This window comes from Heloderma suspectum, chromosome 3, assembly GCF_057233095.1.
Source record: "Heloderma suspectum isolate Gila_16-S chromosome 3, 16-S_ref, whole genome shotgun sequence".
In the NCBI taxonomy this organism is placed as follows: Eukaryota; Metazoa; Chordata; class Lepidosauria; order Squamata; family Helodermatidae; genus Heloderma; species Heloderma suspectum.
The window spans coordinates 83,876,669-83,942,090 of record NC_139460.1 but is presented as its reverse complement, the minus strand read 5'-3'; the positions used below and the strand labels follow the sequence as shown (position 1 = coordinate 83,942,090).

The following is a 65,422-nucleotide window of genomic DNA, read 5'->3' as shown; positions in this document are numbered from 1 at the left end:
GTATTGAATGGGGTACGGCTACCCTTGAAAGACCAGATCTGCAGCCTGGGGGTCATTTTGGACTCCCAGCTGTCCATGGAGGCTCAGGTGTCAGCTGTGAGCCGGACAGCGCTGTATCAACTCCATCTGATATGACGGCTGCGCCCCTTCCTTCCCGACCATCTGCTCCCATTGGTAGTACATGCCCTGGTCTCCTCTTGTTTAGACTACTGTAATGCACTCTACGTGGGGTTACCCTTGAAGACGGTTTGGAAACTGCAGCTGGTACAGAACGCGGCGGCTCGCCTGATTAAAGGCAGCCGCCGGCGAGATCACATCACTTCAGTGCTGAAGGAGTTGCACTGGTTACCAGTTGTTTTCCGGGCCAAATTCAAGGTGCTGGTTTTGACCTTTAAAACCCTATATGGTTCTGGCCCAGCCTATCTTAAGGAGCGCCTCCAGCAGCACCAGACAGGCCGCTTAACAAGATCAGCCTCGGATGGCCTTCTCTCTGTCCCATCAGCCAGGACAGCTAGACTGGTGGGGACGAGGGACAGGGCCTTTTTTGTGGTGGCCCCCACTCTGTGGAACTCCCTCCCTAGGGAACTCCGTCATGCCCCCTCTTTAATGAGCTTCCGTCATGCATTAAAAACGTGGCTGTTCAGGCAGGCATTTGGGGTGGGTTAGGGTATTTTAGAAAATGTTTTTATTGTAGAATTTTATTGTTTTAAACTGTTTTTATTGTATGTTGTACATCGCCCAGAGTGGCTGGGTGACCAGCCAGATGGGCGATTAATAAATTTAATAATAAATAAAAATAAATAAATGACTGTGCTATTAAGATACATATAAGAAATATTTTTCACCCTTGAAAACAGAATGATAATGAACATTTTATTATTAGTGAAGTATTTGCATATAAACTAGTTTATTTCTAAACTGCAATGCCTGACCTCTGAGAGAGGTTCAGGAAGCCCAGCACAGAGTACAGTAAATGCAATACACACTATTCCCATATGGCAAAGGGAGAGGAAGGAGACAACAGTCATGCTTTGGAGCAAGTGGTCCCCCTTCCTTTGTATACCTGTGTGGAATGCTCTGTCCTGACAGCGTCCATTGCTAGAGTGAAGTTGGAATCGTTGTTGGGTGTTTTGTTGTGCCTTTTCCCACAGAGTTCTGCACTGTGGGTTCTAAGTGTATGCAGCATGAAGCAAGAAATATTTAGTCTCATGTTGTGAACCCTGTCATCTGAGTTATGGAATTTATATACTGGTGGTGGTATACTGTAATTGGGTGTTCACTTGCACCATATCCTATGCTTTGTCCTTGCAATGTAGGGGGGTGGATGTCATCACAGAGCAGGGCGGGGCTGAGGGCTATTTTTCATTTTTCCTCTGTCATTAAAATCAGTAGGAGGGAAATTCCTTGCATCAGGTCTAGGGCTGGTGTAAATTTCCACCAACAACTGATCATGGTCTGGAGGAATATATGATATGTCATAAATATTCTCCTCTGTGCTATCCCCATCCTTCCCATGACTTCACCCCCATTCTGCTGGTGTATCTTCACTGGTAGAATGGTTGCACTGGTGGAGAGTTCCAGCATATCTCAGGTATGCCCTGAGGTATATCTCTCCAGCATATCTCCAGCATATTCCACCAGCATAGCTGTCATGGTGGTGGCATATCTTGCATTCAATCAGCATAGCAGGGTTTTCACCATATCCTAAACTGGCATATCTTGAATATAGATTGCTCAGTCAATGTATCATAAATAAATAAGTCATACGAAGGTTGTCTTCTCTGCTTTGATCTGGCTTTTGGAAGGGAATCCTCATTTCCAGCCAAGCTCAATACTTCTGTGACTGTTCTATATGGATTGCAATACCTCTGGAGATTCAATGGGGAGGGTCTCCCTTCTGAGGCAAGGCTATCCCAGACAAACGGACATATAACACAAAGGTATTGAAACATATATATGGATATAGGTAGATAATATTCACACTGTAGAGTTATTTGTAAATAAAATTATAATAGGATAAGAAGATACTCCTTATATGAACACCTATTAAATATATTTTTAGAAAAGTCCAAAGTTCTGCTTGTTTGTCTTCATTTCCGTAGATGCCAACTGTAGAGGAAATGAGGCAGCACTAATAAAGAAACTGCTGACTGGAGACTCTATCGTGTTTTTTCTGGGTTCTTTTTGTTTTTGAGGGATTAGCTTTGAAGAATTACTACAGTTAACAGTCTGCTGCTCTCAGCCAGATTTCACATTGATGATGCATTTGATGATGCACTTATCTGATGTCTTGGCAGAGAGTAAATTGATCTTTGCAACTTACATAAACTGGACAGGAAAAATGTTCGTTAGCTGGTGATACATTATTGTACAAACTATATTCCAACTAAATATTTCTGTGTTGTCTGCATAGCAAAAATGGAATGGAAGTGCTTTGAAACATGGAAGTATATCTTCAGTGTTATCTTATTAAATGTTGGAGTCCCTTCCCAAACAGTTGAAACCACTGTTATACAATATGCAGCTCCCTAGAAAAATATTTCTTTCTCCCTTAAAAAAAAAAAAAGTTTATGAGTTTTAAAGTTTCAGTGAGAAATAGTGTATTGGTTCCAACTGATTTTATAATGTAAGCAGGTGCGAAGTCAGAAGCTGGGAAAGGCAAAGATGGAAGTATTCAGGATGAAAGACACACTGCACTGGTTTTGACCTTAAACTAAAATACTATGCAATTTTAAATTGGAAGTAGACCCCACTGAAATCAGTGGTACTTGCTGCAAAGTACATGCAGCTAGGATTGGGATGTAAGCTTCAAAAATCCCTCCCATGTAGAATGGTGGAAGGCAAGTGTGATTCAGGGATGGGAAAAATTAGATATTGGCCACTCTCACAAAATTATGCAATTATAGACACACACACTTAATCGAGTACCCTAATTCTATATGGAATATGATTCAGTGGTGATTAGTGTGCATGGCCACAGGTCTGGTTCACCTAAGCCTGCACATCGCTTAATTGCTCTGCACTTCATTACTGTACACTTAATAATGAGCGTAGCTGGATATGTGAACTGACTCCATTTGAAAACTATTGTGTTTGAGGTGATGTGAAGGACTCATAAAAAGTCTATCTGTAGTGTTTGATCTGTAATAGATCATTCTCACCTGCAAGTTGTTATTTGATGTTGAGGTCACCGAGAGAGGAATATGCATAGGTGAACTACCCTCTAGCTCATTCTGGTGTAATAAACAGCAATTGCTGTGCTGATGGATGTTCCCCTGCTTGCCATCAATGCTTTTCTCCAGAAAAGATTTTCCCTCATACATTTCTCCTTGGAATAGCTGACCTACAGTCAGAGCCTCTTCACAGAGCCTCTTATCCTGCTATTGAGATGGCTCACTCACAGAAGTTTGCGGATCCTTTTCATGACGGTGTCAACCTCCAGGGCACATCCAAGGGTATTTCCTGGTTATTCCATCTCAAAAAGATCTGGAAATAATGAACTGTCTATTTAAGTCGGTTTGTTATGCTATTAAAACAGCCACTAGATGGCACTGTTTCATTGCTCTCCATGGAACCTTGGAAATTAAAAACGTTATCTCTCAGCAGTCACGTGGTCGCCACCTGGGAGCCCACTGTAAACATGGAATGGCTCCACAACGGGAGGACTGCGGGTTTTTTCTTTAATGTAAAGGCAGCCTCAGTCTCCACACAGCAGCAACATGGCCTGTGTCTGGGGCAGAGAACCTGCAGCCTTCAGCATCATCCAACTCTCTGGGTGCTGTGGGCCCCCTCTTGCCCTCCAGACTGCCCCTCTGGGAATTGCTTCCTCTTCTGCTCTCTCTGTGTATGTGCATGTGTGTGTTCAAGTGCATAAGAGGTAGAAAAGGCATGCAGTGGGACATAACCATGCAGTTCTGCAATGCTGCAAACTCTGCCCACTTTGGCTCTGGCTCTGCCCATCAGTGGCTATGGCCGATTGTCTTTTCTTTCATAGGAAAAAGGTTCCCCACCCATGGCCTATGTGAAAGGCTTTGGTGTACTGGGTGTGGCTTGTGGACCTTACATGGTGTACTACTAATGTAAAGCCTTTGTCATTGCTTTTGCAACAAGGATACAGAATGTAGGGATTCTGGGGCATGGGTAAATAAATGAGCTTAAATACTTTATTTCAGCAAAGTTTGCATTAGTAGAAGCAGTTTGGTTGGAGTCTTTTTTAAGTCATTGGTTCTAAACATACTAATAGCTCCAGAGTCCCACCTATCATAGGCTTTATTCCCAAGTATGTGTACATAGGATTGTAGCCATAGTGGTATAATTGGTAATTTCTATCTGGGACTAGAGGAGACTAATGTCTGTATTTCCTAAAGGCTGAACATTGTCATTGCAGGGGTGCTGAACCATTCCCATGGGGGCACTGCGTGAAAGGATTTGACTGCCATGGGAACATTGGCCGTTCCTCCCAGCGCTAGCCGATTCTTGTGTGTCATCCCAATGGGGGTGGGTAGGGGTGCTGCACAAAAGGACTTAGCTGGTGACGGGAAGAGCAGCCACTCCTCTCAGCACTGGCCACTTGCTGTCCGCATCCCCACTGTTATCTCCAACATGAGATTGGAAATAATAACAGGGATTCCACCCGGGGGTGGGGCTTGGAGGTGAAGCTCCACCTCTGGAGGAATCCAAGGAGGCTCTGCAGGCCGGAAGGTTCCACATCCTGGTTTAAACTATCTTGTATACCTGTTCCTCAAATCCACCAACTGAAAACCTCATATTAACTATAGTTATATTGTGGTATCAGAATTATTACAGTTATTCAGCTCCATCCATATTATATACTGCATTATTCATCAACATAGGATCATAGTAAACTTGATGGGTTTTCAGTATGTTTTCTTTATATTAATTTTACTACTTACTAAGGCTGCAATCCCTGAAATATGTACCTGAGAGTAAGCACCAGTCCTCATAATGGGACTTATTTCTGAGTAAAGATGCATAGAATTGGACTCCTTAGTTCAATATCATATATGGATACATAGCAAGGCTACAATAAGAAGCTTTGAAACCATTGCAAGTGCTCTCAAATAAGAACATGATTTAAATACATTAGTGTCAATGGCTTGTACATCATTATTTCCCCTCCTTTCTTGGTTGCCTTTGAGAAAAGGGGTACTTTTTACTGGAAGTATTTTCCTTGTACAAGGAAGGGGGTAGCTTTATTTAATTATCATTGTATGACTTTCAACTTCCTTTAAAACTTTGCTTGCTCTAGACTGATATTAAATAACGATTACTCTTAAAATAGGAAAGTGCGTCAATCGACAAAAAGCTCCAAAGATCAAACCAAAATAGTCGTTTTGTTTGTTCAGCTGCACATATCATGGTACCTCTGAGGTCACAGCATATGTTGTGTATTTATAAGCCACTCCACTTAAAACTACTTATCTTTCCTAGCCATGTGTTTTTTTAATACTTCTTGACTAAGGAATAGCCTTTCATAATCCAAACAGAGTTAGATTTTGATCACTGCCCCAGTGGTACAAAAGATGTTATGAAGTTCCTTTAGCAGCATTAATAGAATAGAAGATAATAGAATAGGAAGGACAAGAGACCTCTTCCAGAAAATTAGAAACATCGGAGGTAAATTCCAGGCAAAAATGGGTATGATCAAAAACAAAGATGGCAAGGACCTAACAGAAGCAGAAGAGATCAAGCAAAGGTGGCAAGAATATATGGAAGATCTTTATAGGAAGGATAATAATATTGGAGATAGATTTGACAGTCTGGTCAGTGAGTTAGAGCCAGACATCCTGAAGAGTGAGGTTGAATGGGCCTTAAGAAGCATTGCTAATAACAAGGCAGCAGGAGATGATGGTATCCCAGCTGAACTGTTTAAAATGCAAGATGATGCTGTCAAGGTGATGCATGCCATATGCCAGCACATTTGGAAAATACAAGAGTGGCCACAAGATTGGAAAAAATCAACTTATATCCCCATACCAAAAAAGGGAAACACTAAAGAATGTTCAAACTATCGAACAGTGGCACTTATTTCACATGCCAGTAAGGTAACGCTCAAGATCTTGCAAGGTAGACTCCAGCAATTCATGGAACGAGAATTGCCAGATGTACAAGCTGGGTTTAGAAAAGGCAGAGGCACTAGAGACCAAATTGCCAATATCTGCTGGATAATGGAGAAAGCCAGGGAGTTTCAGAAAAACATCTATTTCTGTTTTATTGACTATTCTAAAGCCTTTGACCGTGTGGATCATAACAAATTGTGGCAAGTTCTTGGTGGTATGGGGATACCAAGTCATCTTGTCTGCCTCCTGAGGAATCTATATAACGACCAAGTAGCAATGGTAAGAACAGACCACGGAACAACGGACTGGGAAAGGAGTACGGCAGGGTTGTATACTCTCAGCCTACCTATTCAACCTGTATGCAGAACACATCATGCGACATGCTGGACTTGATGAATCCAAGGCTGGAGTTAAAATCGCTGGAAGAAACATTAACAATCTCCGATATGCAGATGATACCACTTTGATGGCTGAAAGCGAGGAGGAGCTGAGGAACCTCATGATGAAGGTGAAAGAAGAAGGTGCAAAAGCTGGGTTGCAGTTAAACCTCAAAAAAACACAAGATTATGGCAACCAGCTTGATTGATAACTGGCAAATAGAGGAAGAAAACGTGGAGGCAGTGACAGACTTTGTCTTTCTAGGCACAAAGATTACTGCAGACGCTGACTGCAGCCAGGAAATCAGAAGACGTTTACTTCTTGGGAGGAGAGCAATGACAAATCTTGACAAAATAGTTAAGAGCAGAGACATCACACTGACAACAAAGGTCCGCATAGTTCAAGCAATGGTATTCCCCATAGTAACCTATGGCTGCGAGAGCTGAACCATAAGGAAGGCTGAGCGAAGGAAGATAGATGCTTTTGAACTGTGGTGTTGGAGGAAAATTCTGAGAGTGCCTTGGACTGCAAGAAGATCAAACCAGTCCATACTCCAGGAAATAAAGCCAGACTGCTCACTTGAGGGAAGGATATTAAAGGCAAAACTGAAGTACTTTGGCCACATAATGACAAGACAGGATACCCTGGAGAAGATGCTGATGCTAGGGAGAGTGGAAGACAAAAGGAAGAGGGGCCAACCAAGGGCAAGATGGATGGATGATATTCTGGAAGTGACAGACTCAACCTTGGGGGAGGTGGGGGTGGCAACAGCCGACAGGAAGCTCTGGCGTGGTCACAAAGAGTCGTAAGCAACTGAACGAATAAACAACAACAACAAAGATTCAACGGACAGTATAATCATCTTGTGTGGGGGGAATGTGTGTGTGGGGGGGCAGGGGTTGCCTCAGGCAGCAAAATGTCTTGGGCAGCCCTAGACATTTTCATACAAGGAGATAATCTCAACAAAGGAAGAAAAAAATGTTGAAATAGCCTTAGCAAAACAAACCTCATGGAGTACATAGGAAGCTACCTTATATCAACTCAGACTGTTGGTCCATCTAGCTCATATGAGTTACTGTGGCTGGCAGTGGCTCTCCAGGGTTTCAGAGAGAAGTCTTGCCTACCTGGAGATGCTGGATGCTGAACGTCTGCATGCAAAACATGTACTCTGCTATTGAGCTGTGGCCCTTCCCCAAAATGTGACACCTTAACTTCAACTAACTAGGTTAGTCGAACTTCTCTGGGAAAAAGAGGATCTGATCCTAATATGCTGTTAAAAAACAAAAACAAAAACTTTTTGTAAATTGATTTTTAAGCTAACTCTTAAAAAGCTCTTGATGGGAAAGTTTTGTATTTCTTTATAGATACTTAACATTCTTCATGTGTTCAGACCCATTTCTCAGATCATTCTCATCACTAGAGTATGGTATGGGGTAGACACGCTATAATTTTAGGAGAGAGGATTTTTTCTGTTAGTTTTGATGGTAGAATCATTTTTGTGCATATGTATATATGTTCAGTTAAAACTAGAACCAGCACAAGTGTTGTTTGGGCCCATCTCCAGAGATAATTGGCCTGGTTCGCACATAATGCTAAACGCTGGTTTAGCGCTATATGGACAAGCAGAAGGGAGCCTGAGCAAAGCCTTGGGCTCACACAATCCCCCTTCCCTTCTCCTCTTCCCACATGGCTGTGAGAAAGACTTTACTCATACTTACTTTCAGGTTCAGAGAATCTTGTCTTGTCATTATGTATAAATCAGAGATTGTGATTTAAAACAAACTCTGATCAGTTTCAAAACAAGACAACTTCAAATCAGGGGTTATGAAGCTGGCTTGTTAAACTAACCAGAGTTTGTTTTTAACTACAATGTCTGATTCATATGTAACAACAAGACAGGATTCTTTGAAAATGAAAGCAAATGCTAGCAGCCATACAGGAGGAGGGGAGGGGAGAGGCTTTGCCCAGGCACATTCCAGCTCACACAGTTAGTGCTAAACCACAGTTTAGCATTAAATGCAAACCAACCCATTATTTACAGTTGACACAGTACAGTTGTTCATCAAGGTCCATTTACTCCTAAGATAAATATATAGGAAGATGTGTTACATTTGGCCCGTGGAGCAAGATTTTTGAACAGTCTTCAAAGGCAGCCCCATGTGTAGCACACTACAGTAGTCTAACCAGAAGGTTACCAGAGTTTTGTTCATCAAAACCCAGTTATCACTGGGATAAATTAACAGAATGAAGTGTTACATTTTAATTTAATTTTTAGTGGTTACTGGGGCAGTGTTAAGTGTTATGATCCCACATAGCCAACTGAATGCGCAGTTAGTACCAGGTTTGGCTGGTTGTAATGTCCAAAGGGAAGATCGTTTTCTAACTTCACTGTGAAACCTGTATAATCCTGCACTCCAAATCAAACTTAGAAATAACCTCCCATTAGGTTGTCTGGCTGGAATAACAACATCTGTGACTTCTCTCTTAGGGCCTTTTCGGATTATGTTAGATTTTGGAAGGACTGTGTAGTGGTTACTTACTTATTACAGGATTACCCAGACAATGTTGTTATGTTTAGCACAGAGAAATGTTGATGAGGAATGACATTTCTCTGTCACGCAAATCTCACCACATTTCTTGAAAAGGTAATTTCTCTGTTACTCAGCAGAGTCAGGCAGTGAAAAGTTCAGTCTGACTCACGGCCACACTTATTAGGTGGTGCCTGTGACATCACAGTCATGTGGACACAAATGCTTTTGACATCTCCCCTCTCCAGAGCACCCGTTCATCAGCACTACAAAAATTACTGTCTGAGCGATCTTCCCTTATTTCTTGGAAACAGTGTACTCCCTTTTTCCAGTACCAAAACACACATCATGACAATTTAAAAAAGAAAAAGAAACTGGAAGTCTAACCCACAAGAAGACAAACACAGACAACTGCAAGACTGTACGTCCTCTTTCTATGACACAGGGATGGAGCCAATTGTACTGTGATAGATACAGCATGTACACCCTGCTAAAGACTGAAAGTGGAAATGGTCCTTTGGGTCCTTTATTTATTTATATTTTTATTTATCCTAAGTAGTTTTATATTTCCCTTCAATTATATTCCCAAAGCAGCTAACAGAAATAAAATAAAATTTAAGAAATAAAATTTAAATACAGATAATATAATAAGCTAAAAGCCACAAAATAATAAAAATGGCATAAAACAGTCAGCAGGATTTAAAGTGCATTTTAAAAGTTTGGGAAAATAACAAAAAGCCTTTCCCTGGCACTAAACGGACAATGAAATAGGCACTGGGCAAACCTCTCTAGTGAGCACATTCCACAGCTGGGGTGCCACCACCAACAAGGCCCTCTCTCTCTGGTAGCCACCTCCCTTATCTCACATGGCAGGGGTATCCACTGGAGGCCCTCAACTGAAGATCTTAATGTCTGGCTAGATGCATATGGAGACAAATACTTCAAATACCCTGGCACTAGGTCATGAGGGCCTTTAAAGGTCAAAAGCAGCACTTTGAATTGGGCCTGGAAATGGACCGAACCATTGTAGTCAGCATGGCACAGGCATAACTTCTGAGTTAGCAATCTAGCAGCCACATTCTGCATGAACTGCAATTTGTGGATAGTCTTCAATGGCGGCCCCACATATATTGCATTACAGTAGTCTAGCCTCGAGGTTACCAGAGTATGGATAACTGAAGCTAGGCTATCTCTGTCCAGGTAGGATTGAAGATGGCTTATCACCCTAACCTGGTAAACAGCACTCTGCCACAGAAGCAACGTTCACTTTAATGACAAAGATGGACCAAAGAGCATCCCCAAATGACGAACCTGTCCCTTCAGAAGGGGTGCAATCCTGCTTAGCATAAAATCCCTTAGGCTGCAATCCTAAACCCATTTACCTGGGAGTAAGCCCCAATGAACACAATTGGACTTCCTTTGGAGTAGATATGTATAGGATTGCACTATTAGTGCACTATAACCGCAATAAAACCTAAGCCAAACATTTTCGAGTTCTATTGATTTCAAATCCCATTGAAATCAGGGGCAATTAAAAATACTTGACTTTCCCTGGGTTACACCCAACGCATTTTAAGCTTCTTTACCACAGTAATGTTCACATTGCGTATGATTGTGTAAGAAGCAGCAGATGTTTCTGGGAACTTTTAATGTTGGTCATACTCAGATTGAGGAACAAAAGCTATTCCCAGAATACCTTTCTAATTTTACTTATTATTTCTCAGAAGCAATACATTTGATTTCTTCTAAAACTTACTGAATTCTCCTTGACAATATAAACATGGCAGAAGAGTCCACCATCTAGCCCAACATTGATTACTATTTTGAACCAAACTAGATATCTCACATCATTCACATTAGTGATTGCATGAATGACTGTGCATGTATTTCTTAAGTAAATAGCAAGTATGGCAGGGGCAAGGGATCTGGATCAGGAATCTGGTGGGGAAAGAGGGGCTTTAACTCCTTGCCCCTGCCATGGTCCCACTCTGGACCCCCTCTCCCCACAACTGCTGTCTCTATCTGGAGGAAAGCTCCTGATGGTGCCAAAAACCTTCCAAAGACAGATACTTAACCAAACCAGGTTATGTAGTTTCAAATAAATAAATAAATGTATTAAATAACACAATTTGAGAGTAATATGGATACCAAAACTCTATGAATTATGTAATATTATGCTATCAATAAATATATATTACAGATCATTGTAGATACCAGAGGGGTAGCCGTGTTAATCTCTTATAGCAAAAACAATACATTAAGTGTTATCCTCAACTGGTAGATTTACACACACATGGATGTATGCAGAAATGGAAAACAATGGGCCCCAAACCATGGGTCTGTGACATTTCTATTCAGAACTCAGATGTATACAAGAGATCTACAGCAACTGTTCACAACAGCAGTAATTGGTGATAACACAAATCTCCTTAGCTTTGCTATGCTAATTTGAGACACCTGTAGAGGGATGATAAACAGTACACCTATTTCATACAAGAGTCTCCCTTTGAAGTGATGCTGTTTATGTTGGCTGGAGAATGGCGTCTTTCAGATCTGACTGAAAACAGAATGCCCCTGAAGACTGAAACGTTCTCCCACTCGTTTCTGAATGTTGCCATTTTTGATGTCAGAGTTGTGTCCATTTATTCTGCTGTGTCCCATTTGTCCATTTGCCTGTTGCAAGCTGAAGGGCTGTTTTGGCAGATGATGGCATGTAGCACATCAAATGAGGAGCAGCAAGTAAATGAGCTCCTGATGGTGTGGCTGATGCTATTAAGTCCTGTTAACTGTGTTGACTGAATGGATAAAGAGCCAGCGTGGGCATGGGGTTCGTTTTCCTTTACAGATGTTACATCAACACAGCAAGGCTAGGAAGATTGGGCTGTGAATGATCACTGCCCTTACCTTGTAAGATGACATAGAAGTGTCACAGATAATCATAGGGGCAATCTCACCCCATTCCTAAATGGACGTTCCAAGTGCAATTTAGCAACTCAATGGCCATCATCCAAGGTGGTGCATAAACACATCAGTATACATTGTTTCTAATCTATTTACAGCCTAATCTATTGCATTCTAATCTATTCTAAACTATTTACAACCAAATTCTAATCTATTTATGCATGGTGTGGAGAATGTGGATAGGAAGACATAGAATCATAGAATCATAGAATAGTAGGGTTGGAAGGGGCCTACAAGGCCATCGAGTCCAACCCCCCTGCTCAATGCAGGAATCCAAGTCAGAGCACCCCTGACAGATGGCTGTCCAGCCTCATCTTGAATGCCTCCAGTGTGGGAGAGCCCACCACCTCCCCAGGTAATTGGTTCCATTGTCGTATTGCTCTTACAGTCAGGAAGTTTGTCCTGATGTTCAGCCGGAATCTGGCTTCCTGCAACTTGAGCCCATTATTCCATGTCCTGCACTCTGGGATGATCGAGAAGAGATCCTGGCCTTCTTCTCTGTGACAACCTTTCAAGTACTTGAAGAGTGCTATCATATCTCCCCTCAGTCTTCTCTTCTCAAGGCTAAACATGCCCAGTTCTTTCAGTCTCTCTTCATAGGGCTTTGTTTCCAGTCCTCTGATCATCTTTGTTGCTCTCCTCTGAACCCTCTGCAGTTTGTCTGCATCCTTCTTAAAGTGTGGTGCCCAGGACTGGACACATTTCTCTCTCTCTCTCATAATACTAGAAACCGGGGCCATCCCATGAAACTGACTGGTGGGAGATTCAGGACAGATAAAATGAAGTATTTCTTTTTAACTGTGGCCACGGGGAGGTATGGCATTGGGGGATTAACAGGCCAGCTGAGGAGAAGAGGGACTAGACACCTTACAGCTGTCCCCTCTTCTGGTTCTTCCCCCAACCTGATGGTTCCTGGAGGCCTTACCAATCTGCCCTCGGGCCTGGTGGTGCTGCTGCTGAATGCCAGGTCAGCCCAAAATAAAAGCTCCCTCATCCATGATTTGATTGTGGATGAGGGGGCTGACCTGGTATGTATTACTGAGACCTGGGTGGGGGAACTGGGAGGGGTCACTCTCTCCTAGCTGTGCCCCCTGGGTACTCAGCGCAGCACCAACACTGACTTGAGGGTCGGGTGTGTGTGTGCCGTGGTCTATAGGAATTCAATCTCTCTCTGTAGGCTTCCTGCTCATTTGAGTGCAGATCTTGAGCATTTGTACCTTGTGCTGGGTACCCAGGACAGATTAGGGATTCTGTTGGTGTACCGCCCACCCCGCTGCCCATCAGACTCCCTGCCTGAGCTGACAGACGTGGTCTTGGACTTGGTGCTGAAGACCCCTAGGATGATGGTCCTGGGGGATTTCAACTTCCATGTCGAGGCTGCTGTATCCGGGGCAGCTGAGGACTTCATGGCCGCCATGACAACCATGGGGCTGTCCCAACATGTCATCAGTCCAACACATATAAAAGGACACATGCTTGATCTGGTTTTCTCGACTGGGCAGGAGGATGGTGATCTGAAAGTGGAGGAATTAACATCTGTCCCTTTGTCATGGTCAGATCACTTCCCGTTGAGGTTTAGACTCTTGGCAGCCCTCCCCCCTCTGCAAGGCTGGGGGACCTATTAAAATGGTCCTCTCCCAGAGGCTAATGGATTCCGATGGATTCCAGAGGGCTCTGGGGGATTTCCCTGCTGGTATGGCTGGTGCTCCTGCTGAAGCCCAGGTCACTCTGTGGAATGCAGAGATGACTCAGGTTGACATGATCATGCCCAAGCACCCTCTCGCTCTGAGCAGAGCCCGGCCAGCTCCTTGGTATACACCTGAGCTGAGGGCAATGAAGCAAGAGGGGAGACGATTAGAACGCAGGTGGAGGAAAACTCATGCTGAGTCTGACCGAACACAGGTAAGAGCTCACTATCAAGCCTACTCTGTGGCGGTGAGGGTGACAACGAGACAGTTCCTTTCCACCAGCATTGCATCTTCTCAGTGTCATCCAGTGGAGATTTTCCGAGTGGTTCGCGGCCTGTTACATTCTGGGCCAGGGAGAGAGACGGTGGAACCCTTGGTGGCATGCTGTGACGAGTTTGCACAGCACTTTGAAGACAAAGTTGCTCAGATTCGTCATGAATTGGACACCACAATTAATGCAATTCCATTGGTAGAGGCGTTCAGAGCACCGTCTGGTCCAGTTTTATTGGATGAGTTTCAGTTACTGAGGCCTGAGGATGCAGACAAGGTGCTTGGCCCAGTCCGATGGACACTTGCGCGCTTAACCCTTGACCTTCACGGCTTATTAAATCAAACACAGAGGAGATATCTGGCTGGGTCCAGGAGGTTATAAATTCCTCCTTGAGAGAGGGAGTGGTGCCTGCCACTTTAAAAGAGGTGGTAATTAGACCATTCCTGAAAAAGCCTAACCTGGACCCGGAGGATGTTAACAATTATAGGCCAGTGGCCAACATCCCCTTCCTGGGCAAGGTGCTTGAGCGGGTGGTTGTAGGACAGCTCCAGGCACTGTTGAATTAAACGGATTATCTAGATCCATTTCAATCGGGCTTCAGGCCTGGTTTTGGAACAGAAACTGCCTTAGTTGCCCTGTGGGATGACCTTTGCTGGGAGAGGGACAGGGGGAGTGCGACCCTGTTGATTCTGCTGGACCTCTCAGCAGCTTTCAATACCATCGACCATGGTATCCTTCTGGATAGGTTGTCTGGTTGGGAGTTGGAGGCACTGCAGTGCAGTGGTTCTGCTCCCACTTGGATGGCCGATTCCAGAAGGTGGTGCTGGGGGATTATTGCTTTGTGCCTTGGCAACTATGCCATGGGGTTCCACAGGGCTCTATTTTATCCCCCATGCTGTTTAATATCTACATGAAACCGCTGGAGGAGGTTATCTGGAGGTGTGAGCTGAGGTGCCATCAATATGGAGATGACACCCAGCTCTACCTCTCTTTCTCATCAAACCCAGATGAGGCAGTGGCTGTTCTGAATCCGTGCCTGGGCACAGTAATAGACTGTATGACGGCCAATAAACTGAAACTCAATCCAGACAATACAGAGGTACTGTTAGTGGGTGGTTCGTCCGCCTGGCTAGGTGATGTTCAACCAGTTCTGGAGGGGGATGCACTCCCCCTCAAGGATCAGGTGCATAGTTTGGGGGTGCTCTTGGATCCAGAACTGTCACTTGAGGCACAGGTGAACTCAGTGGCACGGAACACTTTTTATCAGCTTAGGCTGGTATACCAACTACACCCTTATCTGGACAGAGATAGCCTAGCTACAGTTATCCATGCTCTGATAACTTCTCGTCTGGATTACTGCAATGCATTATACATGGGGCTGCCTTTGAAAACGGTCCGGAAACTTCAGCTGGTCCAAAATAGGGTAGCAAGATTGTTAACAGGGACTGGCCAGCGAGCTCATATTACTCCAGTACTTTTTCAGCTGCACTGGCTGCCAGTCCATTTCCGGGCCCAATTCAAAGTGCTGGTATTAACATTTAAAGTCCTTAACAGCTTGGGGCCAGGTTATCTGAAGGATCGCCTCCTCCCATATGTGCCTGCCCGGACCTTAAGATCATCCTCAGCAACCCCTCTCCGTGAGCCCCTGCCAAAGGAAGTGAGGCTGGTGGTTACTAGGAGGAGGGCCTTTTCTGCTGTAGCACCCCAGCTGTGGAATGAGCTCCCTAGTGAGGTTTGCCTGGCACCTACATTGTATTCCTTTCGGTGCCAGGTGAAGACCTTTTTATTTTCCCAGGCATTTTAGCTTTCTAGACTTTTAGTTTTGCGGTTTTAAATCTGTATTTTAAATTCCTGCACTGCTGCTAGGTTTTATTGTGGTTGTATTGTTATATTGTGGTTTTAATGTTCTATATATTTTAAATTGTTTTATTGTGTGCCGTTTGATTTTAATTTTTGTGAACCACCCAGAGAGCTTCGGCTATTGGGCGGTATAGAAATAAATAAATAAATGTGTTTCTTCACACAGCGCATAGTTAAACTATGGAACTCACTACCACAGGATGTAGTGATGGCCACTGTCGAGGAAAAGGCCTCACGGGGCCAAAGATGTGGTGGGAAAGAGTTAATTTTACTTTGTATAGTTTTAGATTGTGTTTTAGTGTTTCACAGTAGGAAGGAAGGCGCCTTATCAGGGTAAGAAGGCCTTATCAGGGACTCAAGGTCGTGAACCAGGTTGGACTGCCAAGCTGCCAGCACAGCTGGAGAGGTGTGAAAAACCCAGGTCATCCTCCTTGAGGGAAGGGAGGGGGGACGAAAGCACTAGAAGCTGATAGGGATAAAAAGAGACAAGCAGCCATCTTTCTTTGTCCTTTGGTTTTCATCTGCCCTGGGTGGAAGGTGTTGGAGTGCTGGCATTAACAAAGGATCCTACTTGGAGGTGTGGGTAGACTAGGTTAGGTAGTCTTTTATTGTTTTAGTCTATGCTGGGTTTCCAAATGGGGAATTGGTACTTGTGGGAATTATAAATTGTATTTTGCCTTGTTTCCCTTCCCATTCACTTACCTCTTATTTGTAAATAAATATCTACCTCAAACTATTGCTACTATTTCTTTCCTGGGTCATTGCTAAATTCAGTGGCTACTGTCTCCTTCACCAAGTGGGGAGGAGGTTGGGGAGTCCTCTTGGGTCTGGCAGGGCTCAGAGAGGTGGTGGCAGTGGACTGAAGGTGGCTAGTAGAGCCCAGGAGTCCCACCTTCCTTTACAGCCACCAATTTGGATGGCTTTAAAAGGGGATTGGACAAATTCCCAGATGGCATATAGTCTTACGGCTATATGCGACTTACTGTACTAGAGGCAGTGAGCCTATGTACACCAGTTGCTGGGGAACATGGGTGGGAGGGTGCTGTTGCATTCATGCCTTGCTTGTGGTTTCCTGGTCAACAGCTGGTTGGCCACCGTGTGAACAGAATGCTGATGTTCTTAACAGATGGAGCTTTTATCATCATATATGCCAGGGGTGTCGAACTCCAGGCCCATTGCTCAAATCTGCCTGGGCCCCCAATCTGACCCTCCAGGGTTCCTCAGAGTGCCATGCCCCCTTCCCCTGGCCTCACTCTTGTTTCCCCACTCACTGATAGGTTGGTGGCTTTCCAGCTTTTGTGCAGTTTTTTCCCCAATCTAAAAGGTGTAAATGCATTTCCTATGGCTTATTTACTAGCTTTAAGCTAAAATCTGCAGGTATCTTAGGTATCTTGGCTCCACCCCTTTTGCCTTCACCCCACCCACCATGCAATGCGGCTCCCAAGAGCTTCTCTGAAATTGAATTTGGCCCTCTGGCTGACAGAGGTTCAACATCCCTAATATATACTACCTGTGATCTCAATTCTCTGAATGCCAGAGCTTACCTAACCGAAAACAGCACCATCCATAGTAACCCCAAGGTGAGCGGAAGTACAAACAATATTTAGCAAAAAAACCTAATGGAGAGAACCCCCCAAACAGTCCTATGGGTACTGAGTTTGCCCAGTGGCCATGGAATGGTAGCTGACTGGAGTGGGGGACACAGAACATCGGGGTAGATGGGAAATAGAATGGAATGGCTGCAATCCTGAACAGCTGCACTCCACATGGCAATATTTTATGGCTGGTCCCACTTGTTAAGCACAATGTTCTATTCAATGGAAAAGATTCGACACTGTGAAGATTTCCAGACCAAACAATGAAATAGTCAGGATATCAAAACATTCTTGCCCCTCCCCCAGCACTTTTACTTCAATTCCAGCTTTGCAAAATGTTAGAGTCACTCACCGATCTGGCAGTTTCAACATTGCATGACTCATATCCTTACTGCCTGGGATATTTAAGAAAGACATATTGAGCATTCGCTACTTTTGGAAAAGTAATTGTAACAACGGAAAGTGTGAGATGCAACATATTTTACTATGTGTTATTATATTGCCACCGAAATGCATAAATAACCATATTCACGTTGTCCTGGCATGTTTGTTAATTTGAGATAAAGCAACTGATAGAATCATAGAGCTTTTCTACAAAAGGCATTTATTACGCTCATGATTCCTTACTCATGGTTGTTTATGGGCTCTTTAGACGACGACGTGATCCTCCAGTTTTGCTTCTGCATTTTCAGAGCACTTTCCTGGTTGTTGTTTTTTTAGAATGGGGAAAGTGGGCTATTACCTTAGCACAGGGAAAATGGCATTTTTTTTGTCTTGTGTAATTGTGATATTCTGCTATAGCACAGCTTCAGGTTATGTAGTGGAAAAGCAGGAAAGGAAAAGCTCTTTGTGTAGAGCTCAGATCTCACTGCTGCGACAAAACTGAAAGTAGGTACGTCAATCAACAGCCTCATGTAGAAAAGCTCAAACACTTAAAAAAATGGAAAATTGAATTTGTAAGAAGAAACCACAAGAGTGCTTATAAAGCTAATATAAGTTTATACACTAGACAGAACCACAAACATTTTTGCGTTTATACATTTCCCTGTGTCTTATAACTGTGGGGTCATTTTTGTTTTCTCATAAGCAATGCTGATTTTGTATTATTCTGCCTGTGTACCAAGTGAGCATCCTTATGTTTGATACAGTGTGCCAAAACTACTTGAGAAAAGGATTCTGGGACGATGGAGTAGCTAGGTTTAGAAATTCGCAGAACAAACGTACCTGTTTGTGCAGAGAACTTCAATGTTAGAATCTCCCTGAGTTATCCCAAGCCCAGCAGGGTGGTAGAGAGGTGTTTTGTTTTTTTGTTTTTCACTTATTTGTTGGCTTTTTCTTCCTTTCTTTTTTGAAAGTATTTTTCTCCCTGTGTATATGTGTGGGGAGGTGTTCTCTGATCTTCCCACATCATGGCCTCATCCTCCCCCTTTTCAGCTTTCTTACTGTCGGCACTCCAGATGTTTCTGCAGGGCCTCTCTCCCCACCCCTGGAGGGGGAGATCTGGAAAATCCTATGACTGTGGGACAGCCTCATCGGGTCTGTAGGTTTGCAGCTTTAATGAATGAGCACACTGTGCAGTGATGTACATTGGGCACATTAAAAGACAGAGAGAAAGGAAGTGAGATAAGAAGAAAAGAAAAGGGATCTGCTAATGAGGAGAGGTTGAAAAATAGCCAGGATGAAAAAGAGGTCAAGGGCTCCATTCTTGAGTGAGATACAAACATATGTCCCAAACATCCTAGTAGTGAAGCATTATAGATCATGGGATGCAGTCTGGGTTGTGCTATTTCACCAGAAGAATGTTCGCACCAGATTGTCTAAAAGACTGTTGGTCACACAGGCCCCAATCTTCAGTGTGCTGAAGACCTATTTAAATCAGTGCAGTTTTAAGTCAGTCACAATGAATGTCCCATTGATTTCAATTTTAGTTTAGTTGGGGCCTATGTTGCCACAAGAACGGTAACCATTGCACCATTTTAGAATACTTAAGTTACAACCTTAATAACATATAAGCATATTACACATTTAAATCAGACCTAAGTTGTTGTGACTGACTTAAACCCCATTGACTTAAGTTGACTTAAGGTTTAAATGTCTAGGCGGATAAAGGAAATTCAAGAATGAAATTACTTTTTAAATTGTATTTTAATGAAAAAAATACTGTGTGAATAGAAATGGAAGTATAACAAAGAAATTTCAGCTGATTCAGGAAAACACAGTTATTACCAGTAGAGGAAGGAGAAACAAATACAGCATATTTGTTATTAGTCTTTTTTGCTCAGCTAGTTCTCCTAGAAAATTCATTAAAGGTGCAAGCCTATGTAGGTTTAGACAGAAAAAAGGCCAGAACTCCCAGCATGCCCCAGCCAACCAAGTGATGTGTTTGGGATTGGGATTCCAACTGACAATTATATAGCCTTCATTATTCACCACTCTAGTACCTCCAGATTATTTTGCCATTTCTTGACCAAATAAAATTTTAACATCCTTGATCCTAAACACATATACTTAGAACTTGAAGTAAACCTCACTGATATTTGTGGAATATATTTAAAAGTTAAGTGTGCTTAGAATCCTGGAATTCTATGCAAATTTTTATTTGACATAAGCCTAGGTTGTCATTTACATAAGGTCAGGGATGTGCTCTCTCTCTCTCTCTCTCTCTCTCACACACACACACACACTTTAGATTGGACACAATTATTCCCCAGCAGCTCCTATATCTCCGATTATGAGATATTAAAACACATACACACATGCTCTTAGGTTTGCTGCTTTTTGACAATTTCATCTTTTATATATCTAAGAGCAAGTCTTTGAATCTTGCAGTGAATATCCCCTCCCAAAAACACATCTTGTATCCCACCCCCACTGAATACTGAAAAGGTACCCCTGCATAAACCCCAATGACTTTAGTGTAAGAGTTCAGTCTTAGCATCAAACTAGAAGGGAAACCAGGATCTCCAACTGGGTCTCATAATGTTTCCTTTTTCTTCTTCTTAAAAAGCAGCTGCCAGAAGGAGAGGTGGCAATTAGAGTGGGGCTGCATATTTACGGAAAGGGGGGGTACCTTTTCACCATGCCATTTTCCTGATCTAAATTGCCCATTTCCCCTGATGCTGCTATTTGTTCCACTAGGAAAACTACTATACAGGGTTAGGAGCCTGTATGATTTGAGGTACCTGTACATTTTCCCTAGTGGGACAAATAGCTTGATGGGAACAAATTATTGTAAACTCTTGCCCCCCCCACCATGATCACCTTCAAGGCCCTGATCTAATTTGGAGGTACTCTGGATGCTTTTAAGAACAAGAGGCATGTCAGGGGATCTGATCATGGCTCTTGTCTAAATTTACCTAGTTTGGCCTGAAAATGCATTTCCTTGAAGATATATGTTGATTCTCATACTTTCAGCACACAGTTTTTAGTTGGAGTAAGGTCTCTGTGCACTAACTAAAAAACTGAAAGTGCCATGCAGAGGAAGGGCCATAATTTCAATAAGAGTTTGTTTCCAAGAATATTGGATTCTGAGCACGCTTATACCAAGAAGCAAGTCTTCCTACTGATATATCAACAGGACTTCCTCTTGGAAGAATTGCTTTGCAAGGCTATAATCCCAAACAAGCTCATTTTCAAAGTAATTGTCACTTGGATCCATTGGGCTTACTTCCAAGGGGAAAGTTAAGATTGGTGCTGTATAAGGAAATGTTGCCCTTTCCCCTTACCTTATTAGGGCTGTCCACATTATCATTGCAAATTAACAGTGCAATCCTATGCATGCCTACTCAGAAGTTAAGTTACGCCCAAGTAAAGTGTGTACAGGATTACAGCCATAGTTACTTAATGGAAGTTATTCAGTTGTCATGTTACTAGCTTTCAAATGCTATTCAATTTATGATTGCACTTTGGCACATATTGCCATGTAAGTGGACTAGCTTTTTCTCCATAACCAGTTCAGATTTAGAAAAAGATAGGGCATGTTCCAGTGTTCCCCTTAGTAACACTGCTCCTGCTATATGCCTTCGTATGGTCCACCTCCCAACACAGAAACTATTCATATGTGTTTCTAATATGCACATTTTTTTAAAATGGGAAGAAATATCTTTAGAAATTTGATCCATTTGAGCATATAATGGGGATAGATAACCCTCCAGTGATATTACTTGAAATAACATATCCATTACATAACAGATACCATATCCATATTAAACTAGCATTAAATCAAATTTAGACATTCACATATTCTGCAAGTGAAGTGTGCCAACATATTAGAGCAGCCTTCTCCAACCTGGTGCCCTCCAAATGTATTGGACCACAACTCCCAGAATCCCCCAGCCTGCCATGGTGTAATCCAACACATCTGGAGGGCACCAGATTGGGATGGGCTGTATTAGAGGGAACATTTGAAGGGGGAAGAAAAAAACAACAACAGTTGCCCAGCACAGAAAAGACCCTAGATTTTTATTGGCCCAGACAGGTTCATTCAAAGTTATGATGATCCCTGTCTCTTTTGATACTGTATTCGAAGCTTCTCCAGCTGTTCGACACATTGTGTCTGGGCCAGCTTCAGTGTCCGGTTCTCTTCCGTCAGGTCTGCATATTCCTTAGTTAGCTGAGCAGCATCCATGTTCTCTTTCTCAGCTTGATCTAGTCGAGTGATCAGCTCCTTTCTGAAAAGAAAAAGTTTAAAGACAGAGTATTTTATGAACCAGGGTAATCCAAAGGATCGTGAGCAAAAGGAGAAAATGCAGTGCTATTCTGTGAACTCTTGTGCAAGAGCTAGCAGAAACCTTCTGAGTCAGGGGTGTGTTACAATTTAGTGGGAGATAAACACCCTCCTACCATGTCTTGAATGAATGCACAGAGTGGGCTGTGGGTTGCATGGGCTAGCCCTGCTCACAACTGTCACCATGCTACACCACCATGCTCTCATAAATGTCTGCTTGATGATCAGTAGAAGGAGTTCTCCATTCATACAGATGTATGCATGATGAGCTCCTACATGCAAATAAGAACTCTCTGTATGCACTGGTCTGTATGCCAGAGACAGCAAGTGGCATCACAGCTGCCAGGATCACCACTACTATCTTCACCTACAATTTTTCCCAGGTAAGATCAGAGGACCTTTGGAAATATATTTTCTATCAACCAGAGTGCATCCTGGGAAAAGTCAAAGCTGATGGTTGCAACATGACATCCAAGTGATGCGGCACTGCTTGTAAAGGTAAAAAAACCCCACCATCACCCCTTTCTAAAAATAGTCAGGAGGCAAATTGAATTGAGAGCCCTGTGTAAGTCTGGGTAAAAAAGGCAGGTGGTTCCCATATTGCCTAAACATATGGTTTTGTCCAGATGCCTTCTTTTGGCTTTTCCATTTTACTCAACCCTGCTGCATATCCATTATAGCTGAAGACAATGCAATTGCTACTAGCGGAAAGTAATCACAGACAGTTTCTGGTGGGGCATGCAAGGACTGGTTCTAGAGTCTACTCTATTTTTATCAGTGACATACAAAATGAGAGCAAAATGCTCGTAATTTTTTTGGTGACAGACTGATAATGTGGTGAATACCGATAGGTCTGGAAAAATTACACAAATGAAGCTGCAGTTCTTAATCAGCTTAGACAGGTGAAGCATCATATATAGGAAAACAAAGCTAAACATCCAGAACTGTGCTTATTTGAACTCAGATTAAAGAACACAATGCTGTGCTCTCAGCCAGCTGCACATAAGCAACCACTATTGAGATATTTGTCATAGCAGGAATCGCTGCAGAATGACCACCCTGGTCCACATTATCATACTTCACAAGGGTAGTGGCTGCTTAATATGCAATTTGCCAGTGGTGCTGCATGAACTTACCCCTGGACAACACAGACTTGGAGCAAACTAGATAAATGAGCAAAGCAAGGAAAGTAACACATCTTGAGAAGCTGAGTCTCTCAAGAGGTTTCCTGCAGACTGAATCTAAATCACCTGACATTTGTAGACTGGTGTGCTGTAAACTAGCTCCAGAGCATAGGCAGAGAAAACAACAACAGAAAGTTACAAACAGCAAGCAAGTTTTCCACAAGTACCTGTGGAGTGAAATATATTTTACCACAAATGCCTTCATTCCTTGAAATAGATTCCACACACATGTACGGTTACCAAAAAGAAGAACGTTTCTGTTAAGGTGATATTTCAGATTTCTCCCCCACTCCTGAGTATGATAAAACGTCCCTTAACACTGACATTTTATTTTTCATCTTTTTTTCATTGTTTAACTATATTCATTACAGTTTGCTGATTTCAAAAAACATTTTCATACAGCCAAGTTATCATATGATGATTACTTTTATCACATGGAAAATATGTTGTTGTTTGACTTTCTAATGTCTCTTGGAAAACACTGATATAATTTACTATGGGTTTTTTTTAAAACTAATCAGTCCCATCTGCAAAGATTTTAAATGTTTCTTTATGGCTATTTCCCCTATTAAAAATTCTGTTTATCTCATGGGATACCACAGTGATCAAAATTCCAAGCATACATTCACTTATTTACAATGTAACTTCTGCAATAAGTACTTTGCACTGTGCAAGGAGGTTTCTAAGGGAGCAATCCTACCTGGATCGACAGTCGCCTCCGAGCCTGGGGGCAACCGCCTATCCAGTGCAGGGCAGGAGGAGTGGTGAGGAGCCGATGTCCTCCTTGCTCCCCCTGCCCAGCTTTTGCAGCTAGACAGCCAATTTCGGCTGTCTAGCTGCAGGACATGGGAACGCGGGTAGCAGCAGCTGGACAACACATAGGATGTGTCATACCGGCATTTCCGACTTCCCCGCCCCAGCACGTACCCAGAAATGCCCCATTTTTGCCACTCTGTGCTCCTCTTCCGAGCGCGGGGCTGGTCTGTGCTGCCTACAAGGCAGTGCAGGAGGGGGTAGAGGTCAGTTCTCTGGGAATTGACCTTGGAGTACGGGCTCCGAGGTCAGTTGCCGGAAACCAACCTATCCTACGGCTGTCTAGCTGTTGACTAGCGGCCATAGGATTGCACCCTAAAGGTTATATTCTATAAATAAGTTAATATGTGGAATGAAAACATATAAATATTGACCAAGCTAGCCATTGGAAACTGGGAAAGAGTGGGACATAAATAACTAAAACATTAAATAATTTCAAAATTTGTCAATAACAAGCCTCCTTAAAATTAAGAAAAGAATCCTCTCCAAATGTGACCCACTCTTACATCTCACAGGACATTTCTAAGTAGACAGAGGTTATGAATGTTTAATTAATGATGCAATCCTATGTATATTTAGACAGAAAGAAATCCTACAAGTCCCAGCATACGCTGGCAAGCATGGCCGCCTGAAGCATGCTGGGAGTTGTAGGACTTTTTTCCTGTTTAAACATGCATAGGATTGTGCCCTAGATAACTTTTGTTCATTCTTAATGTGCCAGTTCATGTGTCACAATAAGCCACCATAAATTCATTAACCTGCAGGGCTCTGAGACACAAAATGGCACAACAGTCACCATTTCGGATATGCAAGCTGCGGCAGGGGCGCATATGGTTTGTTCTGTCGTGGGTTGATGCCTATGTTCACATGGCACAGCAAGCCATGGTGTGCCTCCACCATGGCTTGCATATTCAAATGGCAGCCAGCATGCATTTCAGAGCCCTGCAGGTTAATTAAGCCACAGTTGCTTATCATGACATGTGACCCATGAGTAGATTCCTCTGCTCTGAGGAAAAGTGAGCTTGTTAAAACCCTTTTGTCATCAACCCAGCTGTCTGGGCAGCTTCTGGTTACAGAATGAGAGGAAGGTAGCTTATTCCGCTTGTTAGACTGTCTGATATAAAGAAAAAGACCCTCCTGGCAAATGCAGTAGGAAATGACTTGTATGGTGGCCGATGTCAGGGTGGAAACTGAGCCCAGAGAGCCGCAGAGCAGTTCGGATTCTGAGGAGGAACAGCAATCCGTGGGAGAGGGGCCAGCTCATCCCTCACAGGCTCAGCACCTGGCAGAGATTCCTCCTCAGAATCCGAACTGCTCTGAGGCTCTCTGGGCTCAGTTTCCACCCTGACACCCATGTGTCCTACTTTAGAGATGACAGTCCTCTACTTGAAGAGCTGCCATAGGACAGTCCTCCATTTGGAGGGGGTGTCCAGTCCAAGTCCAGTTTAAAGATAAAGGACCATACGAAGGGAGAGCAGGGAGGGGCCTTGAAGTGGCCCATCAACAGCGAGGACCTGGACAGCAGACTGAGCAGGCACACAGGTCAGTCTTCCCCACTATGGTGAGATGTATTGTCTTTCAATTTAAATTATAGTAATTATTTCTAAATGTGGATCTCTGCATATAAATTAGCATATACAAATGTTATGCAAATCTGCGCCTTCTCTTGTCATCTTTTTGGTAATGCATTTCCCTTTTTTTTGGTGATGCATTAAGTGGCCACCCTAACTACTTGATGAAGAGAGGCCAGAATGAAGGACCTAATACTCAAAGACCATCAGATAAAGGTACCAAAATAGAAGCAAACCCTGTAAATCCACCGACAGCATTCTACATTCTCAAGATTCAAAGTCTCACATTTATGGAGGAATAAATGGAAATGGTTAGGTCCAAAAAGTGTTTTGACTAGATAGAACTGGTAAAAAAAAAAAAATGAAATGAAAAACACTTAGCCCAGGACCATGCAAAGATTCCAAACTTGAACAAACAAAGAAAGCCAGACCCCATCAATGATACATGTCCCAACATCTCCAGGTCACAGGACATGTACATATGATTGCTTCACTTGTCTAAGAATGCATGCATCCCATCCACCCATCCATCCATCCATCCACCCATCCAAGCTCTTAACTTAACCTCTACTTTGGAATTTACTCTCTAGTTCCTGAATCGAAACATTTATGCTCACAATTTCTAAAGCACTTTCAAAATAAAAAGCACTGTACTATAAATAAAAATCAGGACAGACCCTACCTATAGGCTTGCAGCATAGAGAGACAGAAAAAAAGACAAAATAACTCACTTGGGACGAGGACAAGAAAGTTATCAATTAAAACAAAACAATACACTGAATTTTAACACATCCTTAATTAGCTTGTAAAAACCTCTTCATGCAGGTATTACTTTTCCAAGTATGTGACATTTATTTGAGAGGCAGAAAAACGCCACTTACTTTCTTTCTTCAAGCAGTGCAATTTCCTTTTTGACTTCATAATATTCTTCTGCTATTTGGCAGTGCTGTTTGAACACCTGCATAGATTCCTTTGAGTCATGGCAAGGAGGCAGGGGCTTCATAAACAAAGGGAAAAAACAGTCTAAAGCTTTTTTTTCATTCAAATGAATCCTCAGAAACTGAATTTAAATGGAGAATCATTTTAACATAATTAGTTCTTTTGTTACAGTGGTTGGAATACTATCTTGTGAAAGTACTCTCTTGGGAAGGAAAAGTTTCCCGCTCATCTGAAGAAAAGTAACAGGAATTTGTCATCCTTCCTGGAACCTTCATGATAATCCCTGACAGTTTTCTGTGTCATCTTTCTTTTAAAAGATGAGTGGTTTTGCTTTTTAACACCTACATTTATTTATCAATCAAAGGCTACAGAATACTGCCACGTTTTTAATATTGAACATATTAGGCTGGCGCCCTCCAGATATGCTGGCATGGTGTGCTGGCTCTGGCTGCTGGGGGTTGCAGTCCAGCCCAACTGCAGGACACCGGGTTAAGGAAGCCTTCTTTCTGTATGTCATACTAGCTTCAACTTTCTGGAACAGGCATTGTCCTTCTCTATTCAGAGTCGTACATGACACTGTCATACAAAATCTGGTTTTCAACACAAAGTTAGGCAGATGGTTAGTATTTTGAGAAGATGAAAAACTTTAGCAGGAAGTTTGGCGGTTTCCGTTTTTGTTTTGGTTGCATTCAGAAAAGAGGACCCTCCAGGAAATAAAGTGGAATCATTAACTATGATTATTTTAGTAACAGTAGTGCATACAAAATATAAGTTACAGGATTACTATTGTAGATAACTATTATAAAAAATATGAACTATCTTGTTGCTTTTCCTGAAATGTTATGTTATACATATGTATGAATAATGTATGCAATGTATTACTGTTGGTTTTGTAATAATGCTTTAATTAACAGTTTGCAATAAAATCTCATAGACTAAACCAGGGGTCTATCTAGTTTATACCCTAGTGATAATGTACTGCCTTGCATTTTGTTAATTGTATCAAATATAAAGCATTTGCAGTTGCATTCTACAGTAGAAATATGCCTATATATCTAATTACATCTAGCTGTTTTATAGAGAGACAAAATGTACAACACATTTTGGAGACAGTAGGATTAGAGGGAAGGGAAGGGTTCTGGTAAGAAAAAGTGAAAATTAGGAAGTTCAGTTACATATTCTGAGTCTTTGTTTCAGTTGGGATAGGGGTGAGGGGCTAAGTCAGGGATAGGGTCTTGTGGCTGTTCAGATGTTGTTGGAATACACCTCTCATAATCCCTGACCATTGACTGTGCTGGCTGGAGTTGATGGGAGTTGGAGTCCAAGAACAGCTGGTGGGACACAGGTTTGCCACCCCTGAGCCATGTCAAACCCTTCACAGGGCCAGACCTGCTATTACAGCAACAGATCTATGGGTCAGCAGAAATGGTTTGTTGTTGAATCCCAATGAATTGGTCAGATCTAATGTGCAGCCTGTTTGAATGGAGGGAACTGAACAAGGGAGGATCACATGGCATCTATGCTAATGTCTTTTAGGGGCCAGGCAAAGACCTTTTGATTTGATTTCATTTCTTACATTTCTATACCGCCCAAACCAAAGCTCTCCGGGCGGTTTACAAAAAAGGAAACCCTAAAAATACAATATAACCGCATAATATAAAGCCAGTTACATACAAAAATACAAAACAGTTTTAAACAATCAACAATTAAAATCCCAGGAATGGCTAAAACCTTATCACATGCTGTCAACTGCCTGGGAGTACAGGAAAGAGGACAGTGTTGGTGCCAAGTGGAACTCACTGGGGAGAGTGTTCCATAATTGGGGGGCTACCACTGAAAAGTCCCTCTCCCTCGTTGCCATCCTCTGAACCTCCCTTAGAGGAGGAACTTGGAGGAGAGCCTCAGGTGATGATCGTAGTTATGAATAAGTTCATACCAGGAGAGGTGCTCTGTCAAGTATCGCAGTCCCAAGCTGTTTAAAACTTTATAGCTCAAAACTAGCACGTTGAATTGCTTTTAATGCTACATTTTATTGTGTTTTTGATCATTATTGTAAATCATTGAGGAAACTTTGAATTGAAAGGCAGTTTAAACGTGTTTAAAATTAATAATAATTCAGGTTAGCCTTTTCCGCCAAATCTCTTCTCCTTAGCCATTTTCTTCCACTAGGGCTCTGTGACAAGTAGTAGCTTCTGCCAGGGGAAAAACAGCTGGGGAGAAGTAATTTCATAAAATGCATAAGTCCACCCATCCTGTGCTTTAAATTGCTCTCACCCACCAAGCCACCCCCTTTGTATAGGGATTCAGCACAACCAGTCTTGAATTGTGCTGCCACCACATTTAGTTGGGCTCACAGAAAAGGTAGGTTTGAGGAATTAAGGAATAGAGAATAGTGGTACCCTGTAGTATTCTGGGAGAGGATTCCCCAGGCATAAGAAGCAGAAATGTGGAGTCACTGAAGCAGTGGTACACAAGTGGTGGGATGGACTTTGGGGCAAAAGTCCAGGACCCTTGAGCCCAGCCCACCTACCCCAATGACCCCCCAGACAGCAGTAATGGGGGCAGTGGCAAATAGGTCCTGGGTCAGGGCCTGTGCTGGTAATCATTTTAGACTTAGGGAGCAGTTGACTGGGCATGCACACGGTTGCAGAGGCTAATTTTATTGTTTCTACTTTTAAAACATATTATCCTTTCCTACAAGAAAATGCTGCTTGTTCCCAAATAAATATATTTAGGATCAGGGCAGCAGAAGTAAACTCCATTTTATTCCTGTAGTCACATTGGTACTATGATTTAAGTGAGATTAAAATGCAAAACCGCACATGCTCAGAATATTTTTTAAAAATCAGGATTGGCAAACATTCTAACATATAAAGAATGTAGAAGCAGTTCTAAAGTGTGGAACGGTGATGGTGGTGGTGAGAGAAAAGTTATTTATGTATTCCAGAGACTTTCTATACTGCTTCTCATTTAAAATTATAATAATCCCAAAGCTGTTTACAAGATAAAATCATGATAAAATATAATAAAACCAATCCTTAAAACAATAAAACAGTGATTAAAAACAATAAAATCTCATGAAAATAACCAGGGGTAGCTGACAGGGAAATGCCTGGACAAACAAGTGTATTTAAGTTGTTGGCAGAAACACTCCACACTAGGGCCCCACCTGTAAAATCATTCCACATGATGGGTGCCACAACTGAGAAGGCCTTCCACACCTCATTGAAATGAACCTCAGTAGGCTGCGGTATGGTCAGAAAGCCCTCCCCCTCAGAACACAGAGACCAAGGTGGCCTATATAGGAGAAGGCAGGCTGTCAGATAAACCAATCTTGAGCTGTTTAGAGCCAGCAATAACAACTTGAACGTAGCTCAGTAACTAAGGGCATAATCACATGGAGCTTTTATCCTGTGATTGAGATTGCTCCTTCACGGAAGTTTGTGAACTTTTTACATGACGCCGTGACCCTGCTGTGACCCTCCTGCACTAAATGCCCTTTGTTTCGTTTTTAAATAGATTGCACATAATGAGCTATCAAATTACCCTGTTGTGTTCCTCTTCAGTTTCCTCCATGAAAAGACTTAAAGCCGCAAGAAGAGAGCCGAGATCAATGCAAGAGAATGGAAGACTCAGATATGGGGAGAAGATGGGGGGGGGGGAAGGAAGCACATGTAAAGGGGAGTCAGTGGTGATCTGCCTTTAAAACAGAAGCAGAAAGCTCTGTTTTAAATGCAGGATTTTAGGCTGGTGTAGAAATGCCCTAACTGGCAACCAGTGCAGAGCTTTCAGCACAGGAGTCACGCATGTGTGATAAGACGCTCCACTGTTAGTTCTGTGCTTCACAACTGAAGTAATATACAAGGCTTTCTAATGCCACTGCCACCTAACCCCCCAAAAGACCATTAAGTCCAGGGTAGCTGTACCACTGCATTTAAGACAGCAGGAGACTTCAGGGCACAAGTGGGTAGTAGAGCTGAAGAGGAACAGACAAGGACAGGGGTAGAATGAGAAGTAAGGATCAGTTTGCTGGATGGCGAAGTACGAATACAATGTCTAACCAAAACAGAGACAAAGATTCAGCAGAGAGATAGCAAGGCCATGGGGACCTTTACTGGTGAATACAGTATTGTAGAAAAGATCCTGCCTAGTGCAGTATGACTTGTATTTGGATGCACTACAATACAATTACTCCATTCCAGAGTCAAAGGAACTCAGTCTAGTATATGGAGCTGATGCACAAGTGAAGAGAGACTGGCATTCTGGTGTAGCAACTCAGACAACAATAATCAGGTTGGAGGTGGGTGAGTGCGGGGGAAGAGAAGCTGCCTGCAACTTGGTACTGGACTCCTACCTAGTTATTCAACAATAGTTTAAAATTCATGCTTTGATGACTTAGCAAGTGTTTATGTATCACATTAATATTTCAACAAGCACATCTTCTAACTTCTACAATGTGATGTTATATTTTACTTTTCAGTGCATTAGCTTAGTTCCTCTTCTCTTGTACTTCAACCCATGTGTAGATATACCCAGTACCCACCACCTTCTCAGATCACTGTACAACTGCTGCCTTTTGAAACTTACAGCAGAAGAAATCAGTTAGACTACAAGGTATCGTACTTCTTGTTGCTAAAAACTAAACGCTAATCTTCTGGAATAGAAGTTGCCAGACAGGAATTCCTCACACTCTTCTAGGGTGTTAGGGAGACAAAAGCCCCACTCCCCCAAATGCATCTTATGCATGTCAACACTGTCTGGAGAGGGTTCACTGATTTAGATTTATAAAATATTTTGCATCCCTTTGAAAGTGACACTTTGAGAACAGACGGAGTGATTACAATAATTGCAGTACCTCAGGGGGATCCTTGTAGTGGCTCTGGGGGATCCCTGTAATCTTACCAGCAGCTCCCAAAGATGAGTAGCACCTCTACACCAGCCTAAAATCCTGCATTTAAAACAGGGCTTTCTGCTTCCGTTTTAACTGCAGGATCACGACGACTCCTTTTTTCACCCACTTCCTTCCCCCCTCCCCTTTCCCCCTCCTTCTCCCCATATCTGAGTCTTCCATGATCTTTCATTGATCTCGCTCCTCTTGCCGCTTTTCCTCTTTTCATGGAGGGAGCTCAAGCGGAACACAATGGGGTAATTTGATAGCTCATTATCTGCAATCTATTTAAAAATGGAACAAAAGGCATTTAGTGCAGGAGATGCCTTGAATGGTCACAGCGTCATGTAAAGAGCCCGCAAAGTTCCATGAAGGAGCAATCTCAGTTGCAGGATAAAAGCTCCGTGTGAAGAAAGCCCAGTACTGTTGGACAAGCTGCCCCAAAGAGAGCTTTTCCTCCACTATTAATTTTCCCCTACAAAGTGCAGATACAGAGAAACACTGGCTGTGTTGTATTCTTCTGTGGCACATTCTAAAGTCATGCGAAGAAACAGTGAAGCCCCGCTGGCCTGGCCAGTTCCCCATATGAGTTAACTGTGCACTGAGGAACATCCAGAAGAATCCTTTGCAACATGAAGGGGTTCCATGAAAGGGGCACAGGGGCTTCTTCAGCAGACATGTTGCTATGAAAAGTGTTCCCTGAAGTTAGTAAGTGTGAAAATCATTGCTGTGAAAGAAAGATAACTAGATAATTATACACCACTGAATCATAGAATCACAGAGGTTGCAGGGGCCATTTAAGCCATCGAGTACAGCCCCATGGTCAGTGCAAGAATCCAGTGTAAAGCATCCCTGACAGATGGCTACCTAGTCTCTGCTTAAATACCTCCAGTGACAGAGAGCCTACCACCTCCCTAGGCAGTTGGTTCCATTGCGTGACTGCTCTGGCCACCAGAATTTTTCCAGATGTTCAACCAAAATCTGCCTTGCTGTAACTTAAGTCAATTATTTCATGTCCTACAGCCTTGGATGACAGAACAGCTTGCAGGCCTCTTCTGTGTGACAACCCTCTAGGTACTTTTAAAGTGCTATCATATCCCTGCTCCGTCTTCTGCTCACAAGGCTAAACATACCCAGTTCCCTCAATCTTTCCTCATAGGACTTAGTTTCTAGTAGCCTGATCATCTTTGTTGCCCTTCTCTGAACTCATTCCGGTTCATCTGAATCCTTCTTAAAGTGTGGCATCCAGGACTGGACACAGTATTCAAGGTGAGGTCCGACCAGCACAGAGTAGAGTGGAACTATTACTTCCTGTGATTTTGAAACTATACTTCTATTGATGCAACCTAAAAATGCATTTGCCCTATGATAGTTTTTATATCCTGGAGAGAGAGAGAGAGAGAGAGAGAGAGAGAGACAGAGAGACAGAGAGAGAGAGAGAGAGACAGAGAGAGAGTATCCCAACTAGATAGGGCCTTCACCAATTTACTGTTGTTAGAATGCAGTCCTATGCATGTTCAAAGTAGGTTTCTATGATTTACAATGGGAGTTACTCTCAAATAAGTGTGCATATGATTGTACCCCAAGTCTAGTAATCTTATATGACCAAGATGAGGGGTAGGCAAAGTGGTGCCCTCCAGATGTTTTGGATTGCAACCCTCATAATTCTTGATCATTGGCCATGCTGGGGCTGACGGGGTTGTAGTCCTAATCATCTGGATAGCACCAGGGAGTGAAACTGACCAGGGGCTGTCTTCACGAAGAATTTCCTGTGGATTGGGAGTGTTTTGAGGTTGTTTGCAGCACACAACGTCATGGCCAGTGTGCTGCCAACCAGCAGCTTCTGTCTTGAAAAGCCAGATTATCTGGAAGTTCTTTTACTCTTTTTTTCAGTTAAAGCAGCTCCCACGCGGTTCTGCTGCAGTGTGCCATGATCGTCTGCATTAACTCCTGGGCGTGCTGTTGTGATGTGGCTGTGACCTGGCAGTGACATGGTCAAGGGGTGGGGCCACCCCTCCCCCCATTCTCTCATTTTCTCCACTGGCACTACTATCCCCAGGGACAGTAATTAGAGTAACTAACCTCCCTTTCTTGTTGAGAGTCGTCATTATGCGCTACTCTGATGTTTGCCTGATGTTGGGTTGATTCACTTCTCTGATGTTGTGTTAATTCACCTCTCCAATGTTGGATTACTTGGCTTCTCTGGACACTTGTGTGGTCCTTGCATTACCTAGCTACTTCTCTAATGTCTGCTTTACTTCGGAGCTTGTCTGATCCTTGCGCGTTGCTTTGCTTCCCTGATGCTTGCAGTAAAAATGGCTTGGAAGCTATAACTCTGTGACAGTTTCATGGAATGGAGCGAAATTGGAGTGGTGGGGTGCTCTCAGGGGGAGCCTTCAGATACTACACTGGATAATCGGGGATTTTGGCTTCTTCTTGGAAAAGTGATGGAACAGTGAGCTTATTGTCAGGGTGGAAACTGAGCCCATAGAGCCCCAGAGCAGTTCTGATTCTGAGGAGGAACAGCAATCCGTGGGAGAGGAGCTTGCTCATCTCTCACAAGCACAGCAGCTGGCAGAGATTCCTCCTGCCAGCATTCCTGAGAGAGATAGTGACCCTGGCAGTGAGAGAGTGGGGGAGGGGGGCTTGCTGGACGCTCGGCGCAGATGCAGGAAGCGACGCCAGATGGAGGGCACCAAAAGGAGGCGTTCTGCTCATTTGGCGCTAAAACAATGGTCGCGTCCCGACGACCCAAAAGTAAGAGGGAGGATCACTCCATAGCCCATAAGTTCAGAGTCTTCCTGCGCTTCTCCTTCAAGCTTAGTCTACTCTGCTATCTACCCCAGTGCAGTTCCTTGCTTAGTCGCGAGTGATTAGTATCTTTAAGAGTCATTAAGTAATAAAGGAATAAAGCCTTGGAAAGGATCCTTGTCGTCTGTGTCTTGAGTTGGCTATTGGAGGGGACTGTAAGAGGCAGCTAGGGTGCTCCTGACACTTATACTCTTTCCTTTAGAATTAAACAAATGTGCATTAGGGCTTTATTGCAGAAGTGATCTGATGAGGTATCAGGATCATGGGAGTGGAGATGTCTTTCGCTGTGGGCAGGGAGAAAGTGCCTAGAGAAGGAGAAAGGGGGTGGGTGGAAGCTGTAACTCTGCCACAGTTTGCTGGAATGGGGTGAAAGGGCTGCTTTCAGGGGGAGACTTCAAATGCTGCACTGGAAAACCGGGAATTTTGGCTTCTTCAGGCAAAAGTGAGCACATTGGGGAAATGGTGGGGGATGGGGAGCTCTCACTCTGTGACAGTTTGCTGGAATGGAATGGTGAATTAGTTACTCTCTATTCATAACGATGCAGTAGCAGGGGGAAGCCTGGACAGAGGCGGAAAACAAACCTCTCTCACTGGTTGAGCAACCCCTGCCATTTTGATGAAGTTCAGTTCTATTCCCCCCCACCCAACCCGGAAGTATGCTCCTTTCCAGCGCTGTGTGACCCGTGAAAACCAGATATGGTACACTTGGCTTTTCTTGCTTCATGTGTCCCTGACAGACCAAAGCCAATTCCATGAAAATCCAGATAATACTCCAACGCGCTTCTCATTCCGCTGTCATGAACATCCCTGCCACAGGTTGCCTGCCCTGACCTAAGGCATCATTTAATAAAGTGATTCTGCTTAGTTATTTTCGGTTTCTTTGACTGAACAGCATCTTAATTTAGACCATAATCAGTGGTCACATTTTGTCCATAATCATGAACTGTGTGTAACGCACTTTGAAATAGGTATTGCTGAAATAATTAAGTACACGTCTCACGGTACAACAACTAGCTGCTTAAATCAAAAGAAAGGACTTAAGTTAGTTCATCCATTGCCCAGTTAAGAAGCACCCAGCATTCCTGTGATACAAAAGAGAGGCTATATCTATCACTACACCCTCTTTATAGACTGCTCTATTTGTGGAGAAAAATGCTTGGAGTCACTGTGTGGGGAGTGGCACATATTTACCCTCCTAAAACAGCACAATATTTTTCTCTTAACCTTCACTATGTCATTTCAATAGAGTCCTCCAAAAGAAGAATGGCAAGTGATTTCACCTAAATAGTTGGCACGTGACAGCAAAAAACTCTGATGCCTGCTTGTAATTATTCTGTTAAATATTACTGCAGTTTCCATAGCACCTGTCAGGGTAAAAGGTACTAACTGGAACTGGGTGGTTTGACCATATTATGCCTGTGTTTTGTCAGCTGCACTGGCTTCCAGTCTGTTTCTGGGCCCAATTTAAAGTGATGGTTTTAACCTTTAAAGCCCTAAATGGTTTGGGACCAGGTTACCTCAGAGACTGCCTTCTCCCATATGTACCTACCCAAACCTTAAGATCTTCCTTAAAAGCCCTACTCTGAGACTCCCCACTTGAATCAAATAAAGTGGGTGAGTACCAGGAAGAGGCCCTTTTCAGTAGTGGCATCCCAATTACAAAACAGCTTTCTCACAGAGGTGTGCCTGGCACCAGGTACCCTATGGTCTTTTTGATGCCTAGTGAAGACATTTCTGTTCACACAGGCCTTGTATCACCCAGTCATGTAGTCTGGCCTGTCAGTTTGTTTAATTTTGGGGTGATGTCTTGTTGTGATAAGACATCCATTTTCCCCAAAACATTTAATAAGTTTCATGGTTGGGTTGGAATATCTCAACATGGTTTTCCTGTTTACATCCAAACCCAGTACCCTCACCACTGTGCTTTTCTGTCACCCAAGAACAATATTTTAATAGTTTGAATACACATAAAAACAAGACATATACAATGGCTTCAAACTATGAAGCACTGCTTCCTCAGTCATTTCTACAGGGACTGCATGAGAGAACTGAGCAGTTAAAAAGAAAGAAAGAGGAAGAGAGAGGGCTACTCCTCCCTTGTTCATTTTAAACAGCATGTTCTATTTAGCAGCATTTCAATGTGGAAAAGCCACATCATCATGCCTGTATTCACTAAATAAACAAAACAAATTTAATGAGAGAAAATATAGAACATGAAAACACTCAGTTCCAGGAATTCAAGTTTGAAGAAAGTAGCATCTATGGTATCAACTCCAATAACCCCCAAACAACAATAAAATAATCTAAATCTGACTTATGGAAAACCCCTTGAACAATGATTCTTACCAGGAAAAGAGATTTGCTCATTTTAAGCAGCTATGTATGGTTATCTCAAATACATCAGGTTTATGCCACTTAAAAACCAAAATACTTCAGTTTACATCTATCAGCTTCCCACTCAAAAGATATATTTAGAAAGCTAAAACTAAACTTCTCTCATCTTTTTGAGATCTTGCATGTGTATCCCACTTGGAAGCAGCTGCTGTCTTTTCAAATGATGTACATTTTTTCCTGCCCCAAACATAACTTTTAAACTTTCCCGAACTTCTTAATACCTGAATTCAAACAAAATATTGGTCACATGTGTAAAGCCCAGGTAGAATCAGAAAAGTGTGCTAACATCCATTCAGCCTTGTAAAATTTCCCAGAGTTGATCATCATTCCAGTAAATGTTCCAGCCATTGGAACAGGAAAGACTGGCTGAATGCAACTCTTAAACAACGGTTTAACATCTGGAGAGAAACAGTGATTCAACCAACATTCATGAAATTGACCCAGTAATTCAAGGACAAATAATTTTGTGAATGGCCTCTTCCACAACATTTTTTCATAAACATGTTATTGGTTCTTCAGCACAATTACTTGGGAGTAGATCAATGGAGCTTACTTCTCATTAGTCATGCACAGAATTGCACTGTTAATCTTTCATTCCCCCATTCCCCCACCTCCCACCCAGAAAAAGCATGACACATCTTTTAAACCTTTGGGTTTACTATCAAATAAAGCATCTTTATTGCTGGTTGTTTTTATTGGGATTTTATGTGTATTTCTGTGTTATTATGTTTTACACAAAGGCTAGAAAAAGTTATTTATAAGTAATTTAGTAAAACAAATAAATCTTTGTGGCTTTTGCAAGATGTTCTTATAAAAGAACCCCAAATGTAAAAAAGCCCCTAGTAGTTTAGATTTAAAACTAGGAATTTTCCAGAATTCAAAAAGCACTTCAGAATAGGATTTTCTAGGGAATAAAATTTGCAGCCTCACATAAAAGAATTTCACCGGAATCCTGAAATATAACTGAAACAAACAAGCAAATTTTGAGATGGGTGAAACAACTGAGAAATGGTTCTTGTTAAATTGGTATAACCCTAACTAGCGATGAACCAAAAGTTTCTCAGAGAGGTTTTTCTCTGAGAAGAAATGGGAGACTGGGAGAAAGGCAGAAAGAAAAACTGAAAACAAAAATTGGGAGAGGGGGAAGAAATTCTAAAACATTTTTGGGGTCAGGGGCTTACCAGGAAAGCAGGAGCAGCATTACCTTTTTTCCAACTAAAAGCTGCGCGCTTAAATGTAGACCTTTTCTACACAAGGTTGTTAACTGCTCTATCTACTTTTGGTTTTGTCACAGAATGGAAATCCAGGCTCTACACAAAGACCTTTTCCTTTCCTGCTTTTCTGCTACATAACCTCTAGGTGGCGCACAAATCTACAAGTAGGAAGCTGCCGTTTTTTTCACTTTCAGAAATAAATTCAATTTTCCCTGCCCTAACCACCACCTCCCCCCAGCCAGGAAAGTGCTCTTTAAAACAAGTGAAACTGGAGGATCACATCATCATCTAAAGAACCCATAAACAACTGTGAGTAAAGAATCACAAGCACACAGTACATGCCTCATGTAGAAAAGCTTTTAGTTGCTCTGCTGTCATAAGCAGTGACAAAGCTACAACAGTCCACTGCTAGCAGGAGCTAGTTCCCCCTACACTGCTGTACTGGAAAAATGTCTGTGTTAAGATTGTTGCAGCTTTGTTGCTGCTTGTGACAGCAGAGCAACTAAGTTTAATAGAGACCTTTTTTTTTTTAATGAAAAAAGGCAATGCTAAAGCTGCATCCCTGCCAAGCCCCATTCATCCACCTATAAAATTTTAGGATTTCTTCTGCTCCATTAGAAGATTGCCAAAAGCTCCAGCCCTATTTTCGCAGCATGAAAATGCCGTTGTAAAAGTGTGGAGGCATTTTTGGTTCAGTTTAAAAATCTCCTTTCCGTTCACATTTGTCCCGGCTTACGTAGACTTTCAGGCATCTTGACCATGCCATTTTTGTATAGCGTGCAGCTGCAGCATCTGTTAGGATGGCTGAATGCACGTTAAGCAATAGTACTACTTCTTTGACACCTCCGTGTATGGTCATCTCTCCCTGAACAGGAGTCTGTTGCTACCTCTTCCTTGACATCCCATGTCAAAACCCACCTTTATTGTAAGGCGGTTGGTCCTATCCTTTAATTCTCATACCCAGCTGTCACCAAGTTTAAGAGTGTGCAACTGTGTTTGCTCATTCATCTCTCCTTACCATCTTTGTTCTGCATTGGCAGTTTTATCCCCTGGCCCCAAGGAGCTTACAGTCTATTTTTGGCAGCCCTAGGGTGACCAGAGGGCAGTCCGCTCCACTAGGGCAGGCAGAAATGTAGGCAGCTCATCAACAGCACCTGGACAGCAGGCTGAGCAGGCACACAAGCAGACAGAGCAGGCATACACTGGGTCATAGTCTTCCACACTATGGTGAGATTCATTCATTGTATTGTATTGTATTGAGATGCGTTGTATTTCTATTTAAATTATAGTAACTTCTAAACGTGCATCTACACATATAAATTAGCATACACAATTTTTGTTCAACCCTGTGCCCTTTTTTGTCCTCTTTTTGGGCAATGTGTGTCCTCTTCCTAGGCGATGTGTCCTCTTTCTAGCTACTCTATTTCCATGTCATCTTCTCTCCATACTCTGTAGGAAAAGAAGGGATAGCAGCAAGAACAAGAATCCAGAAAGGTGTGTCTATATGTGCGCACGCAAGCATGCACAGTGGTGTAATGGAGCCAGAGTTCACAGGGAGATAACACTTTTTTTATTAGCGGGGAAATTGATGTTTTTCCCCTCCCAGCTTCCCTGTTCCCTCTGAGTTTAGCTGCAGTCCAAACAGTTGCTGGGGGAAATGAATGTTCTCAGCCACAATATATTGTTCCTTGTAATGCAAAGTATTTTGGGGCAGCTTGGTCTTGAATGGGCAATTAAGAAGTTTTGGACACTCCTTGGGGGTGTGGCTATGGGGACTGCCACAATGAGCGCCTGCACTTCAACATTTACCACTACACCTCTGTGTGTGTATGAATGAGCGAGAGTGTGTGTGTGTGTGTGTGTGTGTAGATGAAGGTAGTATGCAGGGACATGGGCATAGGGATGTCGTTTTTCTGGGAGCTCAATATTTCTCTCCAGGAACATACTCACACTTGCATGGAAATGGTAGTAGCATGTTAAATCAGAAGGTTTCTGAAGCTGTGCCCAATACCCTGTAACTATCCAAAGGGACCTCATTTCCATATGCAGATCCCCACTGAGTTGGCAAAGAGGAGATAAGACCAGAAATAAAGAATAGCAAAGATGGGTAGGAACCTCTTAATAGATAAGGGACACCGAAAATGTGGGGCTATAGTACTACAGCAGGGGTGGGGAACCTCACACCTGGGGTTCCCCTTCTCCTGGCCCCACCCCTTTTCTCCAACTACCAATTGTTTTGTGGTGTCCTGGCTTTTGCACAGTTTTTCCACCCATTCTAAAAGGTTGAAATGCCTCTCCAAAGACTTAGTTACAGGCAGTAAGAGCTTTAAGCTACAGTATGCTGGTATTTTTGACACCATCCCATTTGCTTTTGGCCCCACCAATCACTGGAATACCCCCCTCCCCCAAGACCTTCTCTGAAATTGAATTCTGCCCTCTGGATGAAAGAGGTCATCCACCCTGTGCTACAGTGAGGGGTTTGGAGAAGAAATGTGGTTTGGCTAAGAGAGTGAGTACAAAGCTGTCCTCCAAGATGTGGATTAGAATGAGAGAACAAATGACATTTATAAATTGCGTGGCTTGTGTGTAGCAGAGAGGGTGAAAATAAAGAAAGGTCATGGATGTTGCATTTAAGTAGTGCATCTGATTTCCACTTCAGGTTAATGATCTACCTTTTTTTTCTTGACTATTTAAAAAGAAATGAAACGCATACTTCTGATTTATGCTCAATATACAGCTTGCCTTATAATATGTTCAGGCTTTCATGAATGTTTCTATTGTTATCCGCTCAGCAAATCCCCTTTCCAAAACTAGCAAACTTTTTGTTCCCAGCTTAGGCAGCCCTTCCAATTTTTGCCTCCTATAAAGAGAAAGGCAGCCCATCTGTCTAACAAATCTGTCATTTCCTTCTTTCCATGCCTCTCATTCCCCTAATGTCATTTTTAGTCAACCACTTGCACAGACTGCTTACTGAAATTTTAATAGCTCAAGTGGTCTCCATCAATATTCCATTGTGTATCTTTAGAATTGTCCATCCAATTTAGTTTGTCCCCAGTCATGGTCAGATTGGAGTTTGGGTTGGAAGCTGTGTAGTCACTTCATTTGGATCAGGTTGCCATCTGTGGCAAACCCATGGTCAGAAAAGATTAGCAATCCTATATATGTCTACTCAAAAGTAAACCCCACTGAGTTTGATAGGACTTACTCCCAGGTAAGCATGTATAGCACAGATGAGGAACCTCCAGCTCATGGGCACCCCACATCTGACCCACAAAGGCCTCATATGGGGCCCCTCCCCCTCCCCCAAGCCCTGTCCCCTCAGAGAAGGGAGAGAAGGTGGCAGTGCTTCTTGAGGTCGCAGCTCAGCCAGCTTCTCTCCCACTTTGCCTTTTCCTGATCAGGAAAGACTAGGGGGAGTGAAGCTTGCTCTGGGCTGAGGGGGCACCTCAAGGAACCACTTCTTGAAGCTCACACGGCTGTGCCCACCCATCATGTTCCCCAGTCAGGGTTTATAGAGGGCAGGCAAAGCCAGGCCTGGACCGAGCTTTCGCCTTGAGGAGCCCCTCAGTCTGCTTAGCCCCCTTCTTGCCTTTCCTGACTGGGAAAGGTGAGGAGAGGGCAAACCCACCCTCAACTGAGCCACACTGGCTCAGGAGCGCTCTGTAAGCCAAAGGTTCAGCTGGGAGTTGGATTGGGCTCTCTCTGGTCCATACCTGACCAGTGCAGACAAGCTAAAGTTTGAGGAGGCAGCCCAGTTTTTATCCCCATTGTGGTTTAAACCTCCCCGCACAGCATGCATGGGGATGAAAATTCCCACCTCAGCTGTTCTACATGGTTCAGCTGAGGGGGGATCTGTGTGTGCGCACACGCACGTGTGTGTGAGTGGGGGGATGGAGGTGCGGGGGGGGGAGAGAGAGAGAGAATGGTGTGCAGAGTAGGCAATGGGTCGCCTATTAGAAAATTAAAGGAAAAAGTCATGGAGTAGGGTAGCTATTTATGCATCACCAAAAGAAGAGGAAATGTATCACCAAAAAAGAAAAAGAAAGAAAGAAAGAAAGAAAGAGGACAAAGATTTGCAAAACACTTAGGCAAACTAATTTATATGTATACATGTAAATTTAAAAATAAGTACTCTAATTTAAATAGAAGTACAATACATCTCAGCATGTGTGCCTGCTCCATCTGCTGTCCAGGTACTAACTGCTGATGGACAACTTTAAGGCCCCTTCTCTCCTTTCTTGTGGTTCCTTTTCTTTAAACTGGACTTGGACTGGACAGCTCTTCAAGGAGAGCAGGGCTGGACAGAAAGTAGACCTCTAGATGTTTTGGACCAACTCCCAGCATTCCTGACCATTGGCCATGTTGGCTTCTGGGAGTTGAAGTCCCATCAGGAGATCTACCTTCTGTCCACCCCTGAAATAGAGGACTGTCCTTTGGAAAGCTGGACACATGGTCATCCTAGCTTGTGGAAAGGGACAGAAGAGCCAGCAAACTGATATAAAAGACATTAATGAGAGAAAGCTCTCTGAAGAAACTTCACAGAGCTTAATGAAGACAGGCTCTGTGCCAGGGAGACAGGCCAAGAGAAGGTGGCTAAACAAAGGGAGCCTCGTAGGCAGCAGGGATCTGACAAAACAATTGTGGGGACAAGGAGCTGAAAGGAGGAGGAGCCAAAGACTGGGGCAAAACTACTCACAGTGCCAAGAGACAGAAGTGGTTGTGCACAGGAAGGAAGGAAGAAGGCAGGGGAGGAAGCAAAGGGAAACACAATATTGCTAGGACTAGGGAATTCTGCCAGTTGAGACTTCAAGCCTTTCTATGTGAGGCTTTTATTGTGCACTCGTGATTCCTCACTCATGGTAATTTGCAGGTCCTTTACATGATGTTGTCATCCTCCAGAGCCTCTCCTGTACTTTGCAACCATTATCGTGGTTTTATTTCTAACAAGGAAAGTGTGGTGTATCTCTGAATGGCGGCATGAAACCTAGTATATTTGCACCATTCCACTATACAGCAGCACCAGCTAGCAGTTGTATAATGGAACATATAGAAAGGCAGAAGAAGAAAATCCCTGGGGAAAAAAAACACATGTAAAGGAGTTAATGTTAATACCACAAAGAATCCAGAAGCATAAGCCTCGGTGAAGGTGTGGGTTGAAAGCCTCATGTAGAAAAGTCCTTCTACTATCACTGCAACACTATGACCAGGCAACCCTAAGGGAGCAATGAAGATCAACCTGATGGAAGGAGGGCAGAATTTCACATTTTTGGAATTAACTAGCCAATACTTTGCCAGAAGGTTTCTATTCTAGCTTTTACTTAGAGAAGAATAGAATGGCTGTGAGATCCTTCTCTGCAAATAACCAAATGCGGAAAGTGCATTCCTTCCTTTTTGAGCTGCATGATCTCAGTCTGAATCTGGGTTCCTATTCCAGCAAAGCACTTGAGCGTGTAGTTCAAGACATCCATATTCAGCAAAGTCCTTGTCCTTAGTGGGACTTGTTTTAGTGTATTTGTTTTTATGTGCATTTATGAGTCAGGCCTCAACTCAACACTATAAAAGGCTTGAGGACAGGAAGATTTTATCTATCTGAGTTTCCTATTATTTGAACGGATTTTACTTTTTGGAGAGGGGGGGATAAAAGACACTTTTCAAGTCTGTTAAATCTTTTCCTTTCCATGTTTGCATAGAGCCTGTCCCCAGTGGTCCCCTACCCCACCCCTAGTGCCAACCAGGTTCCATGCAATGCCTGTGGATGCCTGGAACCCCCTAGCAGTGACACTCTTGCAGGCACCAGTCTCCCCCCCCCCCGCTAGCAGTAAATGGGCTTATCCAGCATTGGCAGTGGCCCATTATAATATCACCACCTGGTAAGCCCACTCATGAGCACTACAGGCAAAGGATGTGGCAGCCACCAGCTTCCTCCTTGCACTGGTTCATGAGCATGCCTACCCAACGGCACCTTCACCATAATGGGCCAAGCCCGAATGGCGGAGGGCTGGCAGCTGCAAGGGTATCAGCACTATGTGAGGGGGCCCTCAAGTAGTGGCCATATGCCACATACTGATGCTGGGCCTGAGTATAGCCATTACATACATTGTTATTTTGTGGTTAGCATGCACAGCCTTAGCCATAGTGTTGCTGATATGGCTTGTCCACAGGCGTGATGGTGGTAATAGTGCTGCCATCCTCTCCTTCTCTTTTCCCTGAAACCGGAGTTTCTCTATTTATGTGCTCATTGTTACCAACTCTATGCAACATTTAGCTTATGCAGGAGGCCTGGATTCAGTGCTAAAACGTGCTAATAAAAACGTTCCATAAAACTAGGCTGCAATCCTGTCCTCAATTACTCAGGAGTAAGCTCCATTAAACGCAATAGGACTTACTTTTGAGTAAACACGCACGGGATTGTGTAGTAAAATGCATGATTTCTGTTGCAGCCTCAGCTACTTAGCTCCTTTTATTTATTTATAAACGAATGAACAAATAAACTGCTTATACCTACAGATTTCAAAGCAGTGTACACAAATTATAAGAGCCTAAAGATATAAAAACTATTCATAGAATATACCATATTTACATATCCATAGGAATAAAATAGATGGTAGTCTAAACTGGGAAGTCTAAACTACACTGGTAGTCTAAACTACACTGGGAAGGCTTGCATGCTTCTTCAACATGCACCTAAAAGTAAGAATTGTTGGTGCATATCTAATCCAAGGGGAAGATTATTCCATACTGGGGTTTTCTACACAAGCTTTACAGGTTCTTTAGATGATGTCGTGACCCTTCAGTTTCACTTCTGTGTCTAACCAGCACTTTCAGCAAGTTTTTTTTAGAGCAGGGAAAATGCTGGATTTTAATTGCAAAAATGAAAGACAGTGTAATTCTCTCTTGTGTATTTGCTCTATTCTGCTATACCACAATGCCACCTAGAGGTTATGGAGTGAAAAAGCAAGAAAATAAATGCTCTATGTCTCATGCTTGGATTTCAATTATGCGATGAAACCAAAAGCAGATACAGCAGATTGACAATCAACAGCCTTGTGTAGAAAACCTCATAGTGGGTGTCACCATGCTAAATGCCCTGCTCCAAACAACAATGGAATTTTAAAAAGAGTTCACTCTTCTTGGGCTGCCATCCCATGTGAGACATAGGATTCCCCTCCCCTGTCCTCTTTCCCCTTAAAACCAGGGACTGGCTCTGTTGACTAGGGCTGAGGGGAATTGCAGTCCAACAACATATGGAGGGCTACACTGTCCCATTCCCTGCTTCTAAACTTCAATCTTTCCTGTGTGAAAGACAGGAGATGGAGATATATGGTGGCTGGGAAAAGATATGTAGGGGAATGAGAAAGGAAAGAAAGATATGGAGCCCGGTGAGTGAGATATATCCTGAGAGGTGACTGGAAACGTTGCTGCAATGGGCTGGCCCTACCATTAGGCATAGTGATGCTGCTGCCTCAGGCAGCTGATTTGGGGTGTCATGAAAAGGCAACAAGTGGTTAGCTGTTTAATTTATTATTACATTGTTATTGCGGGCAGTGGGAGGGTGGAGAGGCACTGACCTAACCATTCCACTTGTTTTTTTCCTCCCACTTTGGACACTGCTGTCCAAGTTTCCTTTGGGCTTTCACATTAAGATTTTTTATATGTATTTTCTCTCTCCATGGAAAACTGGGTTGGAAAAGGATCACACAAGAAACGTCTCACATTGTTTCATTCTGCTTGGATTTACTACAAAGCTGGGGCACCTCATTTACATAGCCTCTATAGCAGCCTAGCCCAATGTAGTCTGCTCCGGACATTTTGATTACACCTCCCAGCATTCCTCACCATTGGCCACGCTGGGCAGGGGAGATGGGAGAGTTGATGCCCAAAACATCTGGAGGACATCAGCTTGGGGAAGGCTTCTCTAAAGGAACAGTCCCCAAGAGTTATTTGGGGATGAAGAACACACATACAGTGTTTCCAGATGAGGCTTTTATCCTGCAATCACCCTGACTCAAACATGGAATTTTATTGGTGTGTGTGTGTCGGTTTCTAGACAATCTTCCACTTTCCCCCCATGTTTTTCCAATGCTTCTTCTGTCTTTTTCTTCCCAAACCAAAACATCTAGTCTTGATGGCTATGGGCTACCTCCAGTACCAGAGGCAGTACTGGATACCAGTTGCTGGGGAACATGGGTGGGAGGGTGCTGTTGCGCTCATGCTCTGCTTGTGGCTTCCTGGTCAACAGTTGGTTGGCCACTGTGGGAACAGAATGCTGGACTGGATGGACCCTTAGTCTGATCCAGCATGGCTCTTCTTATGTTCTTATCTGGAGGGTACCAACTTCAGGAAGACTGCCTTAGTTGGGTTGTTGCAAGGGTTACAATGGCATAATGTATGTGAAGCGCTTTGAACCTATGAAAGTGCTAAACAAATACTGAATATTGTTATCACAACTACAAGGGAAACAACAGAGGAAGGGAAGAGAAATGGAAGCAGGGATTGTGTGTGTGTGTGTGCGCACGCATGGCATGCAGCTTCATGTGCACACAAAACTCTGTTTGTACATCACAGCACCTGTAGGTTTTGGCTTATACTTTCCAAGTACAAAAGTCCCTGTCCCTAAAGGATGCTCAAATTGTCAGTCAAAATTACTTTAAGTTGTCTTTGAACTTTGAATGCAGCTGTAGTCCCATTTCTTTCACTGTTCCTTTCTTTCATAACCTTTGCCCTCCCATCTTCTCTCACCCCATGTCACATAACTGTCCAAGTGCATCACAAGAATTGTGTTATCAGAGATAAAAGACACCAACCTCCTCTTTTGTCCTTCCTTCCTCTCCCCCTCTTCCTTGGATACAAGCTTACATTAGCAAACCCCTCTCGGCCAGCTGCTCTCTCTCCATCTGACAGGGCGGCACCAGGGGCTTTTAGGATTCCTTTGTACTTTGCAACCTGAAGGACTCCCAGTACCTCAGGAAGAAATGCATCATCCCATACTATGCAGATATGTGTATTTGTAAATCTCTTCAAATGAAACTCCTTGGCTCCCGCAGCAGAGTGAGTTTTATTCTACTTTAAATGTTGCGTTTAAGACTCACACAGTATAACATCCCATTAAGTTCTCTTACAAATGCTAAAATTCACCAAAATTAATACCCTATACAAGTACATTTTTGTAGCTTAATTGCATATGCATGTGGACTGTCGTTAACTACAACAGTACGTATATATTATTGATGGTTATGAAGAAATATAATTCACAGTATAGACTTGAGTATTAAATAAAAACAGAGTCACCTGGAGCTGCTTTTCTAGATCTGGAAAAGCCAAAGGAAAGGCATTCTTGGCGGGTGCATCATCTGAAATGGAAACAATTGTGAAGTTTATTAAGAGGCTGTACACACCATCAATTGATGTAAAAAGTTTGTGCCTTTTGTTTCCTCAACTATACACACATACATATTTGGTTTATTGCAGCTGAACTACAGCTCCCATCATCCCTAACCAGCATGGCCTAGTGATGATGGGAATTATGGTCCAGCACATCTGGAGAGGGCAAGGTTGGAAAGGCCTGGTTTATTATATGACTTTTTTTATCATACTCATGTATATCCACAAGAATGAAAGGAGGTTTAAACTCATTAAAAATATATGGTCGACTACTTACATGTGTAGGATATCATCCAATAGGCTGTTACCCAAGAAGGCAACCTTGGGTTTCTTCACAACTGGCTCTGGCCTTGATTACACATTTGGTCCCACAATAGTGCTCACGTGGTGAGAGAGGGGTGGAGGTACCCCTCCCCACGTAGACTGTTTGTTATCAACCAAGTTTCCATTCAAATGACCAACTGGATGGCCAACCATTGCACAATCTTTCCCCTCCACTATTTATGAGGAGGAAGATTAGAATAACATGAAACAGGCCCCTAGGTGATTTGTGTGGAGAAACGTGGTAGAGAGAAGGGGTGTCTGTGCCAGATCATATACAGAAATGGCACTTGCCCTAACATTATATAAACTATGAAGTCCCATGTTCTTGAGGAACCCTTGAATTTGTCACCAGCTACACTATGGGAACCAGACTACAGTTACCATCTGGGGTGATAGGTGTTGTAGTCTAACACATCTGGAGGGCATCAAGTTGGAAAAGCTGATCTACCCAGTAAATCCAGTAATTCTATTAGGTCTACAGTTGGGAACAGCCTATTAACTACATCCACCAGCACCCCACTCAATGTAAGAGATCAGGGTTCATGCAGGACAAGAATAATACACGGAAGGAGCAATCCCATCAAGATCGATGGTCGCCTCCAATCCCAGGGGTGACCACCTATCCAGTGCAGGGTGGAGGAGTGGTGAGGAGCGGAACTCCTCCTCAGTCCCCTCGCCCTGCTTTCGGCTGTCTAGCTTCGGGACCTCAGAGCATGGGAAGCAGCAACTGGATGACACATAGGATGTGTCGTACCGGATTTCTGACCTGCCCTGGCCCACCCCCAGGAATGCCCCGTTTTTACCACTCTGTGCTGCTCTTCCAAGCGCAGAGCCGATCCGCACTCCCTACGAGGTGGCGCAGGAGGAGGTGGGGGTTGGTTCTCCGGGAACTGACCTATCCTATGGCAGTTTAGCCACTGACCACAGGATTGCACCCTAATTAATGGAATATCCTGCCTTTCCACAAAAAATGACACTCAAGGTAGCTAACAAAAATAACAAATGGATTAAAAACAAAATGTTAATTAAAACAACATAAAAACAAATTAAAAACACAAGAATAAAAGGAATAAACAATACCCAATTGATTAAAAAACCCTTTACCAACATGTCAGCTTACATGGCAAAAGTCTGCCTGAAGAGAAACCTATTTGCCTGCCAGCAGAAGGACAACAGAGAAGGGGCCAACCTAGTCTCCCGCAGCAGAGAATTCCAGAGTTTGGAAGTGGTTACCGAAAAGGCTCTTTCCCACATCCCCACCACATATGCCTCCCATGGCAGCAGGACCAAGACAAGGGCCTCCCCTGAAGATCTTAATACCTGGGCAGGCTTGTATGAGAGAATATGATATTTCAGGTACCTTGGTCTTAAGTTGTATAGGGTTTTATAGGTCAAAACCAGCACTTTGAATTGAGCCTGGAAACAGACCAGTAGCCAGTGAAGTTGTTGTAACACGGGAGTCACGTGCTCCTTGTAATCAGCCCAGTCAACAGTTTGGCTGCAGGATTTTGGACCAGCTGAAGTTCCTGAACAGTTTTCAAAGGCAGCCCCACTGAGAGTGTGTTACAGTACTCCAAGCGGAATGTCACTAAGGCATGCATGACTATGGCCAGATCAGACATCTCTATGAATGAGTGCAGTTGGTGCACTAGCCTCAGCAGTGCTAACGCACTCCTGGCCACTGCCAAAACCCGGGCATTTAGGTGCAGGGCTGATTCCAGGAGTACATCCACGCTGTGAACCTGAGTCTTCAGGGGGAGTGTAACCCCATCCAGTACAAACTGAGTCCCTATTCCCTGCCTCTAGACTAATTTGTTCATCCTCATCCAGTCCGTTACCAGCATTAGACACCAATTTAGAACCAGAACAAATTCCTTGGATTTGGATAGAAAAGAAAGAGTTGGGTGTTGCCAGACCCCAGAACTCCACACAATATCGCCCAGTCATTTCATGTATACGCAAAACAGCCTTGGGGGATAAGATGGAATCCTGTGGGACACTACAGGCCAATGGCCATGGGATTGTACAGGAATCCCCTCAGCACTACTTTCTGCAACTGCCCCTCTAAGAAGGCCCAGAGCTACTGTATAACAGTGCCTCACAGTCCCACCTGTGACAGACACCTCAGAAGGATACCATGGTTGATGGTATCGAAAGCTTCCGAGAGGTCCAGCAGAACCAACAGGGACTCTCCTCCTGTTCAGTTCCCAGCATAGATTGTCCATCAAAGTGACCAAAGCAGTCTCTGTCCTATAACCAGGTCTGAAGCCAGATTGAAAGAGATCTGGATAACCACCACACACTTAAGTCACTTACCCAAGAATGGAATATTGGAGACTGGTCAGAAATTATCCAATACAGGGAGGTTCAGGGAGGGGCCTTTTTTTTAGTAGAAGTCTCACCACCACCACCTCCTTTGAGCAAGACGGAATCACACTTTGCCATTGAGAAGTATTTACTACTACTCTTACCCATTCAGCCAGTTCCACCCCCAATTCCACCCACAGGAGCACTTTTATAAGCCAGGAAGAGCAAGGGTTCAGACACGCATGTAGGTTTCACCTTTCCAAGGACCCTCTCCAGGGATATGTCACTAGCTAGAGCCAACACTAAGCAAAGGTAAGTACTTCCAGCCCAGAGCTTAATGGCACCAACTGTGGAACTCTCTCCTCAGGGCCGGCATCAAGGATAGGCGAGGCTGGGCACCTGCTGAGGGACCACACCCTGACAGGCGCCCACTGACAAGAGCCCACTGGAGTTGCTCCTCCTCTTCACCACTGCAGCCTGCTTGTTGCCCTGCCTCTCGCTCTAGGCTAGATACTGGTGGTAGTGAGATAGAGGAGCAGTAGATGCCACTGCCTGCTTGCTCACTGGCTCTCTGCCTGTCAAGCAAGCAAGTGGTAGCAATGATGAGAGAGGTTGAGGAGCAATAGCAGCTGGTGACAATGGCGGTGAGAAGGTAGATTCACTGGGGGAGGCCCAAAGCCCCCCAAAACCTGGAATCAGCACCATCTCTGCTTCAGCTTTAGCTACTTAACTGGGCTTGAAAAAGGCTAATGCTGCTCTCCATTGAAGGGAGATTCTCCTCTGTGCAAGGCCCGCAGGACATACACACTACAACAATACACACTACAACTTTTATTGCACTTTTTAAAATGCATGTACGCGGAGGTCAGAGTTTTTCTTGGTTACCACTCACATATATTTTAAAGGGACAATAGGCTAAAAATACATATGTGCACACTTCATACCAAAATATACAGCACATGTATTTTCTACTCTGAGATCATTTCAGTGAACCAAAAAAGCCTTGTTTGAAGTGTCCTAAGAGCTTCAGGGAGGACCATCAAAGACTACTATAGCAAGATGCCAAGAATGAACAGCTGGACAGTGGCAACATCCTCCTTCCCCCCCTGGAATGACAATGGAATAGACAGAACCCTGGCAGGTTGCCACATGGTAGCACAATACTATTTAGGCTAAAAGAAAAGCTTCAGTGGATTCAGTGTAGATTGCAGGTTTCACTCTTCCTCCTTCTGGTTTAATCTACATCTCCCTGGCATGTTTTGTGGGATGGGATGAATTCCCTTGCTAATATCACAGTGTATTACATCCATTGTTTCTTTGACCTACCAAATTATTTTTTTAAAGAAAGCTAAGTTTGGCTGGGGATCATTTTTCCTAAGTAAGCAAATGCATGTTGGTTTTTTCTAGTCCAGATCTTTGTCAAGACACAAGTAAGAAACTGATAGCATAATCCTGTCTGCATGTCTACTCAGAAGCAAATCCCACTGAGTTCAGTGGACTTTACTTCCCCATAAGTGGGTATAGGATAGCAGCTTGAAAGTTTTATCATTAGCACGACCAAATTAATTTTGAAGTTACACCAACAAGTCTAGCTTCACACCTGTTGAAAGCTTTCCTTAAGAATAAAGCTGCCCTTCTCCAGCCTTTCAGGCCCTTTACAGTCCCTCTATGCATTCTCAAAGAGGAGTGTTCATCTAACATGCTGCATGAGGCAGTTCAATGCTGCTGTTCTCATGAGGGTCAAACTTCACATAACTCTCTATGTATCATTACGAACTATGTTTGATCTCTTTCTATCTTTTTCTTCCTTCCTTCCATTACAGAGGGGTGTGTGTGTGTGTGTGTGTGTGTGATTTTAATTGGGAACACAGCATGCAGGGAGATTTAACCCTTTCCTCCCCAGCTGTGACCCACAATGAAAATCACCCCCTTCTCACAGCTATGAGGCTTAGGAAAAAAGCTTCCATTTAGACCGTCTCTACATTTATCATGCACTCGTGACTGTTCACTCACGGAAGTTCATGGGTTCTTTTCATGACACTGTCAACCTCCGATGCCTCTCACGTTGTCTTCAAGGGATAATCTGCCATTTTAAAAGTCACCAAAAATGCAGAAATAAACCTAAATCACACGACAAAAGAGTGCCATCTGCTGGAGGTATCAGTGAAACATATGGGAAGAAACTGGCAAAAAGGGGAGGAGGTGTATTTTGCTGATCATTAAACTCGCGAAGATTTTCGAAGACAAAGCTCCGGTAAGACTGCATGATTTTAGCTAAATGTGGAAAAGCCCTTGGTTTTGTCCTCCCCTTTTAAAAAGCCTGGGTGATTATGCTCTCCAGTATACAAAGGGGAGCTCTCAGAGCTAGGCATGGGTGAATCTTTCAGTTTCTTGCACATTTATATTTTTAAAATCTCAAGTTTTTTTTCTCCCCAGTATGAAAGACGTTGTCAGTTTTCGTACATTCTTATCAAAAATGAGCTGAAACAAAATTCTCTCCCATCTGCACCAGCCAAATTCAATAGGTACAGCTATTTCCAGCAGGGAGAGGACCATGATTTACCTGCTTGTCATGTATCTATTAAAGATGAAGAGCCTGTTAAAGAGGTGGCAAACCTAATTCAGCACTAATACACAGGGATTCAAAGCCAGACTATTGAGAGCTAAGCACTCAATGCCCTCTGTCTGGATAGACACATTTGTCAGTTTTGGTTTCTCCCACATTTGATTCTTTTAAATCTCAAGTTGTTTTTGTCCCCAAAATGGAGCAGAAAACACACATACACATCCATTTTCATGGAAGTGCAGCACATGGGGAGGAGAGGTTTAACACATTCCTCCCGCACAATGGTCCTGATTAAAAACAACTCCCTCCCCAGGCAGCTCTTAGCTTTGGAGGGAAAGCTCTCATTGGCTTCCTTCACAAGCCTGCCAGTTCGCCAAAAGCTGTTTGGTGGGCTGGTGGGGGCCCAATTCTGCTGGGGAACAGGGCACATGGTGAAAGCCATCCCCACGTGCCCTGTTTCCCAGCAGAATCAGTTCTTCTGGGAAACAGGCATACAAGGAATGTCCTCCTTCCGTGCCCGTTTCCCAACAGAATTGGACTCCTGCCAGCCCGCGAAACAACAGTTTGGTGGGCTGGTGGGAACCCGATTATGCTGCTACAGAGGGCGTGCACGGATGACTCTCCTCATGCAACCTGTGTAGCAGGAGTGGTGGCATGTGTGGGGGAAATGGGGGGGGAAGGATATCCACAGCGGGCTGCACAGGCAATCTTTGGGGGCTGCATGCAGTCCGCAAGCTGTACACCTTAAGTCCTAGCGACTCTGATTGTAAAAGATTCATGATTAGTGGGAGGCCAAAATTGGTTGAACATGTTTAGCCTGACAGATCCCCATTGTGTTAGGCCAATGGCTCTTAATGGCCAGAAAATATTGGAAGAGATGCCTCTTACCCCTCACTTCCCTAATGAAGTGCTAATCAGGTGGGTATCTGCAAAAATGCAAGCAGTTTTGGAGTTGGACTGGAAGAGATGTGCAAAGATCTGAGTTGTTTTCTGCAAGGATCCTATGGCCCTAGTGGTTCTGTCCCCTAAAAACTAACGGGAGAGCAGTTAGGGATGTCAGAGAATTCCGTGACGGATCTCGGTAAGGCCGAATGCCAGTGCATTCGGCCCCCCGAAATCCATCACGGAACGAAGCCCCCCCCCCCACGAAAGGCATGCAGGACAAATACTGTGAGCCCCCACTTACGCTCAACTTGTATATGTAAATAAACCATGCATCACAAAACACCGTAAGCCTCTAGTGACCTGATTCCAAGGAAATGGAACCCAGGGTGAAATGCTTGCACCCCTGGAGTTTTCACTGCTTGGAGAATCGGGGTGCGAGTTTGAAACAATACATTCTATCAAGCCAAATCTGAGTCAGCCACTAGTTCTGCTCTTCCCACCAATGTGGGCTGCCACATAAAACCCTTGACCCTGAAAAGGAAGAGGTATGACTTTGTGCCAAACACGGTGAGGGTGCTTCCACTTCTCTACAAATTTTATTTCTGTCTTCACCTTTAGTTGAACTGACCTCTGAGGGCCAAACTATGTGTGATGCTACTTGCGCATAAAGCAACTAACATGCACAGTTTTAAAAATTTAAATAGCCACTGAGGAAGGAGAACATGGTCAGGATTGTGGCAAATGGGTGGGGGGTTAGCCCTTTCCCCCCTAGTCACATCCTGATGACACCCCTCCTGCTGCTATTAGCCCTGAAGCCCATTAGTATAATTGGGAACTTGGATCCTGGTACTTCAAGCAATGAGGGGGGGGAGAGGCAGTGTTAATCAGGATCCTGGCAGGGGGAAAGTGTGCACATTGGTCCTGCTCCTGCTCCTGCTCCCCCCTCCCCACACACACACCCTGTGGAGCAGCTCTTTAAATTGGAAAAAAACCCTTTGCATGTTAAATGTGTACATGCAATTAACATCACATATAGTTTGGCCCTCAGTAAACATGTTTAGGATCAGCGGTTTACTTTCTTAGCTGCATACAACATCTTTTTTGTCAGCTGCAAATGTTTTACTTTACATACCACAGGCCTTTCTGCGCTTTTTTTAAAAAGACAATTATTCTAAAAGAAGAAAGATGAATCATAGTGAATGGCCAAAAGGAAAGGAGAACCATGACTCAGTCTCGCTGGTAGCACAGCTGCTCCATGAACATTTGACTAGATAGTTGTAAAATGTTTTGACAAGGATACTGGATCAGAGGTGCAGAGAAATGATACTCTAACAACTCAAGGAGCACACCACAGCACCCATAAGAAGCTTTCATGATTTCTATCATTTAAAAAGTAAAACACTGTCATTCAAACATGTGCCTCTGCAGGAGCCCCATACCAGCATATTCATTTCTAACCTGAACATTAAAAAAATTGCATAGGAAGCCCTTTCTGTAATCAGATATTCACTGCTTGTTTTATGAGTGCAAGCATCTAAGTCAGGGGTGAGCAACTGGTGGCTCTCCAAAAGTTTTGGCCTACTACAACTCCCATCAGCTTCCCATGAGCCCTAGCCAGCATAACAAATGGTGAGGGCTGATGGGAGTTGTGGCCCTCCAGATGTTTTGGCCTACAAGTTGCCCATTCCTGATTTAAGTCAATGGTACTAAAAACATAAATTGGTGCCCTAACAATTATAGTGTACCATAGCAGATTGTTATAACCCACCTATAGCATCTTTTGAAAAACTGCAAGGGTGGTAGTTTATTGTTTGTTTTAGCTACTCTAGTTTAATGTGTCATAAAATCATCTCTTCTCTACCTATCCCAAAATGAGAACAACTGAAATATAGGAAATTGTCTTATATCTGGTCAGACTATTTGTTCATCAAACTCAGTATTGTCTACTCTGACTAGCAGCCACTCTCCAAGGCCTCCTTCCCATCACCTACTACCTGACCCTTTTAACTGAAGATGCCCAGGATGGAACTTCTGTACTATGCCAACCATGTGTTCTACCACTGAGCTATGGTCCCATTATTGATAATGTCAGGAATATGGTGAACTCTATTTTTTTAAATTATTTTTAAATTATTCTAATTAAAAGGTAATTTAGACTGACCCCAAGCACGTAACAGTATGTTCTAAGAATGCCTCTGGGACCCAGAGGTATTATTGGAAATAAAGATGGCACTGGAGTCTGGTGCTTCTCCTTGTACTATGTCAGCCTCCCAGAGGTTTTAAAATTATTATTTTAATCAAAAAAATCAGGAGAGACAGGGAGCCTACCAAGGCAGGTGTCCACTGGCACAGTGATGCCCACAGGCTCCAAGCTGGGATCCAGCATTAAGGGAATGCATATTAGAGGTGCAATCCTATGCATGTTTAGACAGAAAAAGTGCTACAACTCCCAGCATGGCTGACTAGGGCATGCTGGGAGTTGCAGGACTTTTTTTCTGTCTCAACATGCATAGAATTGCACTCTAAGAGGCTTTTCCTAAGACACGTAGGCTAGTAAATGCTGGGTTTGTGCAAAAGGCCCATTTTTTAATTCCCTGATTGGACACAGAGGACCAATACCATTCAGGATTTATCTATGTGGTGGAAGAGAAGGAGACATGCCACTTCTTCACCATGCAAAGACTCTAACCAGCCAGGTGTGTTTATGAACTACACTTTAATCACTTCAGAGCAGCAGACCCCAACCACCACTTGTTCTTTGTATTTGAAGCCATTCGTTAACAGGATGGAACACATGAGTGTCTTCTGGAAAAACAAAAACTCAGCCAGAAAGGAGCTTGGGCTTCAGAAGTATGGATGGATGAGACCCTGTGGAGTTTATAATTGCTAATTCTTTGACGCCCTTCTCAAAAAAAAGAAGACTCAATGTGACTTACAAAAAAATCAAAACATAAAACTATACATAATTATACAGACGTAAACAAATTGTCAACTGAACCAAAGGGAATTAAAATACTTCCAGTAGATGAATGGAAGGGAGTTGTCTGGCACATGCTGTCACAAGGAAATTCACCAGGGGACACTTTCCCCAGGGCTGCATCTCTATGCTGGAAAAGGCTTGCACCTGTTGAATTCCAGCCTCATGAAATTGATAAAGGCACAGGAATCTTGCTGGCGGAACAAAGGTGGCAAACCAGGGAGTGAGTCCCGTTGAACACATTGAGATTTACTTCCAAGTAAACACACATAAACCACCCTAATGGCAGAAAGTGAAGAGGATCTAAAGAGCCTCTTGTTGAGGGTGAAAGAGGAGAGTGCAAAAGCTGGTTTGAAACTCAACATTAAAAAAACTAAGATCATGGCATCTGGCCCCATCACTTCCTGGCATATAGAAGGGGAAGAAATGGAAGCAGTGACAGATTTTACTTTCTTGGGCTCCAAGATCACCGCAGACGGTGACTGTAGCCATGAAATTAAAAGACGCTTGCTCCTTGGGAGGAAAGCTATGGCCAACCTAGACAGCATAGTAAGAAGCAGAGACATCACCTTGCCGACAAAGGTCCGTCTAATCAAAGCTATGGTTTTCCCAGTAGTAATGTATGGCTGTGAGAGCTGGACTATAAGGAAGGCTGAGCGCCGAAGAATTGATGCTTTCGAACTGTGGTGCTGGAGAAGACTCTTACGAGTCCCCTGGACTGCAAGGAGGTCAAATCAGTCCATCCTAAAGGAAATCAACCCTGACTGCTCATTGGAAGGACAGATAATGAAGCTGAAGCTCCAATATTTTGGCCACCTAATGCGAAGAGAAAACTCCCTGGAAAAGACCCTGATGCTGGGAAAGACTGAAGGCAAAAGGAGAAGGGGACGGCAGAGGATGAGATGGCTAGATAGCATCACGGATGCAATGAATATGAACTTGAGCACGCTCCGGGAGAGAGCGCAGGACAGGAAGGCCTGGCGTGCTATGGTCCATGGGGTCACGAAGAGTCGGACACGACTGAACGACTGAACAACAAAACACACATAGGATTCCACTGTGCTGCTTCCATAGTTCCTTTATTCACAACTTTCTCATATATAACATTTATACCTTTTAATAGTTACTACTCAGGGGAGCATGCCTACAATAATGGAAGAGCTCCATCAGGCCCCAAGTGCTTTTCATGCCCAATAAACCTCTGGGAAGTGGAGTAGGACAGAGTTGCTGCCCATATCCCCTGGCCATCTCAATCAGCATTTCCATAATGCCAGTGGACCACTATTTCTTAATAGAAACTTCAACTGCAGATGTGGGGGGATCTGGATCAAGTCTATAGGGAAAGGGTCCTGATCCAGATTGGGGGCCCTTCTCCTACTCTACAGTAAAAATAAAAGAAAGGCATAGCTGTGTCTTTAACGTAATGCCTGTTTTGGCCCTGAGCTGTGCAAGGAGTTTACATGAGTAGAGCTGGCACTCCACTGCAGAGGTATGACCCCCAACACATGGCGGGCCGTGGGGTCAGTGATGAGGACATGATAGAAAGGGCAGGGCCAACCGGCTCCCTCTGCCCTCCCCCATCCATGATTCTAACCATGTGGGGGTGAATGCACAGAAGGCAGGATTTCACCAGCTGTGACTTTAAAGAGCTGCTGTGATACAGAAGAAAGCCGGTGGAATTTTGCCTTGTATAGGAGTCTTAAAGTTACAGGAAGCTTCTCAGAGTCTGAGATTAACTCTAACCTTAAAAAACACCCTTAAAATCAGTTGTCAATTGAAAAACTATGACACATTCAGAAAATTAAGGTTCATTATTAACTTTCTCACTTAAATGATGCTGGGAGCAAAGTCTGTAGAGCACATGCGTAAAATGCAACTCTTGTCATCCCCCACTTCCAGCTCTAGATTGCATAATTAAACAAAATAGTCAGCAGTAATATAAAGACCAAATGACAACCAACTTTTTTATTTGGGAGAGAACATATTATAGAGACCAGACCAGCTGCTTCCTGAGTGCTTCCTTTAATTTGGACAGGAAGACATTTTACAATATCCCTCCTCATACATTTAAAAATAATAATAATTCTGTGGTGAACTTCAGTTGCCCCACTCTAATGTGTTGCCTGAAATGCAGTAACTTTGATCTTCTGCTGTGCTAAGGTTGTCTCTTTTTGTTGTTGTTGTTCCAAGTAAGGGAAATTATAATTTTAACAAACTAAATTTAACAATTTTAACAAAATGGCTTTGCTAATAAGATTGCAGTTACTAAATGGAAATGCTGATCCAAGAATTTTCAACCACCTAAGAAAAATCCATCCATGCAATTGCACTTGCTTTGAATAATGTGCATAATGGCAAAAATAGATGGATGAATCTGTCAATTTTATTTTGGGTCAGTTTCTTATTTTTCCAATCTTAAGTTCATTTCACCCTGTTTCCTCATCAGTTTGCTTTAAAAATAGAAAAAAGAAGTCCACCCAAAAATGTGTATGCATTTTTGTGCACATTTCTCCTAATATATGCATTTTTGTATGCGATTTTCCTAATCTACACATATTTTCCAAGTTTTCCTAAGTATAATGCAGTTTCGTACATTATTTCCACTAATATACACATTTTTGCACACTTTCCCCTAATACATACATTTCTGTATGCATTTTTTAATTGGAGAACTGCATCTCAAAATTCAGAAAAGTGTGAATATTGAAGTATAACTGTGTTTCGGTTTGCATATTGGTTCAGGAAGTGAGAATTAGGTAAGTTCAAACTGACATAATTTCTCCCACAACCCTAGGCAAGAACGAACAACCAGGACAAAGAATAGTTGATAAAATTGACTATTACCTGGGGAGTCATTTAGACTGAAGGCAATTCGTATCGGTTTATCAGCAGGTACCCTGGCTGTGGTGATCATGTGGGCACTTGAGCCTATGCGTTTACTTATATGTTCCAGCTGCAAAACATAAATATTGCATATTTTTATGGGTCATGAGAAGAGCACTGCACTATGAGCTAATGTTCTTCAAATATCTTCAGTTACATATCTGACATAGTTCTCTCTCACTTTCAGGAATGATGCCTGGCATAATTATTTGCAAGTAAATTTCCTCTCATTATTCTTTCACAGAATAAGGTTGACAATTTTCAGGTAATTCCCCATATAGCTTTCCCAGAAAATTTGAGACATCTATTTAAAAATTGCCATCCCAAGAAAAATTGTCAGAGGAACCAGGACCAGCCTGGTTAGGCACAGTGAGGCAACTGCCTCAGATGGTAGATGCTGGAGGGCAGCGGTGGCAGCCTCCCAGCTGTTCCTTGTGAACTCTCTGGCTGTTCTGCTCTGTTGAAGGACAGTGCTCTATACACCACACAACCTGCCCTAGGACCCCTAAACTAGCCTGATGCCTCAGGGTGGAGGAGGAGGATGCTATCCCATCACCAGAGTTGAAGAAAGATTCTACTGCCAATCCAGTCAGCTTCTATACATAGCCTAGGGAGGGGGCATCATCTTCATGCTTCATCATCATGCTTCACCTCAGGAAGCAAAATGTCTTGGGCTGCTCCTGACAGGAACTCATGACCCAGTGCGTTTAGCTGCAAGTTACAGCCCTATTCAGTTTTTGGCCATTCCTAGAACAATCTTGTCCTTTGCCTCAGGCACTGTGCTCACATGCCTGCATATATCACTTCACTGTGGTCATGTGTGCCTACTCCTCACCACAGCAAATATGTGAACGGACTTCACTGAGAACTACTGCATTTAAGGTGTCATTGAATTTTTTTTTAATTATTGTGATTAATCTGTGATGGATCATACACGTGTGAAAGTCATTGCTTGATAGTGTAGTCATCCAGTCTTAAACATGCACATGCGAACCAGCCTTTTGTTTTTCTCATTGTCATTAGAGAGTTTTCTGCAAGTTTTATGTAATTGTTTACAATGATTTTAAAATGCCACACTAACAACAGAACAACAGTGAAGACAGTGGACAAGCCACTGCCTCCCCTTCAGCAAAGACGGTAATAGAATGACAAGAAAAAGCCAGGGACATGTTTCTTTGACACAAGATAGCCCATTGCTTGGTATGTCAGTTTTGCTGACAAGCTGGCAATGTTCAGCGTTGATATTTGGCTCAAACACATGCAGCTGTGTTGAACTAGGTCAGAACATTGGTCTGTCTAGATCAGAGGTGAGCAGCACATGTCTCCTGGACCACATGTGTTTCCTGTCGGCTTTTGCTATACCCAAATGGCAAATGCTGCACTGTCAAATTTTGGCTGCATGTGGCAGTGGTGAGAAAAAGCTGCATTTTTGCTTTAAAACAAGGCATATGGAGAGCGTACACCTTGACTTAATGCAAAAGGTTTCTGGAAGCAGAGTTTTCCATGAAAAGAAGGTGCACACTTTCTTTTAAAGCAAAAACGTGCCTTTTTCCCTGCTGCCGAATTGCTGCTGAATTCAGTGGCGGGAGATCCCTGGTGGGTTCTGGGGCTAGAAATTGGCCCCTGGACCCTCCAAAGTTGCCCACCATTAGTCTAGACTAACATTCCCCAATCTGGTATCCTCCAGGTGTGTTTGACAGTAATTCCTATCTTTCCCAGCCAACATGGGGGTTTTATACCAACTCTGCCACCCATGTTCCTTTTAACTAGAGATGCTGGGATGTGTTATTGTTACCACTAGCCTGTGGGCTCACCCCACTGTCACCATTTCAGTGAGAGTGAGCTGTCCTATACCCTCCAAAAACACCATCTTGAGCAAAATAGTACTTGAGCGTTTCAGCTAATGACTCTGATGCTTGCATTGTGCATTTTTATTGAATCCAACAGATGTCTATCTGTAACCTAACCAATTTCATACAGACCACCAGCTTGCTTTAATTGTATGAGCCCAACATACACAGATGTTTACTATGTTCTAAGCCTACCATATACTTACTGCATGGTTTATTTGGACATCATTCCAGTAAATGGGATCACCGAGTCAGAGTGATCCATGCATGACCGTTGTGTTCAGAGCCTGTGATTCCTATATAAATGCCAGTCACCCCCTCCCCCGCCAAATCCATTACTACATCACTGTAGTCTACAAGAGACTGCACCATAACACATTTCTAAGCAATTTAAGGTGTCACAAGACTTTGTTGTTTTTGCTTTAATATTAGGTCATAAGAAAACCAAAGAGTCAGTTAAAATCCACATTCTGCCATTGATCCATAGCCAGTATGGCATTGAGCTGGTGGAAAAAGAAACTAATTGCCTCCCCACCCCCCAATGTTATATTAGCTAATGCAATTGCTGGGAAAAGGTAGTTGTGCAATTGTCATAGGCACCGATGGATAGTCCCTATGACATGACATTTAGGGTGCTTCCAGAAAAGGTGAAGGAGGGGCTGTAGCTCAATACTAGAGCACCTACTTTGCATGTAGAACGTCTGTTAAATTTCTGGCTTCTCCAAATAGAGGTGGAAAAACTCCTGCCTGAAACCCCAGAGAGCAGTTGCCAGTCAGTCCATGGCCACAATACTGGGCTAGATGGACCAAGTATCTGATTCAGCATAAGGCACATTCCTAAGCCTTTTATCATACAATCACCCTGTGTCGTTCATGGAATTTTACCGGGGGACTAGACATCAGCATCTTCCACTTGTAGCCCTCCCGTGTTCCGGTTCTTCTGCCTTCCACTTGTAGCCCTCCCGTGTTCCGCTTCTTCTGCCTTTTTTTTCTTTTCACACGCAAAATCCATTAAGGAGGAAAAGACAGAATAGCTGCACAATGCCTTTTGACTGGTAGCATTAGGCATTGTTTGTCTGCAAACACCCTTGGAAATGTGGTTGGGCAACCATTAATTGGTAGTCATGGATATGCTTTTGCTTCCAAGAGAAGGTGTCCAGGATTGGGGTGAGAGTTTGGGTGGGATTTTTTTTTTTTTAATGTTTCAGGTCTAGATCCTGGCTGGCAGGGCCACTGTATTTTTACAAGTTTTGCTGGAGGCAGAATTTCCTAATAGCATTTCCTATTGTGCTACAGCAACAGACAACATTGCACCTAGAAAAAAAAAGTCTCCCTTCCATGCATCTCTTATTTTTAAAAAACTTCTTTTAAAAGGACTTCGTTTGAGAGAACTAGTCCACATGAAACACTAGTCTTTAACAGCGTATGCTGACCAGGCATTAATTTTGCCAATCCACATCTATTTTCCACATCTAAGTACCTTGTTCTCTCAGCATTTATCTAGCAATGGAATCCTGTGAAATGCTACCCTGGTTTTGAAAAGGATTTAAACATGTGCGTAAGCTAGGGAGTGTTGTCATTCATTTCAGGATGACACACTAATACAATTAGTAGCCCTTGGAGGAATAACACGTTGAACATTTTGTGATCAACCCCAAAGTTAAGCCCCATTTAAACTTCAATACTCTACATAGCTGACTTATGCCAAACTTAGCTTTCCATGTCTATGAAAGCACAAGTAATAAAGGGTTTGTTTGGAAATTAGTTTTCAATGAGAGGACAGCGGATGTCCCATTTCTTTCAGATGCTGGAATATCATCATGGCAATACGTACATCTGTCAATATTAGCTGAACAAACACAGATTCAAGTAGTGTTGATTCTGAAGAGAATTTGCCAAAAATCTTCTACAGCTGGTCCCACAACTTTGTTAGCCTTACATATAAAGGTCTGGGAGTTTATTTATGTTCTAGTCAATCCAAAGAAACCAAACTTGGATCCAAGCTCTTTAGTTCAACTTGTAGGCTGTTAAGACTATTGAATAATATTTCTTAATACATTAATGTTAGACCAAACACATTGATTAAAGTCATCTTTAGGTTATTTTAATGGCTACCCTGCACTCTTTGTGAGGAAAGACAGGATATAAATCAAATAAATAAACCAATACATGTATTATGATTAAATGGAAAGACTGCTTTATTTTGTCCTCTTTGCAAGATGACAAGCATTTGAGGCAGTGCAGATGTAATAGCCAGTTGTAATGTATTTAATTATTTACTAACCTACAGCAAAATGAAGAGAAAGCATAAAAGAATGATTATATATTAAAACCCAGCATCAACATCATTTTTAATTGCACAGGTCCCATGTGGTCAACCTTTGGGCAACATGCTCCATGCAATATAAAATGCATGTTAACAAGTCATCAAGCTATTACATCATTTTTTTAAGACCCAGAAGGATTTTGGGTAGAAACCTAAGATGTGCCTATAGCAAAGTCTTTCATTTTTTTAAAAAAAGGCTATTATCTTATCTTAGTCATGTGTTTCTTTTTTAAAAATGGGTGTTTTTCAGCTTTCCAGAACAGCCACCTTTCCTATACACAAGACATAAGTTTAGTTTTCCCTGTTTCTTTACCATGTGTCCACAGAATTCCAAAAGGTCTCCCTCTCAGAAAAAAAAAAAGCAAAATGAAGCCATACAAGACAGGACAGACATTTCATTCACACCACTCTCTCTGTAAATCCCCTTAAATAAAAGAAATTAAATAGAATTGCTTCAAATATCCCCCATTGCCCTCTGTCCTGATTGAAGCTGAACACTTTAATTTAATAAGATGCCTACAAAGATTCACCAGAAAACAGCTCTTCGATCAAGAGTGCCTGTGAAACACGGTGTTCTTTCCATATATATATATATATATATATATAAATATATATATATATATACACACACACACACACAAAATCTGCACCAGAACTCAAGTTAAGTGTGGTTACAACTCAATCAGTTAGTTCAGTTTTCACACCTGTTGCCTTACCTCACTTAGTAGCGTCTGCACTTGTATAATCCAGGGCCAGCCACTGCCTTGGCTTGTCGTTGCCTTTATGGAGTAAAGATTCAATAAAAGAAAAGGCTGCACCTGCTACATAGCAGCAAACTGACAAGGTCTGAGAAGTTTAAACAGCTGTCAGGGCAACATGCTGCTACCTGCACTTCCCATAGGCTTTTCAGTCCCTCAGGACCACCCTTTTCCGTTTTCCTTTACAATTCTACCGTCCCTTCCTTTCCAACAATGGGGGATTACAGTGTTGTCATGCTTCATGGGGCAAAAAATCCTTCCATTGGAGGCATTATTAAAGCAGCAAACTGTCAAGAGTCCAAGATTTTTAATTCATTAGTCCTGCCAAACCTAAAATACAAACAGACTTGCTTCATAGGACTGGAATGTTTTCAGCATGACCCAATCAGTGTCTGTGTCTATTCCAGCAAACTGGAAAAGATAGCCTGACTGCAGTCAGCAAAAATGTCTGCGGCTCCAATCAGCTTGGGGTGACATTGCCAACTTGAACAGGCTGCAAGTAAACGATCAAATGATAGCTGCTGCTGCTATCAAAGAAAAGAAGTTTGCTGCTTTAGTCCAGGCTTGGTAAAATGATACTATCCAATAAATTAGATGAAAGTCCTACAGCATTAAAGGAGACAATGGGCAATTCTTAGGTACAGAGTATATGAAGAGTCTACAGATATTTTTCTTAAAGTATATTACGGAATACAAATGATATATTTTCCTAAAATCATACAATTTACAACTGATTTTTTGCGTGAATGGTAGAACAAGTGACAGAAGGATCAAGCTAATTGGCTGCATAATCACACAAAGCATTTTGTTAATATTAATGCGCTTCGACCTACCAGTTCAGACATCAACATTCAAATTCAAATAACACTCCCATATATATTTTTTCTTGATAAATAAGCATCACAACCTGAAAGATACAAAATGATATATAGGTTTGATTTTGCTATCCGGTGCATTTGTCATAATGTATATGATTACTCCTATAAAACATGCTTTTCTTCCAGCTCTGACACTGATTTTGTAGTTCCTGATGTAATCTTTATTTTCCATGCAACCGTACATGTGTCTACTCAGAAGTAAGATCCACTGAATCAATGGGGTTTGCATCTTGATAAGTAGACATAGGAATGCAGCCTTTGAGAATTAGTTTTAATTACTTTGTTTATCACCATGACTATATTGAAGTTGTTAGCTTTTGAAAATATTTTAGTTAAATGTTTCAAGTATCTATAATTCATTTTTAAAAAATATCTCAAGTGTAGCT

The 65,422-nt window shown here is 42.9% G+C and overlaps 1 protein-coding gene across 1 annotated transcript; it reads right to left on the bottom strand.

The window, feature by feature from the left end:
• Positions 1-18,711: 18,711 nt before the first annotated feature.
• MAP3K7CL (MAP3K7 C-terminal like) lies at positions 18,712-64,554 on the bottom strand. Its single transcript, XM_084841712.1, has 5 exons — positions 64,117-64,554; positions 59,186-59,294; positions 47,190-47,251; positions 26,537-26,652; positions 18,712-22,031 (listed from the first exon to the last, which is right to left on the bottom strand). The coding sequence occupies exons 2-5, from the start codon at positions 59,253-59,255 to the stop codon at positions 21,851-21,853; spliced, it is 429 nt and encodes a 142-aa protein (XP_084697838.1). The 5' UTR covers positions 59,256-59,294; positions 64,117-64,554; the 3' UTR covers positions 18,712-21,850.
• Between the last annotated feature and the right edge of the window lie 868 nt (positions 64,555-65,422).

Bases quoted from the DNA above. Each gene is read 5' to 3' on its own strand.
- MAP3K7CL (XM_084841712.1), bottom strand. From the start codon at position 59,255: ATGATCACCACAGCCAGGGTACCTGCTGATAAACCGATACGAATTGCC. The intron at 47,252-59,185 runs GTAATAGTCAAT...TTTCCATTTCAG, and splicing joins CAGTCTAAATGACTCCCCAG to ATGATGCACCCGCCAAGAAT. The intron at 22,032-26,536 runs GTAAGTGGCGTT...TTTTCTTTTCAG, and splicing joins GCACTGCTTGAAGAAAGAAA to AAAGGAGCTGATCACTCGAC.